This window comes from Scardinius erythrophthalmus (genome assembly GCF_964197995.2).
Source record: "Scardinius erythrophthalmus genome assembly, chromosome: 3".
NCBI classification, from domain to species: Eukaryota; Metazoa; Chordata; class Actinopteri; order Cypriniformes; family Leuciscidae; genus Scardinius; species Scardinius erythrophthalmus.
The window spans coordinates 55,089,903-55,161,991 of record NC_138223.1 but is presented as its reverse complement, the minus strand read 5'-3'; the positions used below and the strand labels follow the sequence as shown (position 1 = coordinate 55,161,991).

At 37.9% G+C, this 72,089-nt stretch overlaps 2 protein-coding genes across 3 annotated transcripts in view; both read right to left on the bottom strand.

The window, feature by feature from the left end:
• LOC308687465 (NLR family CARD domain-containing protein 3-like) overlaps positions 1-22,320 on the bottom strand; it is a 36,443-nt gene extending 14,123 nt beyond the window's left edge. Inside the window, exons 1-6 of one of the 2 annotated variants that reach the window (XM_081360036.1) lie at positions 22,155-22,320; positions 17,798-17,960; positions 17,151-17,347; positions 15,167-17,050; positions 14,870-15,040; positions 14,195-14,368 (exon numbers count right to left, since the gene is read on the bottom strand). In XM_081360036.1, coding sequence (XP_081216162.1) covers positions 14,195-14,368; positions 14,870-15,040; positions 15,167-17,049 — 2,228 coding nt within the window. In that variant the 5' untranslated portion in view covers position 17,050; positions 17,151-17,347; positions 17,798-17,960; positions 22,155-22,320. The remainder of the gene's footprint in view (positions 1-14,194; positions 14,369-14,869; positions 15,041-15,166; positions 17,051-17,150; positions 17,348-17,797; positions 17,961-22,154) is intronic. The other variant, XM_081360035.1, reaches the window with a different exon arrangement.
• Positions 22,321-33,345: 11,025 nt separating this feature from the next.
• Positions 33,346-70,745, bottom strand: LOC308688885 (uncharacterized protein). Its single transcript, XM_081362322.1, has 15 exons — positions 70,663-70,745; positions 67,670-67,871; positions 55,851-57,737; positions 55,477-55,650; positions 54,956-55,129; positions 52,525-52,571; positions 51,829-52,345; positions 48,235-48,300; positions 47,341-47,445; positions 43,661-43,783; positions 41,536-43,419; positions 41,276-41,449; positions 35,724-35,897; positions 34,005-34,051; positions 33,346-33,930 (listed from the first exon to the last, which is right to left on the bottom strand). The coding sequence occupies exons 2-15, from the start codon at positions 67,819-67,821 to the stop codon at positions 33,404-33,406; spliced, it is 6,051 nt and encodes a 2,016-aa protein (XP_081218448.1). The 5' UTR covers positions 67,822-67,871; positions 70,663-70,745; the 3' UTR covers positions 33,346-33,403.
• Positions 70,746-72,089: the final 1,344 nt, after the last annotated feature.

The window sequence follows — 72,089 nt, the reverse complement described above, 5'->3', positions numbered from 1 at the left end:
CATCAAAAAAAGGTAGGCCGTAAATCTTTATTTACTGCTGGATCACATTTGGCTATATAATATTCTCTACTGCATGCTTATGCTTCTCTGTAATGGACAGTCTGTATTAATATTTGTGGGCATGATTGTCGGTGGTGGTAGTTATGTTTAAGGCCTATAATAAAGTTTTACATAGTAGCATGTGTGTGTGTGCGTCTAGCAGAGACCTTGTGCGTCAGAGAGAGCTTAAAGTGATATTAATGTTGGTCTTGGGTCGGGTTCGGGCTGAAAAATTGCAGATGTTTTCAGGCTGGGGCCGGATTAGGGCTTGAACACCACGGGCCAGGTCTCGGTTGGGGCTGGATTTTTTGCCCCGTGCAGGGCTCTAAGCAGTATGCTAGCTGGAGCCGTTTACCTCCAGTCTTTTTGCTAAGCTAGCGGTGGGTCTGTCAGACAGAGTTACAGCATGCACAGAGATGAGAAGGGTATGTATGGACTTAACTAACTCTGTGGGATACAGTGAATAAGCTTAAGTCCCAAAAAGTCGGTGTGTTCCTTTAATAATTATAACTAATAATCATAATGATAACAATACATACAAAAGACTACTTGAATCTATATGACTACATAGATGATTACATTTATTATTATTATCAGAGAGCTACTCGCCATTAATTGGACACCTGATGTTGTCTGGAGCTGACCAATTTGGTGAAATTTGGCTTGAAATGAGTAAAGCACAATGAAGTTGCAATTGTAAAACGCGTACTGAAGCGTGACTTAATACGCGACATTGCAGAAAATGTGCGTTGGCAAATGTAGGTTGATCCAAATATTGAAAGCACTTTCGAACTTAGTAATTAGATGTTCTGTCCAGGGATGTTTCAACAAATTTCTGCAACTGAGGATGTTTGCTTTTCAGCACGGGTGTTTCCTCTTGCCTGAACATCCATTGATTCATCTTCAAGTGAGTGGCGGGGCAAACCGAAAGTTGCAGCCAAGTCCTTGATTTGCTCTCTGATGAAATGTCCAGCAAATTTTAGTTTTACAAAATCTGAAAAACGAGAGATGAATTTTTCTTGCATTTGATTGATGGTTGTAATAAAAAAAAAATTTATTTCTGTTGTGTGTCAAGTACACCCTCACTTCTGTCAGGACCACTATCGTAGAATACAATTGACAGTTAGCATACAGTTTGGATTGGCGGTATGGTTCTGTTCTTGGCAAGAACTCCCTGCGCATCCATGCAGCCTAGCATGGATAAAAGCAGCAATAACCCCCCTAGGGTAAACAGAACAGAACCAACATGAATGTATTGCAGAAATCATTAATTCAAGATTTAAAAGTACACACATAATTCGAGAATTTTTTCTGATTCAATGGAATCAGAATGCCAAATCCTGACTGACGAGAGGAAGAGGTGGGGATGGTGAAGGGTAATTAGCTCCTGAGAAACGCGATAGCTGCTGATAATACTGAAGGAGCTTATATATGTATACAGTGATAGGCATCATATTCCTATAGGTAGATGTGGATAAGCTGAGAGTCAGCTGATGCGAGCTTGACTAACGTGACCTGCCAAAACTGACGCTATGCTTGTTTCGCATCATTCAGGAGTGGAAAATTATTTAAATCGCCATCTTTGAGTTGTGTAGTGTACTATAGCTTCATTTTGAAACATCCTTGCAGTTGCAAGTTCAGCTTGCTTCGGTGAACTGTGATGTATCCGAGAAAAGCTAGATTTTTTTTCCGCTCCTTATCTCTCAAGACTGGAAATCTCTCTTCATCAATGTCATCAAGAAAGTAAATTATCACAAGGAGTACAACCAGAAAATAATTTAAGACTTTCCACTGTGCAGAAGGTGTCTAAAGGCACCATCCAATTCATCCAACTACACTAAAAAACGGCAATACATTAGAGGGTATGCTCAAATGAAGTTGACCACCTTGACCACAGTGTGTATAACCTTCATGAGGTATCCATCAGATAACTTACTGCATAGAGCTTGCTGGTGCACACTATTGTGAAATGCCAACAAGTAAGGGGACTGTTTTTCGCATTTCAGCAACAAGACCGTTGTGTTTTCCCGTCATTGAGGGGGCACGATCAGTAGTGATGGAGGCAACTGAGGATGCCGGTATGTTCATGACTTTGCATGCTTCACTGAGTGCTCTATGAATGTCCTCGCCCCTTGTTCATTCTTGTTGCAGATTCAATGCCAATAAATCTTTCGTAATCTCAAAAGTTCCTGAATTCACACATCTCAACCAAATGCAAAGCTGAGCAACATATCTGATGTCTGTCAATTCATCTGCAGCCAGAGGAGTCCTGAAGCAGTGGCTAGCTTAGTTTTTAGATCTTCTGTCAAGTGCTCATACATTTCTGAAATTCAACACGTAACTAGGTCTTTACTGAGCTGTAATCTTTTTTTCCTGCAGATTGTCTAGCTCTTGTTGCTCATGTAACAGGGACGACGAATGTAGTATTCTATGTATATGTTACTCTACAGAGGTTAAATTTGGCCTAGGTTCGGCTCTGGGAGGATTTAAAAGTAAAAGGGTGGACCAAATCAATTTCAAGTAATTAACAGCCGGCAATTTTATTTACAATGATTCACATTCAATATAAACAATATTGTCACAGCTGAGTCTTTGTCTGGTTTCCACTCAACACTATGAACCAACAACAAACATGGTTCATATTAAACCCAAGTTGAATGTGAATACCAAAAATGAAAAAATAAAATAAAATGAAACAAAATAAAACAGTCTCAATAATTTGTTCTGGATTCTTTGTGTGTAAAGTGCTCAAATGTCCATATGTATAAAACTCAAATGTCCATGTGTAAAGCTCCAATGGTCATGCGTGTGTAAAGAGCTTCAATGTCTGTATGTAAAGGCCTTCTGTGTTGCTACCCGGGTAGTGTGTATGTGCTTAGCTCTCTTGTGTACATCCGTGATGGACCACGATGATTCTTTGAGTGGCAGATCAGGGTCTGGCTCGCCGTTCAAATGGTAGATCACTTGACAGAATCAGCATTCAAAAAAACCAATCAGAGTTCTTGTAAAAGAAAAACCAGTAACCAAAAGCATTGACCGGTTGTTTTCCTCAGCAATAGGATAAATAAACGACCTCGACGATTAATATTATCCTTTATAAAAGAATATGCACATTTAACCGAAGAAACAAATGAAAATTAAGTCGTCTTTGCAGCTACACACTGACCTCGTGCGTGCATATTCAGCAGGTTTCTTCATCTGATTTTTAACATACGTTGACTCTCAACATACCACAGCGTTAACCGCCCTCTAGAGGTTAATGATAGTACCACACCTAAAATACAGAAACTTCCTTTTATGATATATAATCAACCGTACTTACAAATAAACACTTTAGGACTAGGAATAAAGGAAAACTATAGATATTAAATTCGAAAGGGTTACATCCTCCCCTCCTGAACCTGCATGCGTCTCTGCATGTAGTGTACCTATAAAATAATTGATTTATCAGGGGTAAGTATCCTAACCTCAGGGAAATCATCTGACTCAAGGGCTTGTGTGAAGGCTTTGTTTAAACCACTTAACAGGGATTGCATGACTAACACTAAGGGGTTTCCTAATGATGTGTAAGTTAGCCTGTTAGGTGGCTCCCTGATTCTGGTAGAACGTCTGGACTCCGGCTCAGGTATTTCCTGCACAGGGGTATTTCCATTTCTTTCAACATTCTCCTCAATCAGTATTTCACTGTCGTTGTCCTCTTTCCTCATTTCACCTCTCTTTCCCTCAACAGGTTACGTTCTATTCCTGATCAACTCCTCAGTACACTCATCATCGATGACTTCAACGGCCTCGGAATCCAGTTCTTTGACAGGTGAGTTTCCCACATTCTCTTCCAGCGAGTCCTCAGGTAAGTTTGTTTCTCCCTCTTCAGATAAAACTACTTCTTCCACTGCGTTTCCCCCATCAATTTGCACATGCTCAAGTTCATTGCCAAGACTTTCCACACCTCCAGAAGGTTCAAATGGTTGTGCATTTGGATTCAATGTTGTCTCACAGGAACTTCCTTCCACTTCTTGTACGTAAGGCACGTCCTTGAAAACTGTTATGGTAGGATATGTCTTATCCTGCATTATTTGGGGGAAGTAGAAATCTGGTTCTCCATCACTTTCATACACTTGTTCATCGACATCCTCTGGAACTGTTGGCGATTCCCTAGAACAAGTTGTTTTTTCCTTTTCCTCCACTCTGGTGTCTTCATCACTGGAATTGGTGGGGGTTAAGAAACCACAGGGCAAGAGTAAATCTCGATGGAGGGTTCTTTCAGGTCCGTCAGTAGTAAGAGGCTTTACAACATAAACTGGAGAATCAGTTATTTGCTTGACTACTATGTAGATAGTCTTGCTCCATCGGTCAGCTATCTTGTGCTTGCCTCTTATGCCAACATTCTTAACGAGAACACGGTCTCCTGCTTGTAAAGTGGACTCTCTCACCTTTAGATTATATCGTTGCTTATTGCGAAGAGCTGTCCTCTTACTGTATTCAACAGCAATCTTGTAGCTTTCTTGCAGACTCTCTTGAAGCTTTTTGATGTATTCGGCATGACTAACTCTCTTTTCCCCTTCAGGCTTGATACCAAAGGCTACATCTATGGGAAGGCTTGGCTGTCTCCCGAACATTAACTGATAAGGGGAGAAACCGGTGGTGTCATTTTTTGTACAGTTATAGGCATGTACCAGAGGCTGCACAAAATCACGCCATTTGATCTTGTCTTCTTCTTGAAGAGTTCCGAGCATTTGGAGAAGAGTTCGGTTAAACCTCTCCACGGGATTTCCACGTGGGTGGTAAGGAGTGGTCCTAGTCTTCTTTATACCCAGTAGAAGACAAAGGTCTTTGATCACAGCAGATTCGAAATCTCGACCCTGGTCGCTGTGCAGGCGTTCTGGTATCCCATAATGAATGAAGAAATTAGTCCAAAGTGCTTTAGCAACTGTCCTTGCTTTCTGATCAGCTGTTGGAATTGCTACAGCATACTTTGTAAAATGGTCAGTGATGACTAAAATGTTCTTAGTACCTTTACCATCTGGCTCAAGAGAAAGGTCGTCCATGCAAACAAGTTCTAAAGGTCGGCTGGTCTCGATGTTAACAAGGGGAAATGCTTTTTCCGCTTTTGCCTTCCTTCTGATACATCTCTCACATGTGCTGACCTTGGTTTCGACATCCAAAGACATCCTTGGCCAATAGAAACGCGTACGAACTAAATCCAAGGTCCGCTCCACTCCCATATGACCTACTGAGTCATGCAAAGCTTCTAAGACCACTTCCTTATACTTCTGAGGTAGAACTAGCTGATAGAAGGACTCTCCTCTGTTCATACGCTTCCTATAGAGGACTCCATCGAGGACTACAAGTTGGTGAATCAGTCGAAGCATAAGTTGGACTTCTCGATTTTCTTACTGTCTGACCCGGTAAGAGAGACGTTTGCCAGTGTTCAAGAGGTGAGTCACTCTACAAATGACAGGATCATTTGCTTGCTCTGCTGCCCAATCCTGTTGGGACATCCGGGGAAGGGTGCTGGAACCAGGAAGAAATTCAGCTTGGGAGAATTCAACTGGGATGGCATTAGCATCAATGGCAAGACATTCCAGAGCAACAGGTAAATTGGCATCTTTGTCTGCCACAGGGCGTCCGTACAGTTGATGCTTTTGACAAACGGCTCCCACTGCTTCCTTAGGAAAGGAAATCCTATTTTCTTCATTCAGAAAACGGGAGATGAACTGACTAATGCGGTCATCTTCAACCTGGGAACTGTTATAGGTATCCACCTGATCATGTGGTCGCCTGGAGAGACCATCAGCATCTTGATTTTTCTTCCCAGCTCTGTATTGGATGCTGAAGTTGAAAGTAGACAGGGCCGCAAGCCACCGGTATCCTGCAGCGTCAAGCTTGGCAGATGTTAATATATATGTGAGGGGATTATTATCGGTCATGATGGTGAACTCGGCCCCATACAGATAGTCGTAAAACTTATCCGTCACTGCCCACTTTAAGGCTAAGAATTCCAGCTTGTGGGTGGGATAACGTTTTTCACAATTCGACAACCCTCTGCTGGCAAATGAAATCACCCTCATGTGACCATCTTGTTCCTGGTACAAGGCAGCACCAAGACCATGGAGACTAGCATCTGTATGTAAGATGTATGGCAGTTTTGGATTAGCAAATCCCAACACCGGGGCTGTGGTCAGCTTCTCAATCAGTGTCTGGAATGCGGTGTCACACTCAGGCGTCCATCTACCACCAAAAGGCTTCTTGAAATCAGAATTGGAGACAGGCTTAAAACCCTTCGCATTCCTTCGAGGGGGACAATAGCCAACTGTTAATGCATTTAATGGTTTGGCAATTTTGGAGTAGTCTCTGACAAACCTCCGATAATACCCAGTGAAACCCAAAAAGGACTTCAGCTCACTGATATTTGTCGGCTTTGGCCAGGTGGTGAGTGCAGAGATTTTCTCAGGATCTGTTTCAACGCCTTTCTCTGAAACAATATGTCCAAGATATTTCACAGACTTCATGAAAAAGTGGCATTTGCTTGGAGATAATTTTAAGCCAAACGCTTTCAGCTGGTTCAGGACTTTCATGAGGCGTTCTTCGTGTTCCTCCAGGCTTTTCGAGAAAACGATGAGATCGTCGAGGAAGACAAGGACTTCTTTGAGATGCAAGGTGCCCATGCACTTTTCCATGACACGTTGAAATGTACTAGGTGCATTAGTCACCCCCTGCGGCATTCTATTAAATTCACAGAATCCCATTGGTGTTACGAATGCAGTCTTGTACTTATCCTCCTCTTCAACCTCCACCTGATAGTAACCTGACTTAAAATCCATGACAGAAAACCAATTGGATCCAGTCAATGCAGAAAACGTTTCCTCAATGTTAGGCAGTGCGTAAGCATCTTTGATCGTCTGATTATTTAATTTTCTGTAGTCTATGCACAGGCGCATAGCACCGTTCTTCTTCTTCACGATGACTATTGGAGAAGCGAAGGGGCTTTCCGACTCACGGATTATGTTTGCATCTCTAAGCTCCTGGAGATGAAGCCTAACAGCTTCATAATCTGAGGGATGGATGGGCCTCACTCTCTGTTTAAAAGGAGTTGGATCTGAAAGCCGAATTCTGTGCTTGACCGCTAAAGTGTGCCCATAGTCAAGGTCACTCATTGCAAATACTTCAGGAATGGAGTTGAGCTTTTTTGTAATTCTTTCTTTCCACTCTTCAGAAAGAGAGGGGTCTGTGAAGTCGAATGTGATCTTATTTTCAGGATTGGTGGAACATACTGCATTGCAGCCGACTTTAGTAGTGGAAGACACAACACTAGGTTTTTTCTCTTTAGCTGAGGTATTCCTTAGCGAGGACAGAGCTGATGGAGCATAGAGCTCAGCTAAACAACAGTTGGCTGGGAGTGTGATTTCATGTGCAGTTTCATTCTGGAGGATTATGGGAACTTTAAATGAGGTCCGTCTGGGACTGGTCAGGACATAACTGCACAAAAGCAGACCACCAGGGAGGCTGGAGTGAGTGGATGGCTCTACTACAAGTGGAGCATCAGCAATCGTTGCCACATTCCTAGCATACCCATCCAGGACCATCTTTTGACCCGCTGGAATGGCGACGCATTTCTGACCCTGTAGTTTTACTTGGCCCACTTTTCCATTGCTTAGTCCCAGGATGTATCTGCGCAAGAGAGTTTTCAAAAGGGGTGCATGTTGGAATTTGTCCTTGGGAGAAGCATAACTGTTGTCGTTAGCAACAAAAGATTTAAACAATGTGTCAAGGGTGTTGGTGCCAATCAGTACTGGGACTTCAGCATTGAATTTATAGTCAGGTATGACAAGTGCAAGAGTGGAAACAGTTTCAGCTTTTCCAGCAATGTTCTCTGGGAAATGTATGCTAACTTCAGTATAGCCCAAGTATGGTACAGTCTGCCCCCCAGCTCCTTCAACTTCAATAAGATCATCAAGAGAGAGGATTGGAGAGGATGACAGATGCGTGTCATAAAAGGACTTGGACACAGTGGTCACCTGTGACCCTGAATCAAGAAGAGAGTTGCAAACCTGTCCCTCAATAATGATTTCAGCTGTGCATTTAGGACCAATTATGCCAGAGATTAAATCACTTTCACGAGATGGAAGACATGAGTGAGCTTGACATCTTGCTTCTTTTTGGTTCTGTTCATTGGGACATTCTTTTCTGCAATGGGCCCCAGTATGTCCCGTTACTGAAACCCCGTCCAGTTTAACGGCACTCCATTTTTCACTTTCCATTCATCCTGTTTCGCTTTGAGCTCTTTGTACTTTCGATCCACAAGCGCCTTGTTGATGGAACCTTCACATGTCCTAGCTATGTGGCCATCTTCGCCGCATCTGAAACAAAACCAGGGTTTTGGTGGTTTAGCTGTTACCTGTTGAGCTTGCATCTCCACTTTAGGTGTCACCATGTTTGAGTATTCTGTCAATTTGGACTCATGTTTCTTCTTTTTCTCAGATTTGGAGGATCTAAGCTGCATCTGGAGATCAGCCACCTGTTTTCTCAAAGCCTCTGTTTCTGAAATGTAGGTCTGCAACACACTTGAGTCACTGTAAGGAGACATGTCAACAACAGATTGTTTGTGAATTGCAGCTTTGTGTTTTGAATCCTGTCCAGTTTTGCTGCACGTCTGTCTTCCTCAGTTCTGAGCAGAAGCAAAAGCTCTGCAAAGTCAGGTGGTGTCTTGGCTTTGGCTTCCAGCTGAAGGGTAAGTATTAACGAGTGATCCCAGCAGCCACGCTGAAATTGTTTCAGCAACTGACGATCTGCAGATGACTGCTTTAGACCATTTCTCTTAACCGCAGTACTGAGCAGTGTTTGTAATCTTTGTAAATAATCAGATGCTTTCTCACCAGGATCTTGGTTGGTGTTCAGGAAACGGGCGAAGATCTCATCACCATCTTCAACTAAGCCATATGCAGAGTCTAGGAGCTTCACGTAGTCTCGAGGAGGAGCTGTAGAACCAAGCTGTTTAACCACATCAGAAGCTGGTGGCAAGAGGCTTTCTAAGATTTTCCTTCGCTGGATATCTATTGGTAGAGAATCCTGCAACAGAAGGTCAACATGAAGACACCAAGTATCGAAGTCAGCTTCACCTGGGGGCTTGGGTACCTTTCCTGAGAAGGAACGCAGCCATTTGGAATGTGTCTGTGCAGAAAAAGCATCATTTTTGATGACGTGCTCGACTACAATGCGCTGGATCTCAGGAGGGTTTAGGTCGTCATTAGTGAGCGTGTTAAAGGCAGGCTTTGGTGTTTTTTTCCTCACAGCAGAATCAGGCTGGCTGTCTGAGATAAGGACACGTGACTTTGGTTTTGGCTTCTTAAGTGGTTGTCTTTTTATATACCTCTTTGGAATAAAGTCACTGTTGTCAGAAGAGACCTCTTCGGGAACAGCATTATCACTGTCATCACTTGACTCAATCGATAACCTTTGTGCTTGGGGATGGGGCTGTGCTGAGGGCTGTGCTAGCACTTTGATGTTATCTGCATACCATGCAACTGCTGGGTTTCGCACACTCTTAATTTCTAGGGGGAAATTAGGCTCAAGAAGTGTGACAGGAGTGTGTGCATCAAACTCAACTATAATGATGGGCTGTCCTGTCTGCTCAGTAGGGGGGGCTACTCTCACTACTTTCACGATGACCCCATAATTCTCAAAAGTTGCAATAATGTCATCATCTGTGTCATTATCAGTAATGCCTAACACACATAAAGAATGCCGTGCTTTCACATTGTAACACTTTTCAATATCAGACATACTCATTGTGCTCAATCACAAAAAAAAAAAAAAATTACTTCAGAGACAAAAGTTTGGAACTTCACCACTCTCAAGATGTACTTGTAACCGGCTATTTTAAAAAATCCTCCTGGCTGGCTCGCCACAATAAGGGATGTAACAGGGACGACGAATGTAGTATTCTATGTATATGTTACTCTACAGAGGTTAAATTTGGCCTAGGTTCGACTCTGGGAGGATTTAAAAGTAAAAGGGTGGACCAAATCAATTTCAAGTAATTAACAGCCGGCAATTTTATTTACAATGATTCACATTCAATATAAACAATATTGTCACAGCTGAGTCTTTGTCTGGTTTCCACTCAACACTATGAACCAACAACAAACATGGTTCATATTAAACCCAAGTTGAATGTGAATACCAAAAATGAAAAAATAAAATAAAATGAAACAAAATAAAACAGTCTCAATAATTTGTTCTGGATCCTTTGTGTGTAAAGTGCTCAAATGTCCATATGTATAAAACTCAAATGTCCATGTGTAAAGCTCCAATGGTCATGCGTGTGTAAAGAGCTTCAATGTCTGTATGTAAAGGCCTTCTGTGTTGCTACCCGGGTAGTGTGTATGTGCTTAGCTCTCTTGTGTACATCCGTGATGGACCACGATGATTCTTTGAGTGGCAGATCAGGGTCTGGCTCGCCGTTTAAATGGTAGATCACTTGACAGAATCAGCATTCAAAAAAACCAATCAGAGTTCTTGTAAAAGAAAAACCAGTAACCAAAAGCATTGACCGGTTGTTTTCCTCAGCAATAGGATAAATAAACGACCTCGACGATTAATATTATCCTTTATAAAAGAATATGCACATTTAACCGAAGAAACAAATGAAAATTAAATCGTCTTTGCAGCTACACGCTGACCTCGTGCGTGCATATTCAGCAGGTTTCTTCATCTGACTTTTAACATACGTTGACTCTCAACATACCACAGCGTTAACCGCCCTCTAGAGGTTAATGATAGTACCACACCTAAAATACAGAAACTTCCTTTTATGATATATAATCAACCGTACTTACAAATAAACACTTTAGGACTAGGAATAAAGGAAAACTATAGATATTAAATTCGAAAGGGTTACACTCATATGATCAAAAAGACATTGTGATTCCAGAAAACAGTTTTTAAATAGTTCCCCATCATTGAATAGTCTGCAATATTTGGCAAGGAGCCACATAATTTTTAACGTTGCAAATGTCACAGCCTGGGACACTTTTAAGCTAGCTCGCATTGATTTCAGTTACTTTACTCCAGAGCAAACAGAAAGCCTGCCCTTCCTGCTCATTGACAGCAAACTGATTCTTCCATTCTTCCAATACTCCCCTACCTTCACTACTGATGCTACAACTCTACTTGTTGGCATGTGTCCCTTCATTGGTATGTTCCTTGTTTAATTTTTCTAATCTAATAACATATTTGTCCATTTTGATCACTAAATTGACAAAACTAATGCCTACTGATGGAATTTTGCCAAATTACGCTTGTAAGTGTTCTTTAATGGCGTAATTGCATCAGTACATAGTAGGTTGGCGCATGTCTGAAAATAGTATATCATCACCAAAAATATTTTATATGATAAAAACATAGTTCAATGTTATATTTATTTAATGCATGTTAATTTAATTTTAAAACAAAAATAAATAGTAAAACTGGAATTTATTTTTTAAATGTGGTCAGCATACTGTATGGTACGCACATTTGCATTTGTGACTGTCAGGACTCCAGGCTGATCAGCCCAGGTCTGTCTTTTCTGGTTGTGCTTTGTGGTTGCCATGTGCTTCTGTTTTTTTGTTTACCATGTGCTCTTTTGTTTGTCATGTCTTTGCCCCACCCCCTCGTGTCATTTTCATTAGTTAATTTTCCTCACCTGTTGTCTCTTATTAACATCCTAATTTGTTTCCCTATTTATTTCCCTTGTGTGTGCTGTTCTCTGCCAGATATTGTTTTTTTCGTTGACCTTTTTTTTCTTCTTCTTTTTTTTGGCTCCAGGATTGTCTGTCTTTCCTGCATTTCTTTTTTGTCTACCCCTGCCTAGCTTAGTCTGTCTGATCTGACCTGCCTGGGATCCTGAGGTTCTCTTCTCCTGACCTGGATTTGTTGGCCTGCCTTGTTCCTTTTTCTTGCCCTTGCCTGTCCCAACATTGATACCAGCCTGCCCGTTCTAGGTTTTTTTTGTCTGCGTGAATTACTTCCTGCTACTCAGCATCTTATTTTTCCTGGCAACATGTATTTATTTTTTGTTCTGACCCTCTTGGGCTGGGTTTTGCTGAGTTTTGCCTGTTGCACATAAACCTTTTCTTTTTACCTGCAATTTGGTTCTCTCTTCAGGTTGAGAACCACAGCTCTAAAGCATATACAGTACTAAAAACTAGTGAAGTGTTAGATCAGTAATTGAGACTAAAGCTAAATCCATTAAAGAAGTATGATTGTTTTCATTCTGGTCTTTTGCAGTTTAAACAGTGTCTAAGTCTTTTGCACCGTACCACAGACACACACAGTTTAACGCTCTGGGGTCGACAAACGCGCCCGCGCGTTTTGCTGGATTTTCTTCACATTGTAGCACAATAAACTTAAATTTCTCCGTCATTTATGGTCATACAGAAAAAAGAAATATATAAAAAGAATCTGTGAGATGTCTACTTTTGTATGTGTCCACTTACAATCAAATCAAAACATTGTGCTTTTTTAAAATAAAGAAAATAAACAGGGTGTGCTTTCTGCCTCTCCGTCGCGGTGAACTTTTTTTCTTGAGCACGTCTATAAACTGAAACAAAACTCAGCGAATACTTGTCACACATTTATGAGCCATATATCTTTATAATCATTTAAGTGTGTACTTTTAAATGATCGGATTCAAACTGAAAACAAATATTCTCTGTTTAAGTAATTTGTATAAAACCAACAAGATGTCCAGTTTCTCAAGCGCTTGCTCATTATTTTTTATTTGAAAATAGAGATTGACATGCAGATCGTCCACGCCTCACACGAACAAGCTCGTTACCTCAAAAACAAAGCACCAAACTTCACCAAAGTCTCTGCTTTTCGTCGAGTTTGGAAGACAAGCCGTGAGCTTACATTGGATTTACCTCAGAAGAAGAAGAACGCGATTTGAAGACAAGAAAGATGTAAGGTAAGAAATTCTTAATTATTAGTTACTGTTATTGTTGCATAAACTTCACATTGCAGTTGAACCGTTACTGTGTTTGTGGATATCTGCTCAAACGTAGATATGTATAATATGGTAACCATAATGTATCATATTTTGGAGCGCGCTCTGCGTTTGAATGTTTCATATTTTGGAGCGAGCTCTGCATTTGAATGTTTCATATTTTGGAGCGCGCTCTGCGTTTGAAAAGCAAAACGCACCAAACAATAGGCTTCATGTTTTTATATTGTAATCAATATATTTTTCTCTAGCGTAGTTGTTACTGAAATCTTTTGGAAGATTTAATTTATTGTTATTATTATTTTATGCAGAACTGCACGTAGCCTATGCCTACAAGGCACAACAAACCTGATCATTATATATTTTTGGAAACATTTGTGTGTGTGTGTGTGTTGTGTGTGTATTCTGTGAATTTTAAAAATAAATTTTAACCAGAAAAATCTAAAATCTATTCCCAAAATCGTAAAGCCCTATAGTTTCTCTTGATATCAGTATGTTCAGTTTTTTTTTTTTTTTTTTTTTTTTACAGGGCCCAGATGCAACTGAGTCCTGCTGACTTCAACATTCACATGAGTTCACATATTAATGATGTGTTTACGCCTCGTCGCATAAAGCTTTCTTACACAAAACACGTCTTACAAATTTTAAATCATTATATTGTCTTATCTGAATGAGCAGTCAGGGTGATTTTCACATAGTTTTGGAGCAAATATTCTAGGCTACGTGATACAATTTTCAAAAGTCTTGAGAAGAAATAATCATTATGGGTTTCATGGCCTTATTTCAGTTGACAATTTTTTTTTTTTCACAAACCACGCATAAATTTCATTATCTCAAAACTACAAACTTTTACATACATGCTGCTGACATATTATTGTAGCAGAGTTTGTGCTAAATACAGTGTAATCAGACTTTAGCCATGAAAATGTCACAAGTAACACAAATAAGCACAAATGTCAGAGCATGTCAGAACACCTCCAGGGCCAGAAAACACCTCAGACCCCAGAGGGTTAAGTGATAAGGTACAATAGGTTGTACTGTATTGTAAACAATGTCATGGCTGGTAAGCATGGTGCACAGCTTGTTAATTAATTTATTTTTTTCAATTAACTGAGCTTAAAAGTATTGACAATCTAGTGTAAAATCAAATAACTGTCTTACTGCCCCACTTACTTCAATGTCTCCAGAGAGCAGTTTGGATCCTTCAGTTTGTCGTTGAGTAGCTTGACTCCTAAATATCCTGGGTGATTGTAGCTCAGATCCAGTTCTCTCAGGTGTGAGGGGTTTGAACTCAGAGCTGAAGACACATAACCACAGCCTTCCTCAGTCACCATACAGCCTGACAACCTACAGACACACACAGTCAGATCATCTACAGGCAAACATCAACAGACTGATCATCTAAAGATACACATCAACAGACAGATCGCCTACAGACACAAATCAACAGACAGATCACCTACAGATACACATCAACAGACTGATCATCTACAGACACACATCAACAGATTGATCATATACACACATCAACAGACAGATCACCTACAGAAACATTAACAGACAGATCACCTACAGATACACATCAACAGACTGATCATCTACAGACACACATCAACAGATTGATCATATACACACATCAACAGACAGATCACCTACAGAAACATTAATAGACAGATCACCTACAGAAACACATCAACAGATTGATCATCTACAGACACACATCAACAGATTGATCATCTACAGACACACATCAACAGCAGATCAACTACAGACAAAAGAGGAAATCTCCAGGATATAACTTCTAATAAAAAACAGACTTGCATCATTCAGTAAGTCTCCCAGAATTACCTCAGTATCTCCAGCTGACAAGTTGGAAACTTCAGTCCATCAGAGAGCAGCTTCACTCCTGAATTCTGCAAGTCATTGTTACTCAGATCCAGCTCTCTAAGGACACAGCTTGATGACTGTAGAGCCGGAAACACGGTTTCATAAAGCTGAGTGAGATAACAGCCGGCAAGCCTGCGGGACATAATTAATTACTTGAAATGTTTGTACCACATGGTCTCACCAAAGCACTGAACTAAAACATTAAAACAGCATACTAGTTTTGATATGGTAACTAGATATCAATGTGCCTCAACTCACATAGCTTTTGTGCAGTTGATCACAGCTGGTATCAGTCTTCTTCTACCCTCATCTGATGTGTTGTATTTCTTGAGGTCCAGCTCATCCAGCACCTCCTCTGACATCTGAAGCATGTAGGCGATTGTTGAGCAGTGAGCAGGAGAGAGTTTCTTCTCTGAGTGTTTGTCTGATTTCACAAACTCCTGAATCTCTCTGGACAGAGTCTGATCTTTGACTTCCAGCAGACAGAGGAACAGATTGATGGATCTTTCAGTGGAGAGTCCATGTCCATCTTTGATATTCTCTTTTATGTACTGTGTGGTTCTCCTGATGCTCTCTGAGCTGTTCTCTGTGTGTGTCAGTAGATCTTGTAGGAGTCTCTGATTGGACTCCAGTGAGACACCCAGCAGGAACCGCAGGAACAGATCCAGGTGTCCATTCTCACTCTCAAGGGTTTTGTCTACAGCTCTTTTCTGTAAACTATGCAGTGAATCTAAACACACTTCTGTATTACTGCTTACATGGTAGTAATAAACATAGAAAGCAGCGAGAAACTCCTGAACGCTCAGGTGAATGAAGCTGTAGACTTTCCTCTGATGAATCACAGATTCCTCCTTAAAGATCTCAGTGCAAATCCCAGAATACACTGAGGCGTCAGTGACGTCTATGCCGCTCTCTCTCAGGTCCTCCTCATAGAACATCACATTGCCCTTCATCAGCTGTTTGAAAGCCACTTCAGCAAGTTTCACAATCACTTCTCTGTTGGACTGCAAGAGTTTCTCTGGATCTTTCTCTGCATACTTCTGATTCCTCATGTTGATCTGAATCAGCAGGAAGTGGATGTACATTTCAGTCAGAGTTTGAGGGATTTCTGCACTCAGATCTTCTTTCAGGAGTTTTTGAAGCACAGTGGATGAGATCCAGCAGAAGACGGGTATGTGGCACATGATGTTGAGGCTTCTTGCTCTTCTGATGTGTGAGATGATTCTGCTGGCTTGATGCTCGTCACTGATTCTCTTCCTGAAATATTCCTCCTTCTGAGGCTCATTGAACCCCTGAATTTCTGTCAGACGGTTGATGTATTTGGAGGGGATCTGATTGGCTGCTGCTGGTCTGGAGGTGATCCAGATGAGAGCAGAGGGAAGCAGATCTCCTTTCACAAGGTTTGACATCAACACACCCACTGATGAAGTCTCAGTCACATCAGAAACTTTCTGAGGGTCTGAAAACATCAGTGCGATTCTGCTTTCATCCAGACCATCAAAGATGAACACAACTTTACACTCCTCATAAATCTTTGAGTCCAGATCTTGAAGTTCAGGATGAAAGTCCAGCAGAAGTCTGTGAAGACTGTACTGATGATCTCGGATCAAGTTCAACTCTCGAAATGGAAGCACAAACAGAAAATCTACATCCTGATTGGCTTTTCCCTCGGCCCAGTCCAGAATGAACTTCTGCACAGAGATGGTTTTTCCGATTCCAGCAATGCCTTTAGTAAGAACAGTCTTGATTTGGTCTTTATCCTCACATCCTGATTTAGGCAAGGGTTTAAAGATGTCATTGCAGTAGATTGGAGTGTCTTGTGAGTGTTGTGTTCTGGGCGTTTTCTCCATTTGTAAAACCTCATGTTCTTCATTCACTCCTTCTCTCTCTCCCTCTATGATGTAGAGATGTGTGTAGATACTGTTTATCAGGGTTTGATTCTCTTGGAGTTTATGTCCCTCACATAATCTCTCATACTTGTTCTTCATGCTGGTTTTGTGCTGGTCTTTGACTCTCTGCAGGTCTCCAGTCTCCAATGTGTGTGTCTGCAGGATTGCTTCAGATTTGTCCCGCCTGATGTGGGTCAGATAATGGGATGTAGAGAACGACACAGATCTGATCAGCTCATGTTTCTCTTCCATGCTGAGATTAAGAAAACACAACAAAAAAAAAACAGCAAAATTACAGTGACTGTTGGAGAGCTTCAGAAATATTTCAGTTACCAGATATGATTTTGGTGCACCTTTTTGGTCTGCACCCCTGTACAGGGCATGCTCTGTTTTTGGAGTGTACTACAGTAAATTAGCAACTACAAATACTAACGAAAGGTCAGAAGTCTCTGTTCCTTCACTGAATTTAAAGGGTGGCTCCATGGATCTGTTACTCTTCACAGACACACCGCTGGGTTCTGGAAACTCTGATTTCCATTTCCTGATTATACTGGGAAAAAAAAGACAAGCAAAACTGCATTTTAGAGTATTAGCTATACTGTGCATGCACATTAAATTTACATTTATTCATTTTTGACACTTATCCAAAGCCATTAACAAATAAAAAAATTATCTTAAGGAGGCAGTAGCAAAGATCCCAAATTGAATGCATGGATGGACATTTAGTTTCATTTCTCCTATCATGGATGAAAAAGAAAGAAAGGGAATCAGGCATTAGAACAACACCTTGGTGAGTAAATAATGAACTGATTTTTTATGTTGGGTGAACTCTCTTCAATGTACTATGTTTCCTCTTGAGTAAATAAAAATAATACCAAAATATGACAAAATATCAAAAATAACTTCTTGAAAATTAGGTGTCACTCATTCACTGACACCAGGCTTCTGGAAAGTCACTCTGAATAAAAAATGTCTGCTAAATGCAAAAATAGAGTCTTACCTCAGGTCAGAGGACACTGTTCCATCAATTAATTCAGGAGGATCATTCGTCATGGATTGATCACTCTTCATAGACACGGAGCTGGATCCAGAAGATGGAGAACTCATTTTAAAGGCACCGTCCAAAAGGTAGAGTGATTGATTTCAGATCTTTTATTGGAGAGCTAAAAAAAAAATAAAAAATAAAAATAATAATACAATGCTGTACAGAAGTTAAAATTCTTTAATTTATAGTATTTTTGGACATTGCAGTACAGATACATTAAACTCTTAGGGCCCTATTTTAACGATCTGAAACGCAAGTGTCAAAGCGCAAAGCACAAGTAACTTTGTGGGCTGGTCTCGGCGCTGTTTTCCCGGCGGGATAAATGACTCTTGCGCTCGACGCAAATCTAAAAGGGGTTGGTCTGAAGTAGCTTCATTATTCATAGGTGTGGTTTGGGTGTAACGTGAAATAAACCAATCAGAGCATCATCTCACATTCCCTTTAACCTGTTAAGCTGCAACCCCACTTTTGAAAAATCCCCAGAAATGACATACCCAAACTGAAACAGATACAGTTCATGAACCCTTTGCACTAAAAGCACAAGTATGATCTCATTTGAAAGCTGACACCTGGTAGTTTATTGTAAATGTAGAATTAATTATTGTCATAATGATTTTTTTTTTTAAATAGCTTCAAAGTTTTGTAAAGTTATTAGAATTTTTTTTAATGAAACATATTAATGAAAATAAAATTGAAGTTGGCACTGGAGCAATCTAGAAATGCACTACAGCTAAAGCCACATGTCTGACCATGTTATATTTAAAATATGAAGATAATAAGTCTAAAACTCTGTATTTAGTTAAATGTTTTTCAAGATCATGTCATGACTTTATTTTGATTAGGCTACTCTAAAAATGCTACTGATGTTTAGTCATCGTCTAAGCATCCATTCAGTCTTTTGTCTCTATTGTTTTGTGGTGCAAACGAGCCCCATTCAGTCTCAGTCTCCCCCTGCACACATTCACACCTCTCCAGACTGGTTATGGCTCGAAATATGCATTTCTTTTGTCTGCATTATAGTTACTAACGACTGGCTATTCACAGGGTTTCAATCCCTAATTTCTTTTATCAAAGTTCTCACTTCACATTTGAAGTGCACTAAATAGTGGTCAAATGCACTAGAACATATCAGTAAGCATTCTTATTTAGAACAAAATTCATAAAAGAATAACCCCTGGTGGCAGGTGCACCTGGGCTAGCTAGCATGTTAGCTTAGCACACCATCAATACACGACCATTTATGAGATTAAAACCATGTTTGTGCTCCAAACTTACTTCATAATGCAATCGAGTGTTTTAAATAATCTTCTGTGATATAATTTGGCTTCAGATAAAAAAAAAATCAGACAGAAAACATTATTTATAGTTTTATGCACATTGATAAAGTCTATATCGATTAGCATTACATTATAAATATAATCTTTTATTATGGAAATACCTGGCATGGCTTGAAGAACACAGGCAAATCAAATATCATAGCAAACATGTTTATTGTCTTCAAAACATCTTTTATCTGCATATTACAGCGGGATCTCTGTAGCTTTGTGTGTAGCAGTGACGTCCTGGAATGTCACATGATTATGGCTCTTCTTCATGTGCCATATATGGATTGTTTTTTGTGCATATAGCGCCCTCAGGCTATTGGTATGAATTGAAAACACTGCACATCTCAGTAAGAAGCGATCATAATGATTACATCGACGCATTTGGGTATAAATTCAATAAATATTATTCCTGTCTTTAGAAATATGACGTGAATCTATGAGAATATATCAATATTTCTCCAAGTTTGCACATTTTTGAGCTAAAAGCCCTGAAGGACGTTGTTTTGTGTATCGCTGTCATGACGACAGCACGGGAGTTTTTTATGAATGAAAGCGGCTGACGCGCATAATTCATATTAAAGGTATCGACTCATTTTTTCATTTCATAACTCCTGACACAAATTAAGACATAACTGTCACTATAAGTTTCTCAGAATACAATAGTGGTCAAATACTGAAACTTGAGTATTATATCTTTTTAATGATGTATAGTTTGTCAAGGTATAACATTAAATCTGATAGTAACTTTCAACTATATAAATAAAAAAACGCTTCAGTGCGCCGACGCACTGGTGAAGCTTAACAGGTTAAGAGCAGATGCACTTTTTCCTTGGCATATTGCTATTATAACGGCGGATTTGCCAGGCGCGCGCCAGGAGCGGTTCACAGCCGAGGAGAGCAACGCTCTCGTCACGGCCGTAAAAGAGAGAGAAGTGACATTGGGGATGGAGAAACACACCCAGATTAGCTTCGGTTAAACAGGCATATAATAATGTGGGTAAATGTGTAAGCTAGATGTATGCTTTTATAATAAATTGTCTATCTATCTATCTATGTACCTATCGTTTGTAATAATATGATTTGCAAAAATGAAAACTGCTGCTTCTGTGTAGATTAGAGAATCAAAGTGTATGCGCGTTGTGCACGCTATACATTATGGTCAAGCATGTGCTCTTAAAATAGCATAATGAACAATGCGCAACGCGCCACTGACTTTAGACTAGTTTTTTTTCTGGCCAGTGGCGCAATTGTTTTATGGAACAGTAAAATAGCACCAGGGATTGTTTGCGCCGGAACACGCCTCCTTTTTTGAGCTGAACCGCCCAGGGAGCGCAAGTTCATTCCCTAGTTTAGCGACGTGCTTCTGTGGAGGGAAAAGCGCGCTTTGCGCGGGTGCAAAATAGGAATGAAACATGCGTCGGTGTACAAAGTCAATTGCGCTGGGTGCAAGATAGGGCCCTTAATCTTATTGCAATCTATTTGCTTTACACACAATGTAAAATAATTGTAGTATAATCTTTAGCAAGATGCTGGTTTAAAAGTTCTATTTAGAGACCATATCCTCTTGAAAAACTTGCTGAAATGGTTATGTGAGGGATCAGGGTTCCTTATTCATCCCAACTTGTTTTGTGGCCTTCATAAACAATTGCTTTTACTTAAAGGTGCTGTCTGTAAGAATGACAAAATACTGCAGTCCAAATTCAAAATATTGGAGATCGTTGTTTCCCCCGCCCTCTCCTCCGCAGACTCAGCGCTCACGCGGTTACCAGTTTGAAGACACGCAACAGGATGTGTTTGCAATACGCTGTGTTTCCGCCAACTGGAAAAAAATACTATTAATTACTATACTACTATAAATACTATACTAATACTATGGTGTCGAAATACTATTGGGTGAACTGGCAGTGGGCGAGATCACACAGACCAAAACAAAAACCGGCAACACGGAACGTGTAAAAAAATAAGTAAAATAACTGGCTGTAAAAGTGTTTTTCAGAGAAACGAGTATGTGAACTTAGTATATTTCCAAAATATCTGCAAACATATTACTGTATTATTATGCTGAGTAAAAAAGTTACATACAGCACCTTTAAATTGAAGACATTGTTACATTGACCTCAACTGTGTATTTCTGCTTATACAGATAATCACATGCACAAACCGCAAATCACAACTGCAAAGAGGAACTGAAACAACAAAATGCTCAAAGCACATGATTTGTAGAGGAACTGACACGACAAAATGCTAAAAGCACATGATTTGTAGAGAGGCACTGACACTGTCACACAAAAATGGACACATAAAAATGGATATTAAAAACATAATAGAGGATTGTGCAGATATTTAATTGAAAATTGGTAATAATCGGAATAATTGATTTACATCTATTTTGGGTTTTTATTCATTTTCAATATTTAACAGTATGTATTCAGGTTTTTATTTTATAAAATAATTTATGTAAACCCCTACTGAGGCTACATATTATAAATCCAGGTAGACTGAGACATTAAAAAAACATTTTTTTATTTTTTATTGTGGCATCGTTTAAAGTACACAGACATTAAAAATCATGGTTCTTTATGTAACCTTATAAAGGGTTCTATTTAACACCAATAGTTCTGCTATTGTTACAAAGAACTGTAATCTGTACCATTTAGGACTGTTTTTCTAAACATTAAGAAAGCTTAAGCTAAAGTTCAACTCAAAGTTTAACTTGATGTCACATGATCTATAAATATTTGAATATAAAAAAATTATACATATTATTTTCATAATTGTTTTTTATATTATTATATATAACGATCTGAGGAAATATCAAAAGTAATTTTACTTTAGTCATCCATGTTTTTGCCTTTGGTCAGATCATTTCACTGTCGAAATATAATGATCCATATTTGAAATCACATGTGAAGAAAAGCAAAAAAATCAAACAGCAGCTCATTTTTATATGACAACATGTTTACATGAAGAATTATTTCTGAACTTACCACCGAATCTACAGCCGTTTAAAAATCCAGTGTAACAGGTTTAAAGCCTCAAAACAGAATCACTTATTTGTGTTCTTCTTTCACTTTTGTTTCTAGGGGGAAATCCAAACACAGATTGATACTGTGTGAAGGGGAAGCAACATGAACGGTTGTTCCAGATAAAGAGAGAGATGTTGTTCATCTGTCCCTTCATCAAGTGTTTTCCAAACAGCTAAATTATAAGGCACAATTGCTCTGAGCTTAGTGCGCATGTGTAAATGTCAAAGCATTCTGGGACGGCGGGTAGAAAAGGCTCTAGATACAGGACCTGAATGAAATCCACAGGGAAGATGATGCAGTGCTGTGATCCAAAGTGACCGACAAAGCAAGACATATTAATCCATGTTAATATAAACTTATGTTCTATTCTTAGACACACACAAATGTGACTCACTGTAGGTGATGACCATCAACATCCTCTTCCACACTGTGAATTTCTTATTGGTCACATGATCAGGAAAATTAATTAGAGACCGAAACAGCTTCTCTGCCTTCTGTTTACACTGTCATATTCTACAACATTCAAATCAGAACTGAAATAATACAAGATACAAAGTTAAATTAATAAAACATTATGAACAAGGTTCTTGCATGTTCAAAATTTACAACCACAAAATCAGGCTGACATTAAAAGGTTGTTATGGTTTTCTTGCTATGTGGTTGCTATGTGGTTGTTAGGGTAAGTGGTGGTTGCTAAGACATGGCTAGGTGGATGCTTTGTCATTACTAAGGCATTCTGAGTGGTTGCTTTGGCTGTTACTAGGAAGTCGCTAAGGTGTTCTGACTGAAAGATGCATTTGACTTTATTCTCCTTTAAATCACTAGATGGCAAACAAGCCATCAGCTCAGCACTTTTCTTATTTAATTTTTTTCTTAATTCATCATTTCTGGATGATGCAAGTGCACGTGGCTGAACCTTGACGCGATCACAATGCAAAGTTAATTCTACAATAATTTGATCTAGCTATAGATACAGGGATGCTAATTCAACAGTTAACCATTCATTTGTTGCTTAAAAAAAAATACACTACAAATTTTTTTATTTTTTTTATTTTTTTGAGAAAAAAAAAGTGGTAAGTCATATGGCATTTTGTTGCATTATATTTTTATTGCATAATACCGGTAAATAAAGTAAAATTGTATATTCTATTATATTCTAAAGGCTAATTTAGTTCACTTCTCTCCACAATAAAATCTTTAAATTTAATGAAATGGTATTCAGAATAGAACAACAATGAAAAAAATATTAGTAACTATAAACAAGCCAAAAACTAAATCATTTAAAGCGAAACTGAAACTGACGTTGGGCTCACGTAGCATTACTCTCTCATTCGAATTCAAATGTTTCCAAATTCTCTGTGTATTTAAATGCTGAACTATTATTTATTATAGGCTTTGTACTTCACTTGCATTCCAATATCAATGGAACAAATATTTTTTTTTAACTCCCTGAAGTGGGAACGGTGCTTACGCTGAATTGCACAACTGTGCTGTGTAATTTTTATATATTAGGTTGACTATTTTATTTTGATAATGAACAGGCTGCGATGTCAAGTTTGCAATGCTGTAATATGTTGTGTGTGCATGAGGCGCTGGCGCAGTCGAACAGAGAATACAAAAACATGCTCAAAATGTAATTTTGGTCATAAAGATAAGAGTAGAACATCATTCGAAACTACAAAACTGTGTTCACTTTTACTTGTGTATACTCACAATAAAAGAGATCATAGAATCATAGTGCTTTTAAAAAATACAGAAAACAAACAGGATGTGCTTTCTGTTGTCTCGGTTTCCTTTTCATCAACTTGTTTGTGGAGCTCCGCGCCTCACAAAAACTCAACAGCACACTGTCACAGTGTTTTCTTTCGCTTTGTTAATAGGTTACTTATCTTTTTTTAAATGCATAATTTAAGTCAAATATTGTAACGATGCGGTTGAAACATAGGAGGAAGCAGGATCCACATGCAGCACACTTTATTAAATTAACTCAAAACTTGAAAACAATTAGACTCAGATTAGGGAACAAGACTCATGAACAGACCAACCAACATACAACATCAATAATTCAACAAAGGCTGAATTAGACACAGGGTTTAAATACACAGGCAAACAATCTGAACAAGATAACAAGGGGGCGTGGCTAATCAGAGACACCTGGGGAGACAAATAGACATTAATCATATCGGGGAACTGCTAAACATGGGACAAGACAGGGGAACACAGACTGGAATCATAACAAATATATTTAGCATATTTTTATTTATTTTATATAGTGAAGACAGGAACTGATCAAATACAAACAGAAAGTCCAAACATAAACTGAAATGTGACATCTGAAATGTGACAGACAATGATTTTATGAAATTTTATTTTTTGTTATTTTTATTTTTAACGTAACTCCATTTATCTTAAATCATCCCCCAGCCAGCAATGACATGTGGGGCCCAGATGAGGGCTTCATGGGCGGCAAATGTGGGCCCCATTATGGGCTTGCACCCAGGATCCACATTGGGGCAAGCCGTGGAAGCCCAGACGTACTAAAAGTAGGACCTGTAAGGGTACTACATGGGTCTTAATTGGGCAATTCATGTCAGACCCATTTGGGCCCCACCTGTCCAAAGGGGTCTAAAGTGGGTTTGCACCCGGGATCCAACCATGGCTACCCAGATGGGCTTTAAATGGGCTCTGTAAGAGTCTTATGTGGATCCTAACTGGGCAATTCATGCCAGACCCATTGGGGCCCCACCTGCCCAAAGGGGTTTAAAGTGGGTTTGCACCCAGGATCCAGCCGTGGATGCCCAGATGGGCTTTAAAAGGGATCTATAAGGGTGTTATGTGGGATCTTAACCGGGCAATTCATGACAGACCCATTTGGGCCCCACCTGCTTAAAGGGCGTTTAAAATGGGCTTGCACCTGGGATCCACACGGGGGCCAGCCGTAGATGCCCAAATGGGTTTTAAGTGGGACCTGTAAGGGTCTTATGTGGGTCTTAACTGGGTAATTCATGTCAGACCCATTTGGGCCCCACCTGCCTAAAGGGGTTTAAAGTGGGCTTGCACCAGGATTCAACCGTGAATGCCCCTATGGGCTTAAAGTGGGCTCTGTAAGGATCTTATGTGGGTCCTAACTGGGCAATTCATGCAAGGCCTATCTAAGCCCAACCATGCCAAATGGTTTAAGGAAACAATCTAAGAAAAACTAAAAACGAAGAATGAATATAAGTCCAAGATAAATACAAGACACTTGACGCTTTGAACTGCAAGAAATATATTGTTAAATTGAACAACAAAAATGATCTTAAAAAACAATTTAAATGTCACAATGTAACGGGTACCGTAGCAACGGCACCGTGGATAACAGATGAATTCCTGTAAAACAGGAGAGAAATGAGGAGACAGTGTTATCAGTTTCGAGCTCTCTGCAGTCATTTATTTTCTGAATTTTCTTCAGCAATCACATCTCTATTAAGTATCATTGTATGTTTCACATTTTACATGTTCAGTGTCTTTTTAACATTACAATGAATTTTCAGTGTCCATGTCAATGCAAAATCCATATTAAAATAAACCTCTTTCCACCAAATGCATGTTCACTTACTCTTCATGCTTGTATTTTATACTATTTATCAAAATGAAATGTAAAGACAATGGTAATATTCACCAGCTTTTTTTTAGATACTTAGAATCTTCCATTCACAGTATTTTATCAGTATCATGTTAATACAGTACTGCAAAATCATGCTCAGAACTCATAAAGTGCTTAAAGTGTAACTTTTATCCTCATTTTAAACTGTAAACATTTTTGTATAAACTCATTGAGCAAAAAAACATTTCCAACAGATGGTGGGAAACTGACATACAGTGAGCTAAACATATCTGTTAACATTACAAGCTCAAAAAAATATCTTCATGTACATATACACGGGGAAAGTGTGTGTTGAGCTGACTTGGTCTCTAGTAATGTCTCTCGACCATTACTCTGTAGGACTTTGCCCTCTCGTTTCAACTCATTTCAAACTAAATCAAAACCAGACCCTAACGAAACTCATTTCACTAAAAACAGTTCACTCATATCTCACATACATTTCAGCATAAATGCTACTTCTGAGGTGTTTTTATACATTTACCCACCTCTAAAACAGGAGAGAAACGAGGAGACAGTGTTATCAGTTTCGAGCTCTCTGCAGTAATGAGAAACCTGCAACCAGTGTTGCCAACTCCTCAGTAAGGAAAGTAGCTATTGGCGCTAAATGATGTCTTTCCCATTTGCATAACTGACCATGTGCATGTAATTGTGATGGACGCTGTGTAGAGAGAGGAGTAACGTCGCTGGAGAGACAAAAGGTGAGTAAAAACCACCCTGAATATAGAACCACAAATTAACTTCTAATGTCGATTCTTTATTTTTTTATTATTTTTTTATTTACGATTCACAACCCTCCTCCTTTATCCGGGCTTGGGACCGGCAAAAGTTTTTTCTTTCGTTTTTCTTGTTTTTTCTTTTTCTTTTTCTTTTTAAGTTTGGTTTTTAACCCTATGGTCCACTAAGGAACCTACTAGTCACACTAAAATATTAACATTTTTAACCATAATTTTTTTTTGTATATTTTTTCTTAAGTTTGGGTTTTAACCTTATGGTCCAATTAGGAACCTACAACTCACAGTAAAACATTAACATTTTTAACTAAACATTTTTTGTATACAATCTTTTTTTTTTTTTTTTTTAAGTTTGGGGTTTAACCTTATGGTCCACTTAGGAACCTACAAGAAGTCACAGTAAAACATTACCATTTTTAACTATAATATATATAAAAAAATGTTTATACAATCTAGATTAACAAAAGAGATAATAGAAAGAAAATGGGATATAGTAGAAAATCTGAGAAAATGGTACCTAGTCTGGACCTTATTCAGGTTAACTGTATTTTTTTCAGACCCCCCTCCACATACAGACAGGCTGTGCTGGCTCACAGAAAGAGTGGCTCATCGTCATTTTGGACAAGGCTCTCCATGGCAGGTTCAGCAACTGAGGGAGCTGACTTGAATGAGTAAGCAGCTGATGTGCCAAAAAGCTGCAAAACATTATCTGGGAGCTGGTGCTCATAGCAAGCCTCACCAGACAGCTTCAGTCCATATCGGATGTACAGGATGGAGTTAAGGGTCTGCAAGGACATCCGATTTCTGAGCTTGCTTTTTACCACAGTCATCTGGCTGAAAACTCTCTCGAATTCAGCATTCGAGTGTGGTAAGGACAATACAGACACAGCAGCCATGGCAAGTTCTTGAAATGTGTTGATATCAGCTGCATCTCTGAACTTCCTAATCTCACTCCAGAAACTCATTGTGTTTTTTTGTCTCATTCCATTTACTAAGATGGATGGCACGCCATTGCTGGACAATCTTGTCTATCTCTGCAGGGGAGTAGCCGAGGAGCTTGGCTATTTTTTCTATTTCTCCAGGGCTCTTATTGTGCTTTAAAGTTTCCTCCACATTAAAAACTGACATGTACTGCAATGCTTCGATGTTGTCCGGCAGTCTCACCCTCAACTCATTAGTGAGAGAGATGGTGAAGGCTACACACCGCTTTCGGACATTGATTTCATCCTCCGGCACAAGATGGAGCTCAGCTGCCTTTGATTCAAAAAGGTAACCAAGGTACGATTTGGGACTGATGTATCCATCTATTGGCCCTTTAAGAACATCAATTTTTGCCAGTGGTTTCAGCACCCTGCTACTCACAGACTTTATCAGGCTAACCAAGCTGTCAAGTAGCTTAAGAGGATCTACTTGTTCACCCTCAAAAGCCTTGATGGCCAACTGTACCTCACCCAGCACTGACTTTAAAAACATCAGATACAAAATGTTTTGAGGGTCGCTATACATGGAATACAACACCTCAGCCATGTAGCAGTGTTCACTGGACTTGGTGACTGAAAAATGCAGCCTAAGCTCCTCCCACTGGTCCAAAATAAGTGAAACCACAGGTTCAATGGAGAGCCAACGTGTGGCACAGACCTTTGTTATTTGTAAAGGTTTTTCCCCACAGTTGATGGTCTCGTATATGGCCTTGTAGGCCTCCCTGCGCTTTGGAGACACTGAAAACCAGTTATAAGTCTCTCGTACCAGGTATTCCACGCTACGGGGGATGGTGTCATTGGAAGCATGACTTACAGCAAGCTGCAGAGAGTGGCATACACAGCGAATCAGAACAAGATCTTTAAGGCCATACTCTTCCTTCAGGACTTTATGGACCCCATTGTTAATCCCAGTCATGACAGCAGCATTGTCAGTCCCTATCCCCAGGAGTTTCTCTTTTTTTAGACCACACTTCACGAGGAAACCCACAACAGCACAGGCTATAGATCTGGCATCTCCTCCCTCCAATTCAACAAGCCACAGAAATGTTGTGACAACTGTCTGCTTGGTGTCACTAAAGTACCTTATCACAACCTCCAGGTATTTAGAAACGCTTATATCTGTGGACTCATCGAGGAGGAGGCTGAAACGCTGATCACCCACATCTGCAACCAACTTTTTGAGGAAGTATGGTGCTAGAACACCATTAATCATCTCTGTGCACTTTGTCCTGTGCATTTTAAAATGGGTAGCAGCAGTGGAGTCTGAGAAAGCAGCTCTACATGCTTCTCCAATGTGGTCACATGCTAGCATGGAACAGTGTTCAGCGATAGCTAATGCCATGGTGGCCTCAGCCTTTTTAGCAGAGTCAATCTTTTGTATCATAAATGGCAGGTTTTTCTGGGTGGAACTATCATAAGGCTTTGCCTTTTGAGTGTGTTTTTGAGTTGCCTTATGTTTTTTAACATCACTAAGTTTGGCATAGAAATCAGCCTTACAATACAAACAGTATGCCCGTGTATTGTCTCCAATAAACGGCTTTAACCAACCTTTGAATTCAGGCTTTGATTCCCACTCCTTTCTGTATTTTTGTGTGTACAGTTTAGACATGATGAGCTAGCTAGCTAGTTTAGCTTATGTTACAGAAAGCACAAACACGACGAGATAAGTAAGTGGACCAGACGAGTAAGTGACTGAGGCTGTGTGAGTCAAAATAAATGCAGCGATTTATTTTTGTTAAGTGATTTAATTATTTTAGACAAAGTACATTTTACATTTTAAATCCCTTGCTGAATGTAAGACAGGGCGGGATCAGCCAGCGGCGGCTTCACGCACATGATGCTCGATTCATTTGCAGTCAGGACACGGAGGGGTGAACATCTCCGCGCTCTAACTGCAGCTGGGAGGGGCTGGTGCGCGAGAACTGGGCCGCCTGTGAGTGCTTTGCCACGGGGGACGGGTCAAACGGCAGCACCCGCTGCTCGTTGAGAAGAGTAAGAACAATGTGCGGTTTCACGTCAAAAAGTCTCTAAAAGTCGTTAGATTTGTCGCTAGTTGCTTTTTTGAAAATGTGTCGCTAGAGGGGTCTGAATACTCGCTAAATATAGCGACAAAGGCACTAAGTTGGCAACACTGCCCGCAACTCACGCAGCTACAGTAACTTGTCACTCTACACTGCCCCTACTGGCCTGGAGCAAACACTACACAACTCACTTTAAGTCAGGAAAATTCACATTAAAAATAAAACAATTGGGATACTTGTTTAAAAAAAAAATTAAAATACAATCACTTGTTTCAAATAAAAGACAATAATTGTGAATATTCTTAAAACACAAATACAACACTTTTGTGGTCTTCACAACAACATACCGGTAAACAAATCAAAAATATATTTTAATTTAAAAAAAATCTCTGAAAAAAAACATCTCTCCAAAAAATACATTAATACAAAATTGTTACATCGAACAACAAACATAATCTTTAAAAAACAATTTAAATGTCACAACATACCGGTAAATAAATCAAAATATATATTTTTATATATATTATCCCAGTTCAAACCCATGCCCACTTTGCCCATAAATGTACCATGCAGGACCCATATATGTGTTCCCAGTTCAAACTCATGGCCACTTGGCCCATAAAAATTCTATGCAGGACCCATATATGTGTTCCCAGTTCAAACCCATGGCCACTTGGCCCATAAAAATTCTATGCAGGACCCATATATGTGTTCCCAGATCAAACCCCTGCCCACTCTGCCCATAAATATGTCATGCAAGACCCATATATGTGTTCCCAGATCAAACACATGCCCACTTGGCCCATAAATAAACCATGCAGGACCCATATATGTGTTCCCAGTTAAAACCCATGCCCACTTGGCTCATAAAAATTCTATGCAGGACCCATATATGCATTCCCAGTTCAAACCCATGCCCACTCGGCCCATAAATGTGCCATTCAAGACCCATATATGTGTTCCCAGTTCAAACCCATGCCCACTTGGACCATAAATATGCCATTCAAGACCCATATATGTGTTCCCAGATCAAACCCATGCCCACTTGGCCCATGCCTGTCCCTTATGGGGCCCATGTAATCAGCTCATATGGGCTTCCTATGTGGGACTCATACTACAAAACCTACATGGGACCCGCTGATTTCACCCAGCCAAAGCCCATGCCCACACAGTAACCATGGAACCCGTACTTAACCCATCTGGGCCACACATGTCATTGCTGGCATGAAACCCATTTTTTAAGTCTTGAAAACCTGTGCTTTAGTGTATACTGTTACATATGCACTGGAATACATATATAAAGAATGTAATACAATATATAAAGAATGTTACATATGATAAAAATGTAAATGTGTACTTGAAAATGCAATGTAAGTCGCTTTGGATAAAAGCGTCTGCCAAATGCATAAATGTAAATGTAAATGCACCGGTGGAAAACATTAAACACACACACCAAATTTAGCTCATCCCATATACTATTTGTATAATGTGTTTTGTGAAGTCAGAGTGTGTCTGTGCAACCACAAAATATTTTGACAAATCCAAAACACAGCACAGGAAAAAATAAATATAAACAAATAGATTTAAAATGTAACATGTCAAGGTAGCAACAACTCAAAATCAAAAATATGAATTGCTCAGAATTGTAGTTAACTATAATAATTTTTCAAAAACAATGTAGTTAAACAGAGTGAGCCAAACATTATAACAAAACACTCTAGAATGCATACGTTTAGTGCTGCAAGACATTTTCAGTAGTTATTATAATAGAGATTAAGAGGTGATTTTATCATCATAACATATTGAACAAAGAGAAAATACATTGACCAAACAGTAATAGTTCGTGACAATCCAGCAGTCTGAAACTGAACCTGTGGATCCTCTGAAACAGTGATGACATATTGTCATGATTCCTGTCTTGTGTTCCCCTTGTCTTGTGTGGACTTATTTCCTGTTCTGTGCCATGTTTTTAAGTCCTTTGTAGTTTTTCTTGTTTATTAGTCTTCCCAGGTGTTTCTAGTTAGCCACACCCCCTTGCTATCTTGTTTAGCTTGTTTGTCCCTGTGTATTTATAGCCCTTGTGTTTCACTTGTTACTTTGTCAGTTGTTGTACATGTATGGTTGCTTCTGGTTAATCAGAAACACCTGGGAAGACTAATAAACAAGAAAAACTACAAAGGACTACAAAACATGGCACAGAACAGGAAATAAGTCCACACAAGACAAGGGGAACACAAGACAGGAATCATGACACATACACTGTAGCTTTTATGAGATCACACCAAATTAAGAACCAGAGTGTTTCTACAGACCATCACCTTTGACCCAATGAAGTCTCTACAGATTCACACACAATAACAGACAAAACCCTATATGTGTGACCTGCAGTCAGACCCTTCAAAACCTTCAGAGAAGGGCTAACAAAAAAATGGGACGGCAAAAGAAGTCAAAGGTTATGAAATGTTCATTAAACACTTAAATAATAAATACAATATAAAACAGCTTGACTACCTCATATGGATGAACATTGTCTCTCCTGTCTATTGGAAAGTTTAAGAAGCATTAATCTGTGAGATCAGAACTGCTCATTATGAATACTGCATGCATCTTCACATAGTCTGAAGGATCAGTAACTCATTCATATAAGCGAAATTACAGATAATTTAACCAATTATATCAATGGCAAGCTGAATAAGTATAAATGTAATGCATTACTCATTTTTACATAATGAAGTGAAAGTAAACGTGACTTGAAGGCTAAATATGTGAACCATTAGGCCATGGCTGCCCCACTACAAGTAAGAATTGCAATTACAGATCTCTACATTTGCATTCTTACCAGTAAAACCTTGTATTCAATAGATGCAAAACAGAATTGTATTTACAACTATTCAAAAAATAAAAAAGGTAATTACAACATAATTGTGACTCTAGATCTCATAAAATGCTAACTCTATGCCTCAAAATCTGGATTTACATCTCACAGAGTTTATCCTTCAGGGTTCCTAACATTTTTCATGTCAAAATTCCATACTTTTCCAGAGTGGATTCAGTACTGCCTGGGGTCATCAGATGCAAAATTCACTTTCACTCCTTTTTTTTTAATCCTCAAAAAGTCTAAACACTCTCAATAATCAAGCCGTTTGGATTTTCTGAACAATATGATATCATATTGCTCATGCTTCGCCCATGACCGCTGATGGACTGTCCCATATTAGCATATTTCCTATATATGCATATTTCCGCCCTCAGCCATTTGCGTACTGTCCGCCAAGGCAGGTTGCCATGACACCAAACTTTACATGAAGACCCTAAAGAATCATAACAACTTGTGGAAAATGGGTATCCGACGACCCCTTTAAGTATTTGGCACTCTTACAAAAACTCCAGTTATAATCTATAAAGCTGTCTACACTCCACAATGAATCTCTTATTTACATTGCGTTTATATTTTGTTGTTATATATAAGGATTTATGAGTGTGCAGGACTCTATAGTGCGCCAGGTAAGGTAAGATCCTATGGATTTATGAATGAAAAACTCCTTTTTAAAAGTTCCCCATCTACTGATATTTATGACATCTGCTTCAACCATTACAAAGCTCATTATAACTTTCATTACCGCTACAATAAGTAAGTTCACTTCAGCAGATAATTACTCTTTGACAAATTCTAAATGTCTGCACGCTTGTACCTCTGATACCTAAGGTCTTAAACTTGCAATTGCATGAAATAGTCACAGTTCTAATATTTAAAGTCAAAATAAATTTTTTTTTTTTTGCTCTGAGGAAATGGACTTCCATTTATGTCTTTAAGGTTCCTTACATGAGTTTGTTAAATCTGACACAGAGACACTGAAGTATCACGATAAACCCCAAATCCAGCATAGAGGGGTTCAGTGAATGTGGTGTTGAATGTGTGTAAGTGTGTGAGTGTGTGTGTGTCAGAGACGCTGTAGAAAGACAGAGTGCCGGCCGACACGTCCACATACACTCCTACTCTTTTAGAGGATGAAGGGCGAGGAATGTTTGTGGTCTTATTATCATGCCAGGTAGAGTAAATCGTATCACAACAGTAAACATTCCAGGACTTGTCATTGAGTCCAAACCGACATTCACTCCCACCTTTCCTGCTGATTCCTTTATATGCCACTGCTACATGACCCCATCCAGACCATTTAATCTCCCAGTAATGGCGTCCAGTCAGACTCTCTTGACACAGAACCTGCTCACAGTTCTCAAATCTCTCTGAGTGAACAGGATACGGCTGATGCTCTCGCTCACATGTTGTTTTTTTGTTCCCGTCAGACAGAGAGAGACGAGTGTGTGCTGTGTTTGGATCCAGAGTGAGATCACAAGCATCTGAACACAGAAAGACAGATCAGAACAGCTATGGCATTAAATATGCATAGTTGTATGTATGTTTGAGGACTCACATTTTCGCAGTCCTGGTGTGATCCTGAAATTTCCTCCATGGTCCAAACTGAACAGAAACAAAAACATAAAAAAAAATCAAATAACTGATAACTAATTTCCAATGAAATATTTAACTGTTGTATAAAATAGATAAAGCATCACCAGGGTTTGAGGAAAGATGATTAAATACTGCATTTGAACCTGATAGACCACAACAAAATGGTAAGAGTAATGTGCAAAATGTGATTTGAACATTTTACCCTTTGATCATTAGGCTCAGTTTTAAATCTCAGTACTCTGCCTTTCAATGTAAAATGCCCCATTTCAAAAATAAAAAATACAATTTGTCTTAATATATTAATATAATGTCTTGATTTGAGCAATGTTGATATATGTTATTTTAGTGATTTGTATGGATTCTGCAACATTTAGTCAGAAAAAGCAAGGTAAAAAAATTAATGATACACAAGAACATAAAAACTATTTATAAAAGGGGTCATGACATGTTTTTTTCATTTCTTTTATTATGTTCCCTTAGGTGCAATTATAGTATTACTATAGTTTTTTGGACAAAAAACTTTTAAAATTGAGTGATTTATGACCTTTTCCCACCCTGTTTCTCATGCTCTGATTCAAACAGTCTGTTTTGGGGGTGTTTCCCCTTTAAGAGTTCAGTGTTAAAGCCCACTGTTATGATTGGCTAACGTCAGTGCCTATGCATCAATTGTTAACGCCCCCTTGTCAAAACGTGCAGATTTTGCGGAGCTGTGTTTACTGTTACCATAGTAACGGGTGATGCGTGCGAGGTGATGGCGATTGCAATGATGTACAGTATGAGTCGGAATCAGAGGAAATGATCCATCAACACAACTAAGAATGCATCAGCCCGTCCACATAGAAAGTGTGAAACTATTTTGTCAGTTTGACAGCCTACATATTTTAATAGCCTACGGGGCATGAAAACAATAAGTAGGCTAAACTAAGTAAAAACACGGTGATTATTCAAAATGAATTAAACTGCAATTAACGTTTTAAAAAAGTTTTAAGTTTTAAATAGCCTTCATTACTTACAGTTTGCGTCGTCGTTGTTGAGCCCAGAATAGTCCACACGGCCTTATCTTACACAAAGGTTTTCTGGCAAAGCCAGCATCATACTGCGATTGTTCTCAACTGTCACTCATCCTTGAAATGTGGAGAACACATGCCGTTAAATGAACACTGCCGTGACTGGGACGTCCGCAAAAAATAAACTGCATCCATCTTCCCCTGACGTCTGGATCTTTCAGCAGCGTATATTATTCAAACATGTTGTTTGTCCACAGCCAGGAACAGCACATCTGCGTGACATTGCAATCTTCTTGTAAACAGACCCACTCGCTGCACGTCGACTGAACACATGTGAAGCGCGTGACAGATGCGATGATGAAATGAGGCGTAGTTATCTTGCACTTGAAGCGTAGTTGTCTACGCTGGAGGCGGTCATATGCAAACGACTGGTACGTCACTTCGTACCGTGACGTCACTTCATACCATGGATCCAGAACGAGCTGTATTTAGAGCTTGATTAAATAAATGATTCGTTTATAATGGGGAGGACGTCTTAAGCTATGAAACTTGCAGGACGTTTTAATGGTACAAAGAACTCTTATATACCAAAAGATCAAGGCAAATTTGGTTTCTCATGTCATGACCCCTTTAACAAAAGTTTAGATGACCCCATCCCACACTGTCCCACATACTTGAGAAACTGCAGAGAGCAGTTTGGATCCTTCAATTTATCGTTGAGCAGCTGGACTCCTGATTGTCCTGGGTGATTGTAGCTCAGATCCAGCTCTTTCAGGTATGAGGGGTTTGAACTCAGAGCTGAACACACATAACTACAGCCTTCCTCTGTCACCATACAGCCTGACAACCTACAGAGACAGAAGTGTGTGTGTGTGTGTGTGTTTATTTTTTCAGCCACTGGTCACTGTCCACTAATGTTACATAGAAAAGAGCAGCTTGAACATTTTGCAGTTTTTATCATTTTGTTTTGCACAGAAGCAAGAAAGGCATACATGTTAGAAACACATGAATTAATAATTAATTCATGACATTTATATAACGCTTTTCTGGGTCCTCAAAGTGCTTCACACATGGAAGGGGGAATCTCCTCAACCACCACCAATGTGCAGCATCCATTTGGATGATGCGACAGCAGCCATATTGCGCCAGAACGCCCACCACACACCAGCTTATTGGTGGAGAGGAGACAGAGATGAAGCCAATCAGTATATGGGGATGATTAGGAGGCCATGATGGACAGACGCCAATGGGCAAATTTGACCTGGATGCCGGGGTTATAACCCTACTCTTTTTCGAAGGACATCCTAGAATTTTAAATGACCACAGAGAGTCAGGACCTCGGTTTAACGTCTCATCTCATCTCGGTTGAACGTCCCCGTCACTATACTGGGGTGTTAGGACCCACACAGACCACAGGGTAAGCACCCCCTGCTGGCCTCACTAACACCTCTTCCATCAGCAACCTGTTTTTTCACAGGAGGTCTCCCATCCAGGTACTAACCAGACTCAACCCTGCTTAGCTTCAGTGGGCAACCAGTCTTGGGCTACAGGGTGATATGGCTGCTGGCAAAGTAAAGGTGATGTTGTATTCCTCGTGTGCAAATCAATCTCTCAGAGTTTCCCATGTAGTGTCAAGTGCTTATCACCCTCAATCTCAAGGAGCTTTGGAGCGCTGGCATCAGACGTTAAAATCTTCACTGCGTAAGTACTTTGTCGATACTATGAACGAGTGGGATGAAGGAGTTCCTTTAGTTTTATTTGCAGTGCGTGAGGCGCGACAGGATTCACTTGGATTTAGCCCTTCAGAGTTGGTGTACGGCCATAATGTTCGGGGTCCTTAAAAATGCTGAAGGAAGAATTTCTCTGTTCAGATCCTTCTGAGAAGACCAACGTTCTTGATTTTATTTCTCGTTTTTGTGAATGTTTACGAAATGCTTGCGCTGTAGCAAAAGAAGCTCTTCTGCTTTCGCAGGAGAAAATGAAACGCTGTTTTGATAAGAAGGCAATTGTGCGTAATTTTCTACCAGGGTAAAAAGTCCTAGTATTGCTTCCTAGTCCTGGATCTGCTCTTTCTGCGCGTTTTTTTGGGCCCTTATCTAGTTAAAAATAAAGTGAGTGACACAGACTACATAATACATACTCCAGAACGGAGACGAAAAACTCGTTTATGTCACGTAAACATGCTGAAGCCATATTTTTGTCGTGATCATAAAGACGAGATCGTTAATGTTCCTGAAACAGTGGCGGAGGTAGAAGAGCGAGTTTCGTTGCCTACTTATACTTTGCCTACTGATGATGTGGATGATGGATTAAAGGTATCTATGGAGGTCTTAAATGGCGGTTGTTTGAAAAACTCTGAGGTGTTATTCAACTCTTTCCTCTCAACTGTCTTATTTGTCTAACGAACAGCTGAAGGACATAAGGAAAATGTTAGACAGTTTCCCAAATCTTTTCAGTGATGTCCCTCCTGGTACTTATGTCATTCGACATGACATTAATGTCGGTAATGCACTACCCATAAAGCAGCATGCATATCACTCCCCGGTGAGTAAAAGAGAGGCAATGAAACTTGAAGTGGAGTATCTACTGCAAAATGGTTTTGCTGTTCCGAGTGGTAGCCCATGGAGCTCGCCATGTATTTTAGTACCAAAAGCTGATGGATCTTCTCGTTTTTGTACTGATTTTAGGAAAGTTAATTCTGTTACTGTACCTGACGCTTTTCCTCTACCACATATTGATGACTGTATTGACACTCTTGGGGCAGTGAAATATATTACGAAGCTAGATCTGCTGAAAGGTTACTGGCAGGTGCCTCTAACCGAGCGCGCTTCTGAGATTTCTGCGTTTGTAACCCCTGATTCTTTTCCTCAATATACGCGTATGACGTTTGGCCTCCGGAACGCACCAGCGACGTTTCAGAGGTTGATGTCCATGGTTTTAGGTTATGTTTCTAACTGTAATGTCTATTTGGATGATGTAGTCATTTACACGTCTACATGGGCTGAACATCTGTCAACATTATATGATGTGTTTTGTCGTTTAGCTGCTGCGTCTTTAACCCTTGTGCATCAATTTAAAAAAGTTACACATAGGTCCAAAGTGGACAAAAATGTCCATGTCAAAAAACTGTCATAAAAAGTTGAAGCTTGGGAGCACAGACTTCACTTTGGATCATTTTTTATAAGTAAATCCAAAATTTTTTTATATAGGTTTAAGTTTATGAAAATTATTTATGAATATTATTTTATATAAAATATATATTTTATGAAACAAGCTGAACTCTAAAACGGCTAGAAAATCAAAGCCATAAATCGAAATAAGTTGTGTTCCAAATTTGAGGTTGATATCTCAAAAAATTAACTTTCAGTAAGATTTTGTTTGGGCGCAGTACCAGACTTTCCCCATTGGGTGCCAGCAAAACTCCACTGGTGAACACAGCGATTGGCTTTGTTATTTGCAGTTGAGTTTTTCTCTCTCAATACTACAAACACACACATGCACACAAACACTTTTTGTTTTATAACACACATACCAATCACACTCTGACATCCATACCAACACACACACACACACACACACACACACACAATTATCATTGCATAATTTATCCAATTGGCTCTATAATATGCCGAAGCAGAAAACAGGAATAAAGCGAGTATTTGCTTTATAAGCCTAACGTGAAAAAATGGCACCATCTGATAATTTTTTTAAAAAATGTCAATTTTGAAGCCTTGCCAACAGAATGAAAGCCTATTAAAAAAGATTGCATCATTTTATAGTTAAATGGCACAGGGATTAAAAAATGCAGTTTTAATGGGTTTCAATGGGGCCATTTTTGTCCAAAAGGTTCTGAGAGGAAGTATTTTGTGTAACTAGTGCAAAATAGAATTTTTAAAGGAAATGGTGATGAAATAGTACAATTCCAATAAAAATACACACCCCTGCCAAATTTTATGCAGTTAGCATTAACACAGGCAAAGTGGTCAAAAAATCAAAACTGAAAAGGACAAAAATGTCCATAAGGATGCACAAGGGTTAACATTGAATTTGAGAAAATGTAATTTGCTAAGGCCTCTGTCACATACCTGGGGAAGCAGGTAGGGAACAGTTAGGTATGGCCATTAGAGGGAAAGGTGTCTGTTGTACTGGAATATCCAGTACCTACTACAAGGCGAGAGCTGCGTAGATTTCTTGGAATGGTAGGGTACTACCGGTGTTTTTGTAAGAACTTTTTGAGTGTTGTAGCTCCCTTAACTCGATTATGTAGTCCTAAAGTTGATTTTAATTGGACTAATGAGTGCCAACAGGTATTGTTTTGTCTGCAAAGTCTCTTCTCTGCAGTGCTCCGGTGTTGTCTGCCCCGGACGTGTTCTCTCCATTCCAAATGGAGGTAAATGCCAGTGCTGTGGGAGCGGGAGCGGTCCTTCTACAGGAGGGTGCTGACGGAATACCTCATCCAGTGTCCTACTAAGTTTAATCGTTATCAGCTTAATTACTCTACAATTGAGAAGGAAACGTTAGCTCTTTTGCTGGCACTACAACATTTTGATGTTTATGTGGGGGCCAATATGTTTTCTGTTATTGTTTATACGGACCATAATCCGTTAATCTTCTTGAGTAAGATGTATAATCACAATCAACGTCTGATGCGGTGGGCATTAATGGTGCAACCATATAACTTAGAGATCCGTTATAAGAAACGATCTGAGAATGTAGTGGCCAATGCGTTGTCGCGGGTTTAGGTTTATTTTCTTCTCTGTTGATGGCTTTCAGAATCAGTTTTTCACCTTTTTCTCAGTAGGAGGAAAGGGAAAAACGGAAAAAAATGTTTCTGTTTTCAGGGGGGAAGTGTTACGGCCTGAGCCTTATGTTTATTTGTGTGTACTATTTCTTTGGTTGATTTGCGTTTTTATGTTGCTTACCCCCTCCTTTAACGAGCACTTTAATAGTGGGGTTCGTAACAAAAGTCACTTCAAGGTACCACATTAAAAGCCAGGCATGTAAGCTACATTTGCTGTGCTTTCAGGGTGGCCATGGATGTGTTCTGGTCAAATTTAATGAAGTCAAATTTATTTGTGTTTTTCACTATACACATTTCAGAGCAGTTTTACAAAAAGTCACACTGTTGTGTCAATAAAGCCTTATTGCTTTAAATATTAAAGTTACCATATAAATACCATATAAGTTTTATGGTTGGGCGATATGATGATATAAAATGATGATACAAGTGTGAGCGTTAAGAGATGTAAACACTGATCTGTATTTTCTATTAAGATATTTAAATATAGGTCAGTTTTGTTTATTAAGATATTTAAATACTGGTCATTTTTGTCAGGAAGCATTTCTCAAGTATTATTGTATTTTCATCAATACTTTGAGAATCACTTACTTATACTTTAAACAAAAAGGTGAAAAGTCTGATAGGTGTGTATAAATTCTTTTGAAAAGTTTCAGGGTAAAAGTGTTTTAAGCCTAATTCTATTGAAGCATTAAAAGAAATGACGACAGTGGCCTTGAAGTGAGATGCAACAATCAGAGTAACTACAGTGCTAACAGAAAGCATTTTAAATCTAAAAGCTGAATCAACAACAGTTCACAGCACATTGCCTATTTTTCTTGCTTGTTTTACCAACATAATAATTTATGAATGTATTTTATCATATATTACTTAACTCTTTATATCATGCCAGACTTTGGTTGGTTTGGATTAGATTCCTCATGGCCTGTGGGCTGTATTTTTAACAACCCCAATTTATGCATCACCATTTTGAAAGTCTTCAACAAAGGATCACAGTGCACTTTTTGTGTTTGGAAATATTTCTGCAAACAATTAGGTGTTAACAGCAGCCAGCTATGAGATAGAGCAATTAACATCCAAGCTGATCATTAGGAACTTAAAGTAAACTGCTAAATATTGTGATTATAGTAATTTTAAATCCTGCTCCTGGAAAGCTGCCATCCTGCAGAGTTCAGCCCAACCACAAATTAATCACACCTGAACCAGCTAATCAAGGATGACAGGCAGGTATATCGAAGCAGGGTTGGAACTGAAGCCGGCAGGAAGGTCTATCTCTCCAAGAGCGGATTTGGCTCTCCCTGTTTTAAAAGGAAATGGAAAGTCTGTTTTAGACTCCAACAGATATAAGACATGTAGAGCTTTATTAGTAAACACCATCATTAGAAAACCATCAGAGATTAGACATGGAAAAATATTACTACAACAAACCTTAATATCTCCAGCTGACAGTTTGGGCTCTTCAGTCCATTAGAGAGCAGCTTCAATCCCGAATCCTGCAGGTCATTGTTGCTCAGGTCCAGCTCTCTCAAGACACAGTTTGAAGATTGCAGAGCTAATGCCAGACTCTCACAGCACTGCTCTAAGAGATTACAGCCGGCAAAACTATGGGACAAAATATGTAATAGAAGAAGGTAACTTCACTTCAGAAAAATGTGTTAATTGTAAATGTACAGAAATTAAACACTCACATAGCTTTCCTGCAGTTGATCACAGCTGGTATCAGTCTTCTTCTACCCTCATCTGATGTGTTGTATTTCTTGAGGTCCAGCTCATCCAGCACCTCCTCTGACATCTGAAGCATGTAGGCGATTGTTGAGCAATGAGCAGGAGAGAGTTGCTTCTCTGAGTGTTTGTCTGATTTCACAAACTCCTGAATCTCTCTGGACAGAGTCTGATCTTTCACTTCCAGCAGACAGAGGAACAGATTGATGGATCTTTCAGTGGAGAGTCCATGTCCATCTTTGATCTTCTCTTTAATGTACTGTTTGGTTCTCCTGATGCTCTCTGAGCTGTTCTCTGTGCGTGTCAGTAGATCCTGTAAGAGTCTCTGATTGGACTCCAGTGAGACACCCAGCAGGAACCGCAGGAACAGATCCAGGTGTCCATTTTCACTCTCAAGGGCTTTGTCTACAGCTCTTTTATGTAAATTATGCAGTGAATCTAAACACACTTCTGTATTACTGCTTACATGGTAGTAATACACATAGAAAGCACCGAGAAACTCCTGAATGCTCAGATGAATGAAGCTGTAGACTTTCCTCTGATGAATCACAGATTCCTCCTTAAAGATCTCAGCGCAAATCCCAGAATACACTGAGGCGTCAGTGACGTCTATGCCGCTCTCTCTCAGGTCCTCCTCATAGAACATCACATTGCCCTTCATCAGCTGTTTGAAAGCCACTTCAGCAAGTTTCACAATCACTTCTCTGTTTGACTGCAGGAGTTTCTCTGGATCTTTCTCTTTATATTTCTGATTCCTCATGTTGATCTGAATCAGCAGGAAGTGGATGTACATTTCAGTCAGAGTTTGAGGGATTTCTGCTCTCAGATCTTCTGTCAGGAGCTTCTGAAGCACAGTGGATGAGATCCAGCAGAAGATGGGTATGTGGCACATGATGTTGAGGCTTCTTGCTCTTCTGATGTGTGAGATGATTCGGCTGGCTTGATGCTCTTCACTGATTCTCTTCCTGAAATATTCCTCCTTCTGAAGCTCATTGAATCCCTGAATCTCTGTTAGGCGGTTTATGTATATGGAGGGGATCTGATTGGCTGCTGCTGGTCTGAAGGTGATCCAGATGAGAGCAGAGGGAAGCAGATCTCCTTTAATGAGGTTTGACATCAATTCACCCACTGATGAAGTCTCAGTCACACCAGAAACTTTCTGAGCGTCTGAAAACAACAGTGTGATTCTGCTTTCATCCAGACCATCAAAGATGAACACAACTTTACACTCCTCATAAATCTTTGAGTCCAGATCTTGAAGTTCAGGATGAAAGTCCAGCAGAAGTCTGTGAAGACTGTACTGATGATCTCGGATCAAGTTCAGCTCTCGAAATGGAAGCACAAACATGAAATCTACATCCTGATTGGCTTTCCCCTCGGCCCAGTCCAGAATGAACTTTTGCACAGAGACGGTTTTTCCGATTCCAGCGATGCCTTTAGTAAGAACAGTCTTGATTTGGTCTTTCTCCTCACATCCTAGTACAGGTGAGGCTTTAAAGATGTCATTGCAGAAGATTGGAGTGTCTAGTAAGTGTCGTGTTCTGGCTGTTTTCTCCATCTGTAAAACCTCATGTTCTTCATTCACTCTTTCACTCTCTCCCTCTATGATGTAGAGCTGTGTGTAGATCCTGTTCAGGAGGGTTTCATTCTTTTGGAGTTTGTTTCCCTCAAATAATCTCTCATACTTGTGCTTCATGCTGGTTTTGTGCTGGTCTTTGACTCTCTGCAGATCTCCTGTCTCCAGTGTGTGTGTCTGCAGGGCTGCTTCAGTTTTGTACTGCCTGATGTGAGTGTGATAGTGGGATGTAGATGACGGTACAGATCTGATCAGCTCATGTACCTTTCCCTTGCTGAAATAGAAAATAACATAGCAGCAAAAAGGAATATAGCAGTGACACAAGGACAGCTGACGACATCAGAAATATATTGGTTATTAGAAATAAGTTTTACACCCCTCATCAAGTAGCTCCCCTGTACAGTGTATATGTTACATATTTTGGAGTACATTTAGTGCTATTTCACTTAGTTTATTAAATCATTATTAATCTGAGATGCAGTACAGTAAATTAGCGAGTAAATGTTTATACTAACAGAGGATCAGAAGACACTGGTTCATCACTCAATCTAAGGGGTTGATCCATGGATCTGCTACTCTTCACAGACACACCGCTGGGTTCTGGAGACTCAGAACTCTGACTCTTCTTCCTGCTGATTCTGACAAAAGACAAACAAAACAGCATTTTAGACAATTTTAAAAATGGGTTAGTTCAAAAATAAATATTCTGTCATTCCAAAAATGTATTACTTTCATTTATCTTTAAAACACAAATCAAGATATTTTTAATAAAACTGAGAAATTCCATTCAAAGTGAATAGCACCAATTTTTTTTAAAGATCCAATAGTGTGGTCTAAAGGCTAAATTAAATTTAGGCTAAATTAAATTTGACTAAAGTTATTTAGTCATATTTTATAAATTAAATTAGACTAAAGGCTAAATTAAATTTGTTCATCATTTAAAGTGATCGTATCTCTTCACAAAACTTGGATTAAATCACTCGATTCATATGGATTTGTTTTATGATGCCATTATGACCATTTTGAATCTTCAATATTTTGTTGGCATGAACTTTCAGCAGAAGGGACAGAAATCTCCCAGGTTTCATTAAAAGTAGGCTGGGTGATAAAATGATAACAAAATTATTGCGATATAATTTTCCTTGATAAAACGATATCAAGAGTTTCATAAATGTTCGATAATGTTTATGCGCTAAAAGCGGAACGAAACTCATTTGATCAACACACCACACGGACCATTTATCCACTCTGCTCAAAGTCCAAATGGCAGCGCAGCGTTTACTAGATCAGATGTGTTTACTTGCTGAATGGTCTCGGTCACACAATCACTGAACAGCACTGTGAGATCCAGAGAGAAGCGTTTGAATTCAGTGAAGAACACAAATGTCTCTATGATTTTAAACTGGTGTGAAACCAGATGAAACCGCGCTGACAAGCAGGAAACACTATGCACAACAATGCAGTCAGAAAGCTTTTCAATCTACATATCACATCATTCTGATGTGTCTTGAGAATCTGACACATCTGAGCTGACAAAGAATCTGAGCTGATTCTTTTGTTTTGTTGGCGTGTCTCGGTTTTGTTTTTTTGATTCTTTGTTTATCCTCTTAAATTTTTTAGTTAACAGTTTGTTTTCTCCCGGTGGTTTGTTGTTTTTGCATTAAGTTGAAGTTTTTGTATTACGTTTTTTCATATTGTCTTACAGCTGACCAGGGAGTAGTGACCAGGGAAGTATGTCACGTGACTTCCATTTCGTAACATCTAGGGAAGCGCATTAAGACACTAGGTAAGGAGCAGGTGCCACTACTGTATGTTTTGAGTTTTCTTAAGTAGTATAGATAAGGCAGGGCGTGTTGAACGCTGAAGACTTTATTTTGTTTGTTGCATTTTTATTATTTTTTTATTTTAAACTTCGTATTAGTTGTTTATTGGGAAGGGGATGTATTTTTTGTTTTATTTCTTTTTTTTTATTTAGCCCTGCTCAGGTTCCTACTCCCTGTGTACGGAATTTGTATTTTTTGTTTTTAGTCCCTCTCTTTTGAGCACATTGTTGTGAATAAATATATTCCTTTTCTCAAGTTACACTCCCTTTGTTCTTGTGTTCTTTTGCACCAGCGCCTTAAGTGAAAGTGAAAGTGACACGTGACGGCCAAGTAACCCATACTTGGAATTTGACCTCTGCATTTAACCCATCCAAGTTAATGCACACACATTAGGAGCAGAGTAGTGAGTAGTTAACACACACACACTGCAAACGTGGATACACACACCCAGAGCAGCGGGCAGCCTTTGTGTGGCGCCCGGGGAGCGATTAGGGGTTAGGTGCCTTGCTCAAGGGCACCTCAGTCATTTCCCACCGGTTCTGGAATCGAACCAGCAACCTTTGGGTTACCAGTCCAACTACCTCTAGGCCATGACCGCCCCTTAATCACCTTACCAGATATTAAACAATCCGGTTATTAATAAATGTTTTTTATGTTGTGTTCCCTCATGCCATTAGCCACTTTAGGAACGTAACAAACATAAATTTATATCTGCATCTTAATTTAAGCTACTACTACTTTCAACTCACTGTCAAATGTGCATTCCCAAGAGACAAAACCTGTAAATGATTAATATTGCAGCCTGCACTGCAAACTGTGCAGCAGATTAATACATCAAAATTATGGCATTAAGATAAGGCAACTCAAACCTGTTTCATGACTAGAAACAATATCACACATTAGCACATTTAGAAACTAAAAAAATATATATATTTCTATAAATATATTTATTTTAAGGAAAAATGACTGGAAAAGTGTAAATAATTCAAAAATTTTGAGTGTTTGTCATGTTCCGTCAATAAAGAGTAGGTGAAATTCACAATTAACAATCTGGTTTCTAGAACTTTCACTTAGGATAAAAAAATTTGCCTTTAAGATAAGGCAACTCAAACCTGTTTCATGACTAGAAACAATATCACACATTAGCACATTTAGAAACTTTTTTTTTATATATATATATATAAATATATATATTTTAAGGAAAAATGACTGGAAAAGTGTAAATAATTGAAAAATGTTTTGAGTGTCATGTTCCGTCAATAAAGAGTAGGTGAAATTCACAATTAACAATCTGGGCCCGTATTCATAAAGAATCTTAATGCAAAGAGTAGCTCCTAGTGACAAAATTCTAAGAAAATTCTTAGAAATGTGGGCGTTTACTCTTAAAATTAAAGAAAAACTCCTAGTAAAGAAAAAAGTAATTCAGAAAGCATCTTAACCCTTAAAAGAGGTCTTAAGGTCAAAATTGTTAGGAGCACGGACGAGGACTTTTAAGAGGCTTAAGAGTTTCTTTAGCAGAGGAGAAAATGGCAGAAAGACGAAGAGGGAGAAGAAATGTGCTGCAGACAATGGATGACAGTGAGTTAATAAGACGCTATAGATTAGATCGTGCAGGGATCATGTTTGTGACTGATCTTTTTAGAGACACGCTAATATCTCCGACACAGCGCAGAAATGCCATAGCGCCTGAAATGAAAGTAATCACTACATTACGATATTTGGCAACTGGGAAAATTCCATGTTTGATACATTAAAACCAACATTCAAACCACCACTTAAATAGACATGCCAGCAATCAGTGTAACTGGAAAGAGTGGAACAATTTTTATCATTCTAAGCAATCAAATACCTTATAGGAAATCAACAGCATGGTAAATAAAAAAAGGATTTATATACACATATATAATGCAATAGTGTGTGTGAGAGACCGATCAAATAGGAAAAATTACGCATGTAAGTTCAAAGTGAAGGCTTAGAATAGACCCTATACTTAAAATCACTTTTTTTTTCCTTCTTGGACAACCAACCAATCACAGTCTTCAAAAGATTGTGTCATACATAGCAACGGGGTCAGCCCCGCCTCCTCACTAAGATAAAAGTTTTTATATTTTCCTTACTCAAAGTTGCTCTCAGATCGGTCCCGAATCGCTCTTAAGCTAAGACTCCTACATAAAAGTTTTTAAGCTAAATTAAGAGTTTTCTGAGAGGATTCTTAGAATCTTTATGAATACGGGCCCTGGTTTCTACAACTTTCACTTATGCATATGTTAGGCCTAGATGTTATGGAGTACATTTAGTGCTATTTAGTTTATTATATCATTATTAATCTGAGATGCAGTACAATAAATAAGTAAGTAAATGTTTATACTAACAGAGGATCAGAAGACACTGGTTCATCACTCAATCTAGGGGGTTGCTCCATGGATCTGCTACTCTTCACAGACACACCAATGGGTTCAGGAGACTCTGGAGACCTCCTGCTGATGCAGAAAAAAAGACAGCATTTTAGACAATAATTAAATGGGTTAGTTCAAAAACATGTAAGAATTTCATTCATCTTTGAAACACAAGTTAAGATATTTTAATGAAATCTGAAAGATTGCTGTCCTTCTGCTGAAAGTCCGTGCCACCAAAATTTTAAAGATCCATTAAGGGTCTTCCTAAAGGCTAAATTAAATATTTTCATCATACAAAGTGATTGTATCTCTTCACAAGACTAAACCACTAGATTCATATGGATTCGTTTTATAATACATTTATGAGCCATTTAGATCTTCACATTTTTGATGCCGTGGAGTTTCAGCAGAAGGGTGAAGTCTCTCAGGTTTCAGTAAAAATTATCTTAATTTGTTATTCGAATATGAACAAAAGTCTTACAGGTTTAGAGCAGCCTGAAGGGAGAGAAAAATGACAATTTTCATTATTGGGTAAAGTATAAATGTAAGGCCATTTAACAAGAATAACAATAATTATAACAAAATTATCAGACTGTAAATGTTTGTTTATTCATCATCTGCCACTTTAAATGCACAAGCGGCTGTCAATGATTTTATTGTTGATCATCTTTCTGAAAGTTATTTCAATTCATTATTTTTCTCGCTATATTTGTGGTGTGGACTTCACTATTCTCATCAAATTCGAATTTAATTCTATATTCTTCGAATTTATCATTATAGTTATTATTAAAATGCAGGCTTTCAGGAATGCCCTATCAGTCAATGTGGATTAGAAACATCTGACGTGTGCAAAAAGAGCTAATGTGTTACCTGAGGTCAGAGGTCACTGTTGCATCACTGGACGCAGAGGGACGATTCTTCGTGGGTTGACTGTCGCTTGATCCATCAGATGAAGAACTCATTTTAGAGGCAGTGTTCTCCTACTCACATTACTGTGTTGAGAGACTGATTTCAGACCTTACAGTACAGTACATTGTACATTGTCCATTTATTTTAGTCATTACAATGAGTGAGTCATTACAACGATGAATCACATAGGATCAACGATCATCAATACTGTTCACAAATGTTGTTGCTAATTACTGTACAATAATGCCACATTCGTTAAGATAAAAGATCATAATAAGTCTCAATAAATAGCCTATTCGTCGATGTCTGCGTCAAACAGGGCTGTTTGTTTTACCGTCGAAAGATAAGAAACTCAAAATGAAATAGCAGCTCACTTTGACTAGATGGTTACATGAAGAATAAATTCTGAACTTACCACAAAATACATAAACGGTGTTTAAAACAAAACTCCAAAGCTTCCGAATGGCGTATTAGTTTATCTCTTTCACTTTCGTTTTTAACTCCAACGACATGTGGAAATCGCGCTCCCTCTAGTGGCGCGGAGCATCATCAAATTCTTCTTCTTCTTCTTCTTCTTGTTTTAATGGCGATTAACTCCTTAGGAGCATTTATCCTCGCTACTGTCTGTGTAATGCTATAACACCATCTTTCTGTGTTACTACTGTCCCATCTAATTTGCCACTTATTAATTACATTTTTCTTTAAAAAAATGTTTTGCTAGTTTATGCAAGAGGTTTTTTTATTTATTATTAAATGCCAATCACATTGCACATTTTAACAAAAAAAAAAAAATACAGACAATATTCAAAATTCAATATTACAACAAAATAGCAAAGAAAATATAATGCAAATTAAAAGAAACTATACAAATAAAAGAAAAAGAAATATATATATATACAGACCCTTTCCAAAAAATTAGAATATCATGGAAAAGTTTATTTATTTCCCGAATTCCATTCAAAACGTTAAACTTCCATAAATTATAGATTTAGGGCCCACAACTTAAACGATTTCAAGTATTTAGTTGTTTATTTGTACATAATTTGGGCTTCCAGCTCATAAAACCCACGAAAACAGGATTTCAACAAATTCGAATATTACATGAAATCACACAGTAATTACACAGTGATACCATGGTCATTGAACCAGGTTTTGGTTATTTTGGCAGTGTGGGCAGGTGCAAATCCTGCTGGAAAATGAAGTCAGCATCTCCATAAAGCTTGTCTGCTGAAGGAAGCATGAAGTGCTCTGGAAATGTCCTGGTAGACGGCTGCGTTGAGTGGACAGCACAGTGGACCAACACCAGCCGATGACCAACACAGACTGTGGAAACTTCACACTGGACTTCCAGCATCTTGGATTGTGTGCCTCTCCATTCTTCCTCCAGACTCTGGGACCTTGGTTTCCAAATGAGATGCAAAATTTGCTCTCATCAGAAAAGAGGACTTTGGTCCACTGTGCTTTATTAAATCCAGAGTCAACGCAGCCGTCTACCAGGACATTTTCAGAGCACTTCATGCTTCCTTCATTTTCCAGCAGGATTTGCACCTGCCCACACTGCCAAAATAACCAAAACCTGGTTCAATGACCATGGTATCACTGTGTAATTACTGTGTGATTTCATGTAATATTCTAATTTTGTGAAATCCTGTTTTCGTGGGTTTTATGAGCTGGGAGCCCAAATTATGTACAAATAAACAACTAAATACTTGAAATCATTTAAGTTGTGGGCCCTGAATCTATAATCTATGGAAGTTTAACGTTTTGAATGGAATTATGGAAATAAATAAACTTTTCCATGATATTCAAATTTTTTGGAGAGGGTCTGTATATATAAAGGAAAAAGAAAAATAGTATGAGATCATCAAATAAATAACCTAAAAAGCTTCACATAAAGACCTAGTACGTTTTGCTTTGCTGTTTTTCAACCCAAGTAGTAACTCAATATAACTTTTAATTTCTATCCGAAACAACAAAAAATTGGGTTTTTCTTTCGCCCATTTTTGCTTATGAATATGGTATTTTCCCATTATCAAACAGAAATTAATAATGAATGCCACATCTGGTGACAATCTTTGTCCATTAAAATAAAAAAATAAAAAAACATCTTTTTCAGAAAAACAAACTTTCATGTTTATGCAAGAGGTCCTCGCTGCAGCCTGTAGCACGATGATGTAGCTGGATCAGATCCAACACGTACCGGACGCTTTTACGCGCATGCGCGTTGTTGTGTTTTGGTGACGTCATAAGCATGCGCACTAGTAGATTGTGATTGGTGTTGTCAACTGGAGTGCATTCTCCAGTGACTACAAGGAGATGTATCGAGTTCCATATAAACAGACCAGTTGCCTTTGTTGTGGGGACTTATTTAAAGACTTCCCGCCAGGCTATATTGGAGATATACTGAGGTTGGTGCTCAGCAGACTGCTTCATCTGTGACTGCAATCACTATAGCCCCAAGGACAACTATTTATAAAGTTAAATATAAATGGTCACTTGAGTGACAACTTCTTGATCTGACTGCTGTGATTAGTTTGTATATTAAACTTAAATTCAGGTTTCTTTTTTTTTTTTTTTTACAAACTAAACAAATTGTTTAGTGTCTGAATCTCTCAGTCCTCAATCTGAACTTTACAGATGTAACATGACACACAGTCCATGTGATTCATTATGTGCAAATATTTAAGAAAACCAGTAACCCAGTCTTACACTGTGCAGATGTTACAGTAAAGAGACATGTGTACCTGTTACTATCACTAATACAACCTTATGAAGTCAGCTTCATTCAGTCATATTCATTTATATTTTGACATTTATTTCAACATGAATTTAGCTTATTAATATTTAGCTTACCTGGTAAAATATTTTGACAAATCCAAAATACAGGAAAAAATATATAAAAGATATAAACAGAAAACTTTAAAAATCTAAGAATGCATCAAGGTGGCAAAAAACAAACAAACAAAATCAAACATGAACTGCTCAGAAATGTAGTAATATAAGAATGAATTTGTTCATTATAGTTATGATAATATAAATAATTATCATCATCATCTAATTAAACAGAGAGAAAACACATTGACCTAACAGTAAGAGTTTGTAACAATACAGAAGGATAAAGCTGAGATTGTGGATCCTCTGAAACAGTGACAACATCTACAGTAGCTTTTATAAGATCTCCCATGAATCCTGAAAAAACTCAATCTCATGAATATACTCAAGCTTTACTCTAACTAGCTCTAGCAATCATTTAATGTCGACATCCCAGTAGTCAGCAATTTATCTTCATCAAAACAGAGAAATTTGTTTATCTGTATTTGCAAACACAAAGTCCTTGGATAAACAATCTGTGTGTGTGTGTGTGTGTGTGTGTGTGTGTGTGTGTGTGTGTGTGTGTGTGTGTGTGTGTTTTATATGCATTGTGCAATGATGCATCAAATTGAAATATAATTGCATTAGACATACACAAGCAAGTAGATGCCCTAAAAGCTAGTTTACAAGTAACAAGTTTGTGTGTCTCAGGTGTTTCTCACAGCAGGTTTTTAAATCTGACACAGTGACAGTGAGGACTCAAACACACCAAATCCAGCATATATGGGTTCAGTGAATGTGGCGTTAAATGTGTGTAAATGTGTGAGTGTGTGTGTGTCAGAGACGCTGTAGAAGGACAGAGTGCCGGCCGACACGTCCACATACACTCCTACTCTGTTAGAAAAGGGTGATGGTACAGGTACATTATTGTTCACATTGTTGTGCCAGGAAGTGAATCCATTAGCTGAACAGTACAGACTCCAGGATTTGTCACTGCACCCAAACCAAGAGTCATTCCCTCTTTTCCTGCTGAGTTCTTTATACGTCACTGCTATATCTGCCTTAAATCCAGTCCATTCAACCTCCCAGTAACAGCATCCAGTCAGACTCTCTCCACACAGAACCTGCTCAAAGTCATCAAATCTCTCTGGACGATCAGGATAGGACTGCTCCTCCTTGACATGTGTTGCTTTTCTGTTGTCCTCAGACAGAGAGAGGTTAACATGTGCTGTGTTTGGATCCAGTGTGAGATCACAGGCATCTGAACACAAGAAGAGACATGAGAACAACATGAAGGAGGTTTGTAAATACAATTGAAGTTTATGCAATGTGCCTATTTAGATAGTTAAGTAAATGTTTGTATGTGAGTGAGTGTGAGTGTGTGTGAGAGAGAGAGAGAGAGAGAGAGAGAGAGAGAGAGAGAGAGAGAGAGAGACCTACATTTTCTCATTCCTGGTGTGATTCTAAAGGGGTCTCCATGGTCCACACTTGAGAGAGACAAATATAAACCACAAATGTTTCATTAAAAGTGTGCGAGAAAATGCAAAAATATCAGTCAGCAGCAACTAAGCTTTATCTAAGCTTTATCTATACAACTATATAGAGTTAAATAGGTTTAACTCTCACAAGAGCACATTTGATTCTACCAAGGGTTAGTTTTATTCCAGGAACATACTTTATGCAAGTGTACAAAAGCAAACAATGATACTTTAAATGTGCAGAAATATGTCTAGTTTCAAGTGATCAGAAGGAAAGGTTGCCAGGTCCTAGAAAAATGTCCAGCCCAATGTCGACTCAAAACCCGGCAAACCTTTAATATAAAATGCCAAACTCAATTAACCTTCCTTACAATTCCCTATGTGAGAGAAACGCACGTAACTTCTAGATTGTGAAGTGAAATGAAACGTGCCTCTCATTCCATCTCTCCTTCACTTTCTCTTTTTTAGCGGTCCTGAGGTTTCCAGGTATTCATTCAAAGGACCAACACACATTAGTAAAAGGATGTTTTTTTTGTTTGTTGTTGTCTACAGTTAAACTTTTTGGTGACCTTGATGCATTATATAAGTACTGTCTCTGTAAATAACTGTATTTTTTCCTGTGACCAAAACTGTGCAACACGGCCTGAAGGCTTCTTCTCTTGTTCTACATTGCTCTCTCTCTGCTGACACCTCCTGTTTGCCTGAGGTAGATTATTCCACAATGAGTGGCATTAAAATACAAAATAAATATATGGTAACACTTTATTTTGATAGTCCAATTTACTCATTCTACTAACTATAAGTAACTTTGCAGCTACATGTCAACTAACTGTCATTAGAGTATTAGTAGACTGTCTGCTTAATATCTGATAACTCTTTATTGTGTTGGTCCCCCAACAGACATTCTACTGACTATAAGTAACTTGGCAACTACTAGTCAACTTATTCTCCTAACCCGAACCCTAACACCTAACCATAAGATAACAGTCTACTACAGTCTACTAATAATCTAATGAGAGTTAGTTGACATGTAGTTGAAAAGTTACTTATAGTTAGTCTAAATATAGGTAACCAAATTAGAGGATGGATACCGGGTTCGGACAGATATTTAGAAATTATGTTCGGGTTCAGGTCAGGCTCAGTCACATCAGCGCGATAAGGTATTGAACATTTTAAATTTAAAACAGCTTATTATGTAGGTAGCCAATGGGCCTGTTTCACTTGATGCAAAGGTTTGTTTTTGTGATTTAAAATAATTTTAAAATATTACCCTAACATCCATCTTCCTGTGTGCGGAAATTTGTTTATGTAGCTGTGACAACGAAACACGTGCATAATGTGCGGGCCTGTGTAAACGTGCGCTTGTTGCCACGTGTGCGCTGATGCGCTCATCTGTTGACATTTACGAATGCCTTCAAACAGTTGCTTAATAAAAGCGGGCTTTCCACACAAACAAACGTACATGTATCATTAGTATGAGAAAAAAATGAGAAAATGAAATCGGGTCGGGCTTGGACATAAATATCTTAATGCCTGTCTGGCTCGGGTCGGATTCGGTTACTGCTCTGTCGGACGTGGGCCGGGCTTGGACAGAAAATGTGGCCCGATCCGCACTCTAAACCAAATATATTAATTTTAATTAATATTTTTTTAGCAATATATACATTTGTCAAAATATCAAATTTAGATTTCAAAACATCCCTTTTGTGAATACTGTAATTATCCATTGCTTTTTTTTATTGCATGAAAAAGGAGTCTGACATTAGACAGTATGATCCACACAGATAACCCATCTCGGTAACACTTTATTTTGATGGTCCCTTTTGAACATTCTGTTGAATATAAGTAACTTTGCAACTACATTTCAACTAACTCTCATTATTAGAGTATTAGTAGACTGTCTGCTTAATATCTGCTAACACTTTATTATGATGGTCCTCAAACAGATATTATACTGACTATAAGTAACTTTGCCACTACATGTCAGCTTATTCTAACCCTAACCCAGTCTATTAATACACTACTAACACTCTAATTAGAGTCAGTAGACATGTAGGTGCAACGTTACTTACAGTCAACAGAATGTGTTAAAGGGACCATCAAAATAAAGTGAAACCCTGATGTCACCATCATTAATCTTGGAATCTTGTGGCAAATTCAAGATGCTGGAAATTTCCTGAAGAACTGCACACAAGTGCAACAATAAGTTGTGGTGTTGTTTTCAAGACAAAGTCGTCACACCAAGATTGGATTCAAATTTTATGTTAATTCTTCATAAATTAATTCTTGATTTCTTATGCAAATTGCATCATCATTGCTGGTAGTTCAACTAATTTCACCCAACTGAAGTTAAGAGTATTAGTAATCTTGTGTGAAACTTCCTTTATACATACTCAAGTGTATCCAGTGAGCAGTTTGGATCCTTTAGTTTGTCGTTGAGCAGCTGGACTCCTGTTTCTCCTGGGTGATTGTAGCTCAGATCCAGCTCTCTCAGGTGTGAGGGGTTTGAACTCAGAGCTGAAGACACATAGCCACAGCCTTCCTCTGTCACCATACAGCCTGACAACCTACAGACACACAGAAATACATACACATTCAGATAAAAACACACATTAACAGTCAGACAACCCACAGAGATATATACTAAATAAGAGATAAGGGAGATATCTGAGTATAAAAATGGAAAGGATCTGATGAAAGACATAATAGGTTCTGGAATTATCAATTAATTTAACAAACGTACAATTCTATACAAACAGTTTAAATCGCCACCCAGAAAGTTCAGACCATCCTCGATCAGTGATCAGCGATAATTTACCCATTTTTATGCTTAAATCACAATTAACACAAAATATTCCTTGCTTGAATAAAAAGTACTGGGCATCCAAAATATCTACTATCAAATGTTACACACCTCAGTATCTCCAGCTGACAGTTTGGACTCTTCAGTCCATCAGAGAGTAGCTTCACTCCTGTATCCTGGAGGTCATTGTTACTCAGATCCAGCTCTCTCAGGACACAGTTTGAGAATTGTAGAGCCGGTAACACAGTTTCACATTGCTGAGCAGTGAGATTACAGCTAGCAAGACTGAAAAAAAAAAAAACCTTAATCTGTTTCCATAAGTGGCATTTCAAAAACACCAACATAAACATTCATTCAGATTAAAATGAAATCTAAAACTGAGTAAATTATAAATTATGTAAATGATTATATTTACTTGACACAAAAACAGAAACTATAATCCTATTTAGAGATAACTCTTTGTAATTTATGGATTAAACACTCACAGAGCTTTAGTGCAGTTGATCACAGCTGGTATCAGTCTTCTTCTCCCCTCATCTGATGTGTTGTATTTTTTGAGGTCCAGCTCATCCAGCACCTCCTCTGACATCTGAAGCATGTAGGCGATTGTTGAGCACTGAGCAGGAGAGAGTTTCTTTTCTGAGTGTTTGTCTGAAGAGAGTTGCTTCTCTGAGTTTTTGTCTGATTTCACAAACTCCTGAATCTCTCTGGACAGAGTCTGATCTTTGACTTCCAGCAGACAGAGGAACAGATTGATGGATTTTTCAGCGGAGAGTCCATGTCCATCTTTGATCTTCTCTTTAATGTACTGTGTGGTTCTCCTGATGCTCTCTGAGCTGCTCTCTGTGTGTGTCAGTAGATCCTGTAAGAGTCTCTGATTGGACTCCAGTGAGACGCCCAGCAGGAACAGCAGGAACAGATCCAGCTGTCCATTCTCACTCTCAAGAGCTTGATCTACTGCTCCTTTAAGCAAATTTTGTACTGAGGCAAAATTCTTCAGTCTCTCCATGGTAATGCTCACATGGTAGTAAAATGCATAAAAAGCAGCAAGAAACTCCTGAACGCTCAGGTGAACGAAGCTGTAGACTTTCCTCTGATGAATCACAGATTCCTCCTTAAAGACCTCAGTGCAAATCCCATATTGCACTGAGGCGTCAGTGACGTCTATGCCGCTCTCTCTCAGGTCCTCTTCATAGAACATCACATTGCCATTCATCAGCTGTATGAAAGCCACTTCAGCAAGTTTCACAATCACTTCTCTGTTGGACTTAAGGAGTTTCTCTGGATCTCTTTCTTCATACTTCTGATTCCTCACGTTGATCTGAATCAGCAGGAAGTGGATGTACATTTCAGTCAGAGTTTGGGGGATTTCTGCACTCATATCTTCTTTCAGGAGCTTTTGAAGCACAGTGGATGAGATCCAGCAGAAGACAGGTATGTGGCACATGATGTGGAGGCTTCTTGCTCTTCTGATGTGTGAGATGATTCTGCTGGCTTGCTGCTCATTACTGATTCTCTTCCTGAAATATTCCTCCTTCTGAGGCTCATTGAACCCCTGAATCTCTGTCAGACGGTGGATGTATTTGGAGGGGATCTGATTGGTTGCTGCTGGTCTGGAGGTGATCCAGATGAGAGCAGAGGGAATCAGCTCTCCTTTAATGAGGTTTGACATCAACACACCCACTGATGAAGTCTCAGTCACATCAGAAACTTTCTGAGTGTCTGAAAACATCAGTGTGATTCTGCTTTCATCCAAACCATCAAAGATGAACACAACTTTACACTCCTCATAAATCTTTGAGTCCAGATCTTGAAGTTCAGGATGAAAGTCCAGCAGAAGTCTGTGAAGACTGTACTGATGATCTCGGATCAAGTTCAGCTCTCGAAATGGAAGCACAAACACAAAATCTACATCCTGATTGGCTTTTCCCTCGGCCCAGTCCAGAATGAACTTCTGCACAGAGACGGTTTTCCCGATTCCAGCGATGCCTTTAGTAAGAACAGTCTTGATTTGGTCTTTCTCCTCACATACTGGTTCAGGTGAGACTTTAAAGATTTCATTGCAGTAGATTGGAGTGTCTTGTGAGTGTTGTGTTCTGGCTGGTTTCTCCATATGTAAAACCTCATGTTCTTCATTCACTCCTTCTCTCTCTCCCTCTATGATGTAGAGCTGTGTGTAGATCCTGTTCAGGAGTATTTCATTCTCTTGGTGTTTGGGTCCCTCAAATAATCTCTCATACTTGTTCTTCATGCTGGTTTTGTGCTGGTCTTTGACTCTCTGCAAGTCTCCAGTCTCCAGTGAGTGATTTTGCAGGACTGCTTCAGATGTAGAGAATGGCACAGATCTGTTCAGATCACGTATCTTACTCCTACTGAAAAAATAAAAAAGCAGCAAAAATGACAATTACAGTAATTACAATGAGCATCAGAAATATCATCAATCAGTTACTGGATCTGACTTTGGTGTCCCTTTTCGAGTGCATATGTTGTATAATCCATTTTTGGATTACATTTGGTGTTATTTTATTGAGTTTCTTAAATTATATTATTTGTCTGAGATGCACAAAAGTAAATAAGCAAGTTAATGTTTATACTAAAGGAGGGTTAGAGATCACTGGTCCATCACTGAATTCAAGTGGTTGTATCAAGGATGTGTTAGTCTTCAGAGACACACCGCTGGGTTCCGGAGACTCTGATCTCTGTCTATTCCTCCTGCTGATACTGATATATATATATATATATATATATATATATATATATACATATATATATATATATATATACACACATATATATATATATATATATATATATACATATATATATATATATATATATATATATATATATATATATATATATATATATATATTAGTCTAGATGGAAATAGGGGTCCACACACACCCCCCGGCTTTTTTTATGTCACCTGATTTTTTTAAATCTTTAAAGTGTCTATTTTCAGAATCTGCCAGGTACCAAGCTGAAATAATGTCCCAAAGGCTTCATTTTTAACCCTTTGCTGCACCCGACCGGAACACGAAAAATCAAAAAATGATGTAGAAAGTGGCATAACATTTGAAGTAAACAACATACAGAGACAAATGAACACATTTTCCCATACAATTCTGACCCTAGGAATTTAATGGAATGGTTCTATTTTTACATTTGACAACATATTGACCCTATTTCTGGACAAAAATAGCAAAAAATGGCCAAAGATGTGTAGAGGATCAACTATATTTTCGTTTTTTCAAGCACATAGGGTGTTTTTTTTTTTTTTTTTCACAACCTGTTATTTTAAATTATTCAAGTGTCTATTTTAAGATTAAATTGGGTACCAAGCTGAAATAATGTTCAAAATGCTTTATTTTTAACCCTTTGCATCAAACCCGAAAAATCTAAATATGATAAAAAGTGGCATAACTTTTGATGTAGTCCTAAACAACTCACAGAGACAAATGGACACATTTTTCTATACAATTCTGACCCAGGGAAATTGTTGTTTGTTATATTTTACAACATCTTGACCTTTTTTTATTATACTAATAGCAGCCTGAAATGGGGTTTATTTTAACCTTTTACTGCACCTATCCTGAACCTGAAGAAATTGAAAATAGCTTTACTTTTGAAGTAAACAAAACAAAGCAAATTAACTGAAAATAAAATACAGAAAAAATTCCAGAAAGGTCCAAAAAGTTGACTAACTGCCAGTTTGGGAATGTTGGGGTTTTGCAGTTGGCAGTTGGTGGCCGTTGGTTGGTACCTGCAGATCGCCATCTCCCACTGCTCTCTCTTTTGGAGCAATTTCAGTAAGTATTTGAAACTATAATTAAGATATACCTTTGTAGTAGGGGTGGAGCCGAACCCGAATACGGTATTTGGAAAGGCACAAATAATGTGTTTTTTACAAATACTTATTTCGAACAAATACTTTAAAAATATTTGTATTCGGGAACAAGAAAAACTTTATATCAAAAAGTTGCGTTTCCTCATGAGACATGGCGACCGGCGGTGCTGCTGATGTGGTGGCTGTAAATCCACTTGTTGATAAGAAAGGAGGAAAGAGCCACATATGGAAATATTTTGGATTAGGCTAATGTCACGTTGTCATAAGGGGCAGACAGATGCCACAAGAGAGCAAGTGCTTGTGGAAAGGAGAAAGCGGTGCGAACTGCGCTCTCCATGATGACGAGGAAGTATCAGCAAAGAATTAATTGACTTCTAGCCCTTGCATTAGCTTTAGATATATTTATGGAGATGAGAAATGAAATAAAAAGCCGTCATTAATATCAGTCCGTCAGAAAAGCAGTTCTAGGCTTATTCTTGGCTGGATAACTCTTAGCAGGTTTAAAAAGCCCTTTTAAAATTAAATATGAATGCAGTTTTGGATTAAATAAAAGTACAGTCAAGTCAAATAAAACACGTTTTATCTCCTGTATAGTTTGGTAACACTACAATAAGATACCGTTCATTAACGTTACTTAATGTGTTATCTAACATCAACGCATTGAGTGAACGTTTGTGAATGTTATTTAATACAAACACTTGATTGGTCATGTTTGTTCACTTCATTCATTGTGCATTAAATAATGTTAACATAAATAATGTTAACTTTTGATTTTAAAAATGTATTTTTAAATTAACCCCAAGGAGAATAATTGCGACAGTATATAACTATTGTTTATTTTTAGGTCATTTTATCTAATGTTATCTAACAAATGGAATCTTATTGTAAAGTGTTTTTAATACTACAGTTTCCATCTTTGTAACCGTGATTTTAATCTAAATTAAGCTTTGGTACCGAGAACCGTGGATTTTCACTGGTATTGGTAACGAATACTGAAATTTTGGTACCGTGACAACACTAGTAGCTCTGTTAGCTCGGTAATTTAGACAATAGGCTGTTGACAGAGTAACATTAACGTACTGTAGGTAATGGCTGTTAGTTATGTTATTTTCTTTTCAATGACGTTCCTTGCTACATGTTCATTGCTGGATTTATGGAAAAACATCAGCCAATATTGCATATCCATAATTATTAAAATGGATATAATTAAATAATACTTACACTATAACGTAAATTAGAAGTGTAATGCAAAAAAATTCGATTTTTACACCTATTTTGAATTTTACTCGAATACAAATACAAATACTTTCCCCCCCTCAACAAATACAAATACAGATACAAATACCGGCTGCTTTGCACACCCCTACTTTGTAGTCATATCTAAGTCATAAGTAATTTTTCAACAGTTTTTACTTCAAATCACAGGCTTTCGGAAAGCGAGAAGCTATCATATCTACACAGTATCCGAGATATGAGACTCTGTGAAGCAGCCAGTTCACCATACCGCATGATGGATATTTGTGAACAGATTCCATTAACATTAGAGGACTTGCCTTTGGATACAATTTGATATCACCAATACTGCTATAAAAGCTTTACAGGGAAAATAGATTGTTTACAAGTGTCAAAGGCTTCTACATCTGGTGAATCATCATCATTAAAAAAGGACTCTCTGCACCATGTCAAATCTCTGTCAATTCAATCTGAAGGAGCACCAAGAAGGTGTTCCTTCTTGTTTCCCAATCAGTACATTTTCAAGGGCAAGACTGAAGAGCTTACAAAGTTTCAGAGTTGGAAACACAAGGAACATCAAGGTGCAGGACAAGGACCTTTTTGCAATGGAAGCTAAGTATCATCTATCATGCAGAAACAAGCAGGCCCAGAAGATAGCAGCACATAACAAGTCGTATTGTGTGGTAAAGGATTACATTCTTAGGAATGTGATTGAATACAAAGAGGTTGTCCACACTGTTAGACCTTACCGGGTTTTTTTACAGTAAAATACTGGCAACACTGTTGCCAGTAATTTACTGTTAATTGTACAGTTATTTACTGTAATCTCCAGTAAAAATGCACTAAATTAAAAACTGAGTTAAATGTAATTTCACTTGCAGAAACCAACTGTTCTAAATTGACCAACTGTCATTTAAATGTATTCTACATTTGTATAATGCATCACTAACATGACCAAGGTATTATTATGAACTTATTTCATTTGAGACCACTAAAAAACTTTTGTACATAAAAATATTTCCACTGGACCAGCAACTACACAGTCACCGCCTGTTAAATAAAGCAACATGCAGCAAATTATCAATGTTTGTAGATCTTCTCCTGGACTGAAGCACAGGCTCTACTCTTCTGCACAATGGTGACCCAAAAAATGTATTTTACAGTAAACTACTGGCAACAGTGTTGCCAGTATAAACCTGTTTTATAACTTACAGTTTATTACTGTTAAAATAAATTTTGTGGGTGTGTCTTTTTATCTTACACTGTTCAACCCTTTCAACCCCACAGGAAAATCCACACTACAAAGAGTAAAAAGTAATATTGAGACAGTGTTGCAGTGAGATAATTAAGAGAATATGTAAGTGATTGTTGAGCATTAGTGATGAACACCTGCTGTGAGAACAGAAAATAGAGAAACACAAGAACTACAACTGACTTCCAGCCATTACACATTATTACACTTATTATTAACAGTATGACTTTATTTCTGTCATACATCTACAGAAGTTGTTATTAAGATGTTTAATTGAAAATGTTTGGTTGGAAGTTACCATTATAGAGATCAGTGTTTGCTTTAGTTGGGATGCTGATGCTAAAACATTAATGTTTCTTTTGCTGCTTTTGTGCAAGTCACATTTGTGGACACGTGCAGTTTGTGAATGATTGCGGATATAAAGATTATGATGACAAAATGAACATCATATATTCTGTTCATTCACTAATGAATTAATTCTCACTCATTCAAAGTTTAATCCTCAAACAAAAGTGTGATATTCGCACCGCTGTGAAACCACAGCAATAAATTGCAATGACTCACTTTTTTTTAACACATCATCCATAAACAAAAGAAACAGAGCTACATGTTATTTTAGAAACACAGAGATATCACAAATTAGCACATTAATCTCAACAATGGTGGCATTTTTTTTTTATTTATTTTTTTACATTTTTATTCATGCAAAAGTGCATGCTGGGAGTTTTATACTATCCTGGAACCCAGCATGCATTGCGACATGAAACTTTTGTTTGTCACCATTGTTGAGATTCATGTGCTGATTGTTGATGTATTTGTGTGAATAAGTCTAGCAGGAGTTGAATTAAATTTTAAGGCACAATATGATTTCATTATTCTTCAGAAAATCTGGTTATAGAAATATTGCTAGTTTTCATGTTGTAGATTATCAGATATAAATATGAAATGCCCATAAATTAAAAGCTTACAATAACACCAGACAATCAGACATGTCCAGGATGATTATGACATCATCACATTAGCCATTAACACCTGATCAATTTACTCTTGACTTTTTCTTGCCATAATAAACGAGTTTTATAAACTCACTATTACAGCAGTCAGAGAGAGATGAATGATAAGAAGTCAAGGTACAAGAGACCAACTAAAGCAAATACTGATCTTCATCATGGTGACAATAAACTTTATTATTAACTAAATCTCTGTTAATTCTCAACAAGAACTTTTGTACATGTATGAAAGAAATAATCGTAAACTAGTTTCACACTCAGTGGCTGGAAGTCAGTTGTAGTTCTTGTGTTTCTCTTTTTTCTGTTCTTGTTTCTCTGTCCTTCAGTGATTCTGCTTATCAGGTGTTCATCAGTGTCTCAATTCACTCACTTCTTTTCAGTCAAAGGGACTATATTAGTGAACTAATGTAGGGAATAGTGAATGAGGGTATAGGGTGTGATTGGGAAAACAGCCTCTGAGTGTCAATTTTGAGCACTGTTCATTTACAGTATATTCCTGTAGGCTAGTTTTATTTTCTACGGTATATTACTGTTTTAATGGAAAATGGTATGATACTGTCTGAATTACGCATTTTTTTACAGCAAGGGCTAACAGTGCAGCTAAGACCCAGGTGCAACTTGTACATGAAGACATTGGAAAATCAAGGTTCCCTTTCAAAAACGGTCACTTCGTATTGCATAGCTAATATGCAGTGGGAAACTCCTTTCCTCAAGAATATTGAAGCTAATAATTTAAAATGCAGTGCAGCTGCACAGTGAACACAGAAGAGTGTCTAGCTCGCCCATTGGCTGTGCTATTTTTAAAAGTTAATTTGAACATGCATGCCTGCAAATACATTACAAGAGTTTTTTTTTTTTTTTTTTTTGCGATGCCTTTCTGCTGTGCCCTGTGTAGTAAATTATGTGTAGAATCAGTGCCTTATCGAATGTTTCAGTTAATTTAGCAATGATATAAAGTTGCACTTGCACGTAGTTGCTTGTGCTGCAGTTTATCAGAAGAAGCAGTCTGAAATATATATATATATATATATATATATTTAAAGCAGCTCAAGCATAACTTAATCAACATTCAATAAGGCACTAATCATTATATTTTAAAATATATATTAAAATCACATTATAATGATTAATATGTTCTGATATACTACTGCTCTCAGTCAGGGTTGGAAATTTCAAGATATGTGGGCAAAAATAGCAAGAGTACTGTTTTTGTTTTGTTTCTGAATAAATAAAAAAATTTAAACAACTGGGGGCGAATCACTAATTCACTAAGCCATTCATAAAACCAGTCATTTGCTTTGTTCCTGAATGATTCAGCTGTTTTGCATAAATCGGTTGAAGGATTCAGTGACTCAATCATTAAAACTTGCAGCCACCATTCCCATCTAAAGGTAGGCCTATTATTTATTTTTTTCCAACATTTCATATTTCTGTATTCATAGTTTTATATTTAAAACATTCATCTCGTAACATTATTTATGCAATTGTAATTGCAGTGCAAAATGCATAAATACCACATCTAAATGTCACTTCATGCAGCTTCTGTGCAGTACTAAGATGAATTTAGTTTACACTGATTTCATTTGATTGGTAACAATAGCCAGTTATTCATTCAGAAGAAATCTGGTCTGTTTTGTCTATGTATTTGTGAAAGTTTGGATAACCAAAATAAAATAAGTGAAGTAGGAGGCTTCCCCATCAACTTTTGTAGCCGCGAAAATCATAATCAAAATGGAGTCAGACATGAAAGCCACGCTGCAACGACTACTGTCGGAAAATGATAGCTCAGTAACAACTGAGTCATGGAGCCACGAGTTGGTGCTGAAATATATGAACGAGCCTACAAAGATGACCGGCCAGTCCCATCTCAACTTCTGGCAGGAGGTGTCAGGTGGGCTGGTGGTGCCAGTTGCCGTAAGGGAGGAGTTTCAGTTTTGCTGGAAGATTAATTGAGGAGAAGCGCACCAGCCTCAGTCCGGAATGTGTGGACACTCTCTTGTTTTTGCATAGCAACAGTGGGACTCCATCTTAATGGAAACTCAGTGAAAATTGAGTTTATATAATGTGTGCTTGTGCGTGCGTGTGTGTGTGTCATAAAAAAACTACATTTTGGATTTTTATTCAACTAAGATGAGCATCCCTTACAGAACAAAAACATATTTCCTATGAATTATCAATATATTAAACAGTTTAACAATATATTATAATATATTGAAAATATACAGAATAATATATTGTGTTAATATATTACAAAATATTGAATAATACATAAGGAATTGCTGCTTTTCATATATTTGAAAAATATGTTTCATATAGTATATAGTACATATATATTTACTAATATATCATAATGTATGTAATTTTATATTCACTATCATACATCATACTTTATAGATGTATATGTAATCAGATATGGTACTGCACATGTAATATATTGCAGATATATTTAGCATGCAACATAAACACACATTTATAGAGAAATATATAATGTAATATATTTCTTATATTTCTTTAAATTATTTACATTATAAGTTGTATCATATTTTCATAACACAAGCACAAGCACACCTGCATGTACTATTTAGCAAGTATTAGTATAGTATTTAGTATTTTGTAAATATTTAGTGAAGAGACTATCACTTTAGAGGAGTGCACAGTCATTACTTATAGTCTTATTATAGTCTTAATGGTGTTCAGCCAATTGTAAACCGAACCACAGGCTTTACTCTTCAGCACAATGGCCCCAAAAAAACTCACACACACACACCGGACAACCTTTTAAATTAAAAATTAATAAGGCATTAAAAACTGACTGAATGAATGTTCCTTTGTGAATGCTCCAAAAACTGTGAATATTACATGTAATGCTATTTTTGTGTTTAGAAATAAATATGTTATATTCACTAATATATAGCCATACATGGTCAATGCATATATTGCAGTATATTGAAAAATATAAGCACTAGTTTCCCATATATGGAAACGTATGTAATATATTACCTTTTATTTTGCAGTATATTCCCATATATTTTTGTTCCATAAGGGATGCTGTGATCTGTACAGTATTTTTTACTGTAACTGACAGGTTCCAGCCTAAAAACACAACACGGGAGTGGGAGGGAATGGGAGTCATTCTTCTGGGACTGGGAGAAGATGGGAAGACGAGAAGATGTTTTTTTCAAAACGGGATTTTCCCCCAGTTTTTTCATGGGATTAGGAAGGGAGAGGTTTGAAAATCCACTCCTGTGTCACCCTCTGTGAACCCAGACACATCAGCGTTTAGCTTTCCGTAATATTTGGGACTTCCATAACAGGTACAAAGCAGCATTAGCAGTTATCTCCAACATGGTTGATGACGGAAAAAATGTCAGAAAGAAATGTTGTTGATGATGTGCGTGAAGACACTCCTCACCGCACAATGTTTTTATTCATGAAAAACAAGAAACATCCTGCGAGTAATCTACACCGAGTAACGAAATGGGAATATTCACTTTCCCATTGCTTTTGGTGTGCCCACACATAAGTCTGATCAATTAGAAAATATATAGCACACCAAGTTAGAACTGTCTGAAGGTCTAGTCTGAGGGTTAGGGTTAGGGTTAGCCATGTGCTAAATCATGCTAACAACATGTTAATTCATGCTAGCAATGTACTTAATCATGCTAGAAACATGTTAAATCATACTAGCAAAATGCTAAATCATGCCAGCAACATGCTAATCTAGCAAATAACTTGTTAAAGGGGTGATTGATTGTGATTTCACTTTTTTAACTTTAGTTAGTGTGTAATGTTGCTGTTTGAGCATAAACAACATCTGCAAAGTTATGACGCTCAAAGTTCAAAGCAAAGGGAGATATTTGCTTTTAAAGAAATTGCTTTTTAAGGACTACAACAAATGGCTGGTAGGTTTACACGAGCTTCCTCCCGGGTTTAGTGACATCACCAACCCTAGAATTTGCATAAACCCCGCCCCCGGGAACACGATTTATAGATTATCATGACAGAATATGCTAATCAATGACTAGAAGATAACTACACATAAGCTATATAAATTCACCAACTAACCATTCAGAAATGTCCTGTTGCTTCTATATGTTGTCACTTTTTCTTGAGTCTCTCCATAATTGTCTGAATCCAGTTTGAACATAAAAGGCTAGAAGCTTTCTTAAATTTTCAGTGCATGTCTGTGTGAGGTAAAAGGACATGAGCTCTTGAAGATCTGCCCTCTGCGCTTGGAGCAGCAGCTCATTTGCATTTCAAGGAACAGAAACAAAATGGTGCGTTTTTGCTCACCCTCAAAAATTGACAATTTTAACATGCTATATAAAAATATCTGTGGGGTATTTTGAGCTAAAAGTTCACATACACACTCTGGGGACATCAAAGACTTAATTTACATATTGTGAAAAAGGGCATTATACCACCCCTTTAAATCATATCAGCAACATGCTAATCATATAAGCAACATGCTAATCATATTAACAACATGCTAAATAATGCTAGCAACATGCTAGCAATGTGTGTTAAATCATGCTAGCAACATGATAGACTATTGCCTTCAAAACATTCAAACTTTAAACAACTTTAAACTTCAAACTACTTCAAACCATTTAAAAAACTTTTAAAACGTTCTGGTCTAGATTAACTGAAGTTAATCTAATTTAACAGATGTTTTTTATACAAAGCCATTTAAAGCAAATTACACATTCATTACTAGAAAGAGAGAGAGTTAGTGGTTTAACAGGATTTAGTCAATAGAAGTCTTCATACACATCTTGAAAACTGCAAGCGACTCTGTTTGGGAAAGTAGGGAAGACAGTGACAGTGGAATTTCAGGAAAGTGATTTTGTGCTTCTCTGTGAAGGTACAGTATCACCACTCACCCACTGCAGGCTTCTGGAATACACTGTAAATCACTTTGAATAAAAGCAGCCGCCAGTCCTTAAATGGCCAGTGTCTCACCTGGGGTCAGAGGTCACTGTTGCATCACTGAATTTAGGAGGATCTCTAGTCTTGGAATGATCACTCTGCACAGACACACAGCTGGATCCAGGAGATGGAGAACTCGTTTCAGAGGCAGTGTCCTCATCTTCTCTCTCTTTATGAAGACTCATTTTCTTCTACTCTCATTTGCCAAAAGAGTGAGGAGAGACTGATTTCAGACCTTTATTGTGGAAACACAGAGTTATATTCTGTAGCGCAATTATACAATACAACAAAGTAAAAAGTAAAAAAATACAACGTTAGTACAGTCTTAATCTACATGGCATTGCAATCTAACTATTTTCCCCATATTATAATAACATGCAAAGACAGCTCAATGTAATATAAGAAAATAATGGTCAAAACTGATTTTCTCATAATAATAGTTCTAATTAGAACCATATCCTCCTGATAAACACATTTATGTTGAAATGGTTCATAAATCTGTGAAAAAAATACTGTGAGAAGTAAATAAAATTTTCTTGAGCTGAATCATCACACAGACTATCAACAATCTCTACAGGAACATTTGATATTCTTCTTAATATCTCTATACATTTTACTAACTTTATTAAATTGTAAATTGTTTCCTATCAATTATGCTGTCCTGTCTTTTTTTCTTTCTTTCTTTTCAGTTTTTTTTCCAGAACATGTCTTTTATCAAACAGAGCTTGATAAACTTCTTTCCTCTTCTTCACCAAGCAAGTAAAAAAAAAAAAAAAAAAAAAATCCATGTTGTTAGAATTACTAAATATTTGGTTGATGCATAAACATGCCTAGTCACATAAACATTAGAGCTATATCTTATGATTTAAACTTTCCTTATACTTTTGTGAAAGGCACTGTCCGTTCATAATACTGTCACGTTTAAAGTCCAAAGATGATGAAGATGAAGGCAGGTTAAGAGTTTCATAATAGTAACAAGGTTTATTAACAGAAATGAACAACTCGAGAGTGCAGAGTAAACACCAACAATACCGGACAAAGAATGAGTGAAGATGAAGAACTTAAATACACATGGTGATGAACTAAATGATGAACAGCTCTGAAGAACAAATGCATATCCATTGAAACTGATTATGGAAGGAAAAGGATGTAAGTTTTTTTTTTCTTTTTCTCTCACATCCATGTAAGAATGGAATGGTGTAGTAATACTATGAGGCATTAGAGGGCGCTATATAGGCTCACCTGTTTGGCATATAAGGTGAAAAGCTGACATGAAGTCAGTTTGGGTTCAGTGGGAAGAACTTATGTTTCTTGGTAGCTACCTCAAAACTAGTACTTATTGAGAAACAGTTTGGTTTTAAGCTCAATGTGAGAACTGATATTTAATTCACGTCTTAGGGTGAATTGGGAGGCAAGCATAAATTAGGATGGGTTAAATAGGATGCTGTGGCGGAGTGGATTATTTATTTATTTATTTTTTCAGACGAAATGGACAATGCTAAAGAAGAGAGAAAAACTTCAATGCACTCAATGTTTTTCTTCATAGCAACATATTTCAGCGCACTCAATGTTTTTCTTCAGGTTGCATAACTTCATGGGACAGAACTTCATCACAGATAAGAACCTTAAGATGATTTTTTTTTGTGTGTGTGAAATCAAAGACAATGTTTTTCTAGTACTTCATTTGAATTATTATTAGAAAATGCCAGCATTGGGGGAATAAAACACCAAAAAAAAAAAAAAAAAAAAAAAAAAAAAAACCCGGTAGAATGTTTGCTCAAGTTCATTAAACAAGGTATTTGATCTATGTGATAAACCCTCATTAGTAGCTAAATCGAAAACCAAAAAGAGAAAAGTTACAAGGAAAACAAAGGAACACAAGAACACAGGTGACTAAACAGACTGATGGAAAACTAAACTAAAACTGAGCATAACTGTGACTAATAACTAATTATTTTGGCCATAATAAACATAATTAATTTTCTTTAAACAGAAACAAATTTGACATGAGAAAACGATCATCTGCAGAGAGAAACCATTCTAAAGACATCAGAGAGGGACTGGAACTAAATGACATTTATTTTATGTTGTTGTTTATTATTTATTCATTTTAAATATTCAGTTATTGTGTATAATTTATGTATCCAGCTTACAGTCCTTTTTAAATGTAAAACCCTTCAAAAAAAGAAATTATAGCCAACACTAATATTTTATACAGAAATTTGGTTGAAATTACATTCGGAAGAACCCTAATCTGCTGCTATTAAGAAATATTTATATTCATGTACTATATATAGTTGCACTGGATCTGAATGAGAAGGACAGAAAGCTGTCAGATTTAATCAGATCTTCATTTGTGTTCTGAAGATGAACGAAACAGGTTTTACGGGTTTGGAACGATGAGGGTGAGAAATTAATGACATAATTTTCATTTTTGGATTAACTAACCCTTTAAACACAATAAAGCACAATAAAGCACAACTGCAGTCCAGCTATTTCATTTCAAACATTGTGAATTGTTGTTCGGGTATTTTTGTTATACTCAGGTACTTTCATTTACCATTTCCTTAATCTTTTTTTAATGTTTGCTAGAGCAGTGTGTGAATGCAGGAAGTGGAAACTGGACACCGTCTGAAATAATGTAATAGTGCCCTGTAATGTAATAGGCATTTTGAAACTTAATTTACATTAGTTTTTATTATTTTGTGAAGTTTAATACTGGTGTGATAATCTGAATGCAGTATTCAGCACTGTTGTTGTGCTGTGTCGAACTTGAACATTTAAACTACAGTATAATATATAAAACAAGCTATTAGTATTATAACTATTGTTATATAAAACTAAAACTATTATTATTATTATTATTATTATTAGGCTAAAACAAAGATCACGGGATATCAAACATAATTTATGGTCGAAATATAATGATTTGTGTTTTAAATCCCATGAAAGAAGAGCAAAAACATAAATAGCAGCTCATTTTAATATCACTACATGTTTGCATGAAGAATGAGTTCTGAACTTACCGCAAAATATGTGACAGTTTAAACATCCAGAGTTAAAAGGTTTAAAGCCAGGAATGGCGTCTCTTCTCTTCCTACTCTTTTCCTTTCATTTCTACCGTGTGTTTTTTACCTGGTGAAGGTGTGTCTTTTTGTCTCCACTAATATGAAAAACAAACTCACTCCCTCTGGCACAAAGAGTCATCACAGATTCAACAGGACTGTAATATGATACCTGTGTGTGTGTGTGTGTGTGTGTGTGTGTGTGTGAGAGAGAGAGAGAGAGAGAGAGAGAGTGTGTGTGTGTGTGTGTGTGTGTGTGTGTGTGTGTGAGAGAGAGAGAGAGAGAGAGAGAGAGAGAGTGTGTGTGTGTGTGTGTGTGTCTCTGTGTTTGTGTTTGTGTGGTTTAAATCCTCGGAATGGCGTCTCTGTCATCCTTTACTTTCACTTCTAGCCAGCTGTTTTAAACTCCACTGCATGAGTAATAAACTCCCTCTAGTGGTGGAGAGCTAAAAGATTACTTGATTTCAGGCACGGCGCCAGGATTCCAGTTTTGGATGGGCCAGACCAATTGTGGGTGGGCCTTAAATTAAAAACGTTAAATAAAAAATAAAAAAGTTATCCAATCACTGCTTGGATATATACACTGCAAAAATATTGACTAATATACCCTACTGTTATATTATCTGTGCGTATACATAATATAGATTTTAATAGCTTGATGCTCTTTAAATATTTTGTTGCATTGTTAAAAGTTTCGGTGCATAGGACAGACCTATCCGCGATCGCTCACCGTGGTTCTGACCAAAGAAGAGCGCTTTGGAATCTCCATTACGCATCATACGCATCATACCTGGGCTGCGTTTTCCGATAACATTGTCTCTTAGCGCGCTACGAAGACTATTAAGGTATAACTTAACTAAAGGTTAGCTACCACTAAAGGTATATCATTGCTAGGCGTCTTCAGGGCTATCATCTACTCGCGAGGCAGAGGCGCTGGCGCCCTCCTAGCAACGGAGCTGTTTTTGGTAAAACATGATTTTGACGACTTCATTAAGTTTGGTTTTATAGAAAACTCTTTTTAAAAGATTTTCATTTTGTTTAAATTGTATCTTAATTTTGATCAATGTTTTATCAATCAATTGCCCGTATTCAATAAATAAGAAGCAAATATATAGCAGGCAATGTAATAAGGCGCCGGCACGATCACTTGCATTGCACGTGAACTGGAGGGCGCCGAAACTCAGCTTGTGCCTCACAGATTTGAGAAATATAGGCTATCTATTATAGAAAGCTTGAAATGTCTACTTTTAAACGAAAATATTCAAATCAAAATAAATAGGCTACTCTCTGATTATGTAATCCATATGAAATGTGCATTTCTCTCTGGCGTTCACGGCGTGTCCGCATCGTCAACTTCATCTTTGCAGCGACAAAGAAAACACCAGTTT

Bases quoted from the DNA above. Each gene is read 5' to 3' on its own strand.
- LOC308688885 (XM_081362322.1), bottom strand. From the start codon at position 67,821: ATGAGTCTTCATAAAGAGAGAGAAGATGAGGACACTGCCTCTGAAACG. The intron at 55,651-55,850 runs GTGAGTGTTTAA...TTTTTTTTTCAG, and splicing joins ATCAACTGCACTAAAGCTCT to TCTTGCTAGCTGTAATCTCA. The intron at 33,931-34,004 runs GTGAGTCCTCAA...TTCTGTGTTCAG, and splicing joins CACACCAGGACTGCGAAAAT to ATGCTTGTGATCTCACTCTG.